Source organism: Mesoplodon bidens (assembly GCF_964165515.1).
Source record: "Mesoplodon bidens genome assembly, chromosome: 3".
Lineage (NCBI taxonomy): Eukaryota > Metazoa > Chordata > Mammalia > Artiodactyla > Ziphiidae > Mesoplodon > Mesoplodon bidens.
Genome location: NC_138178.1, coordinates 104,757,951 through 104,822,328, shown reverse-complemented (window position 1 = coordinate 104,822,328; position 64,378 = coordinate 104,757,951). Strand labels below are relative to the sequence as shown.

Here is a 64,378-nt window from a genome sequence, read left to right as displayed (position 1 = left end):
CGGATTCTTAACCGCTGCGCCGCCAGGGAAGCCCTCGGTCCCCAATCTTACTTTCCTCTCTCCCTCCTTCTACCACTTTTGCTCTTCTAGTCACTTGTTCCCATCACCTCTTACTCCCTCTTGATCCCCTCCCAGAAGCTTTCTTCTCCCTTTTAGTTCTCCATGGGCCTTTGCCCATCTCTTCCATGTGCCTATGTCCCTCTGTCTCCCTCAATCCAGATTCCTGGGGAGCCCCTGACTAGTTCTGCCCTCTCTCCCGGGTCTACACCTACAGCCTCCTTAGCTAAGTCTTCTTGCCTCCCTTCCTCTGTTTTGTCCTTCACAGAGTCCACCTGGTTTCAACTTTTTCATCCCCATTTCTCTGTCCCCAAATGTCCTTGAGCCAGTCAGTCTCAGCCTGCGTCCCCCTCCTGCCAGGAAAAGCCATGAACCACTTCCTGGGTCCTCACTGACCAATGTGCTTCTTTTCTGTGTCCTTGGTCCTTTCCCCTGGTCCAGCCCTCACCCCTCAGACTCCTTTCCCTGGTCAGTGGTGCCTGGTCTGATCCCCGAGCGGCTCAACTCGCCTGAGCTTGTTTAGTCTGACTCCTTCAGCCCATTAGCAGCTTAGCCCTCCCACCTCTCCCCTGAGCGCTCCAGTAAACAAGAGGATCAGCGCAGACCTGACAGCTGCTGGGGGGCAAGTGTCTGGCTAGACCAGACCAGGCCTGCAAAAGGGGCTGCAGTCAACACTTGCTATTCCTTCTTCACCAGGGAGATTCTGAGGTCTCTTTCCTGGGTATTTACCTTAGAACCACATTCTGTGTGCATGTGTTGGGCTCTGATCTCCATGGTCCCCATTCCCATTTTGTGGCCTTGTTCCTAGGCCTTGGGCTTTTCGATTCTTCTGCGTAAACAGCACTAGATTCAGGCAATCACACCGAGAAGCCTTTCCACTTGAGTGATGACAATGGTCTCTGCTCTATAAAATGGAGGCCAAGTGAGGGAAAAGAGATGTCCTCTGATGTTGGTCTTCTTATATGTGTGTAGAGAGCATGGTAGGAGAGACCAAACACACACGTACACACACACCAAAGGAATCTGAGTTGACTATAGGCACTCTGTAGATCAGGGGTTCTCAAACTTCAGTGTTTATCAAATTACCTGGAGAGCTTATTAAAACATAGATTTCTTTTGATCCCATCCCCAGAGTGTCTGATTCAGTAAGTTTGAGGTGAGGCTAGAGAATTGCATTTCTAGCAAGTTCTCAGGTGGTGCTGCTGGTCTGGGGACCCCGGGCTGAGAACCACTGTCTTAGATCATCTGAATCTACCAGCTCTTTACCTAACACCTAAGGTTGGGACCAGGTTAATTTTTATCATTGATCCTTGGGGCTGATGGACACCCAGGTCTCTCTCTGGGTTGGGAAAGAGGACCTGTTAACCCCAGGGGAGTGTTTGGATGTCCTTAGAAAGTAGGAAATAGCTTTTAACTCCTGGAGTTCTATTCTAGTACAGACCCTATTTAAACAGCTTCAGACAGGTTTAAACATCTCCTTGGCTAATTCCTAGTATCTCTGTTCCAACTTCTACTTGGGGATGATAGCTCTAAGAAGTGTTAGGGGATTAGGCTGAAAATGTAGGTCACCCCCCAGCCATCTGGGAACCAGGAGGAGTGAGAGAGGAAGAAAGAGGGACAGAGACACACACAAGGAAAAGGTGAGGGGAAGCAGAGGGCAAATGAGGACAGTTACAAAAGTGTCTCTGATGGATAGGTGGTGATTGGATTTCAGTGTCTCGAGGTGTCCTGGAAGGAAGGAAAAGTGTTCCTCATTCCCCCTTCTGCTCCTGAAGCCAAGCTGGCCTGCCTGTCCTGGGGCTGGGTCCGCAGGAATTAGAGAGGCTGAGACTAGGATGGGCACGTCCTGGAGGGTTGTTTATCTTTCTGATGCCATAACTGTGAGGGGCATGAGGCCAGATAAGGTGGGAGTGAGGCAGGGAACAGAAAGGCGAGCGGTCCTGAAAACAGGAAACAGACCCAACAGGCCAGGTGAGAGTGGGCTTAGGAGAACTTATACTCCCCTAAAACAGCCCCAGAGGATGCTGCGGAGCCTTGGAGGGTAAAGGTACTGGAAGCTTGTCTGGCCCTCTTTTCCAGTCCCGGGCTTTCAGTCACCAAGGGCTGAGGGTTGTGTCCTCATGAGGGTGCCGGCGGGGGCCAATGTGGCCCTCTGTACTGGGGACCTGAGAACGGTGAGTCAGACCATCAGTGAGGCGCTTTGTTGGGGAAGATGCCCCCTTCCCTTCCTTGAGAACAGGCAGACTTGTCCTCTCCTCTCATTTCCTGCAAGCCCTCAGGCCAATGAGATATGCAAATGATCCCCTTACCTCATTGGTTGGAGGCCTGAGAACCATGGATGACCTCAGAGAGCTGGCCCTTTAAGAGTACCCAGTGGGCTCTGTGCCCACAGCCCCTTGTTCTGAGCACAGAGGCACCAGGCCCTGCTCAATGGGGCCTCCAGTCTCTGGGGAAGTTGGGCCTGCCCGGCTTTGACACTGACCAGTCATCTCTGCCATCCCTAAAGTGAGTATGTCTGAGGCCTACTTGGGTGCCAGGCCTCTCACCTAGAGCCCCCTCCTCTGACACCTGCTGTCTGCTTTCTGTTGTTTGTTTTCAGGACTCTGCACACTTCTGTCCCCTGCCCTACTGCCACCCTGACTGGCTTTATGTCCCTCACTGCTATCTCGTCAGAAAGATAAACAACCCTCCTCACTTAGCTTTTCATCCAATTCTTTCTGGACTCCTCTCCCTGTGTCTCACCTTCTCCCCCCTGCCAAAGATCAATTCCTTCAACTTGTGTTTTTCTTCCCATCCCCTCTGCCTTCTCAAGGGTGAGGGGCTCAGTAGATGGGGCAACACCTGGGACAGGAAGAGAGAGAGGACCTGTCCTTTCTGCCGCCTCTCTGGGCAGAGCCTGGGGGCCTGAGATGTGGTTGGAAAGTGGGTTACCTAGGTTTGGACATTGAGATGGAGCCAAACTCTAAGCCCTGGGGATGAGCACTCTCTGCCTTGTCCCTCCTGGGGCTGTTGGAACTGGGAGTTGGGCTCAAGCTTGGGACTTCCAGGCTGGGAAGGCTCTCCGAGGTCACCTAGCCAGAGGTGACTCAGGTGGGCACATGCTCCGTGGTTGATAACAGGGAGGAGGGTTCCTGGGTGACATAAGTTTGGGACACTGTGTTGAAGTTGAACAGATGGTTTACCGAAGGACTTCTCAGATTACTATGCTGCGGTGCTCTGTGAACCTGCAAGAGGCTCACAGGGATGGGAGGCAGCATTTCTCAGAATGATCTGCGCACAGACCCCTTCTTAGATATTTCTCAGACTTCATGTTTCACAGAACACTCCCTGAGAAATGTTAAAGTCTAACTACCTTCCTTGAACAGAAGGGGAAACGAGGGTCAGAAGGGGAAGGTGACCTGCTCAAGTTCATATAACATCGCAGGTCCTGGATAGAAGGAGGAAAACCAGTCTCGGTTGGTTTCTCTTGGAGATTAGCCTTGGGGAAAGATGGTCACCACTCTGTCCTGATCTTTCTAGAACTGATTCTGGGGCCTTTCTTTTTTTCCTTGAAAAGTCTCTTGCTTCTAGAAAAGGGATTCATCGATTAATCCATAGAATGAATGTGCATTGAGGGTCTACTATGTGCAAGGCTTTGGCCTGGGTGTTCTGAGAGAGAGAGAGATTACAGCATGTTATCCATCTATTTTAAAATCCACAGCATGTGTGCCTTTCCATTGCCCTAAAATATACACATACTCTGTCACAGTTAATTAAGCAACATTTTTTAATTGCTTGGAAATGAAATGATGCCTCTTGAGATGACAAAGATGCTCAGCATGTCCCAGAACTAGAGTTGGGAGTGCTGCCACAGTCTTTTGTTTTTCATAGATCCCAGAGGCACCAGTGGGCCAGAGGCTCTGCTATCCTCTTCTTCACTCAGGCTTTAAGCTGCTTGCCCCCTGGTCAGGAGCCCCTGCCACCTAAGAAGTTGTCCCTCAGCCCGGAGGTGACTGTGCAGGGAACAGGCTGCGCCATCACCCCAGCTTTCCAGAACTCTGTCCCCAGGGCACTTGGGCTTTGGGGGAAGTGGATTTTGGTCAAGAAGGCTGGCAGGCAGCCTCCAGGTGCTCCAAACCTGTCCTCTTTTTTGCAGGTGCACCCCTCCTAATCCAGCCCCAGAATGGCACTGCCTCCCAGTCCCCTGGCCATGGAATATGTCAATGACTTTGACTTGATGAAGTTTGAGGTAAAGCGGGAACCCTTGGAGGGGCGATCTGGTCCCCCGACAGCCTCACTGGGCTCCACACCCTACAGCTCAGTGCCTCCATCACCCACCTTCAGTGAGCCGGGCACGGTGGGGGCCACCGAGGGCACCCGGCCAGGCCTGGAGGAGCTGTACTGGCTGGCCACCCTGCAACAGCAGTTGGGGGCTGGGGAGGTGCTGGGTCTGAGTCCTGAGGAGGCCGCGGAGCTGCTGCAGGGTCAGGGCCCAGTCCCTGTTGAAGGGCCCCACACCTACTACCCAGGGAGCCCAGAGGAGACCGGAACCCAGCATGCCCAGGTGAGTGATCAGCGAGCTGGTCCGAGGGAGGGCAGGGTGAGGGAGGAGGCCAGCCCAGAGAGGAAGGAGAGTCCCCGGAGAGGGTTACTGATTGGGAAAGGGGTAGAGGACAGGAGAAGGGAAGAAGGACTTTTAAAAGATATCAGATAGAGAAAACTGTTTTCTGGCCCTTCTTTTTTCCTTTTTTCCAAATAGAGAGAAATGAGTAGGCTGAATCAGGAGGAAGAGGGAGAAGACAAGGTTAGAAGAGGATTGACCAAAAGGAGAGAGCTGAGAATTAAAGGGCGTCAGGAATGGTTGATTAAGGGAGGTATATAGATACTCAGTCTGGGGAACCACGGAAAGGGTTGTGCGTGGAATGGAGCAGAGACTGTGGGAACCGGAGTGAAGTTGGCCTTTTCAAGACTTCGTGCTGCCCCAGCCCCCAGCCTTCTCAGGAAGGATTGGGACTCATCCTATTAATTATAGACACAGACAGGGGTGTTGAGGGCATTAAGAAGTAATCCAAATCCTTGGAGGGTCACAGGGTTGCAGCCTTCAGGACAGGGGAGCGAGGTGTTCTGGAGGGGAAGGGTCTGTCTGGCCCGAGCCCACGGGACACACGTGGGCCAGGAGCCGTATGCTCATGACCCCTCTAGGTCAATGTGGGGTTCAGGGGCGCGACTGGCTCGCCCGACGGTGGTTGGGACACGCGGGGACCACCCAAAGGCGTCGGGGACCCGTGGCGGGGGTGCGGGGCAGGGGAGGGCGTGTTGGGACCTGGAAGGGGATCTAGACTGCAGGACAGATTCAGGGGAAGGCGCACATTCAGGTAAAGGTGGGAGCCGGGGGCGGAGCATTCCCGAGGGCGGGGCCGTGTGGGCGGGGCCACCCGAGCTTGGAGCAGGGCGGGAGCCGGCTCTGACTCGGGCCCTGCCCGTTCCCTCTGCAGCTGGCCGAGCGGTTTTCGGACGCGGCGCTGGTGTCGATGTCTGTGCGGGAGCTAAACCGGCAGCTGCGGGGCTGCGGGCGCGACGAGGCGCTGCGGCTGAAGCAGAGGCGCCGCACGCTGAAGAACCGCGGGTATGCGCAGGCCTGTCGCTCCAAGCGGCTACAACAGCGGCGCGGGCTGGAGGCCGAGCGCGCCCGCCTGGCCGCCCAGCTGGACGCGCTGCGGGCCGAGGTGGCCCGCCTGGCCAGGGAGCGCGACCTCTACAAGGCTCGCTGTGACCGGCTGGCCCCGAGTGGCCCAGGGCCGGAGGCCACGCCCACTTCTTCCTCTGAGCCACTGGCCCCGGAGTGGTGGAGTCGGTGGGCGGGTGGCGCGCACCACCCGGGAGGCGGCTGTACCATTCACTAGATGGTTACTGAGCGCCTTCTGGCGCCAGACACTCCTTTGGATGACCACACAAATATCCCCAAACTTCCTGGACCCTCAAGGCATGCTCCGACGTTAGATGCCGGTCATTTTCTGGAAGAGAGGTCCCCTTCCCTCACGCAGGACGTGCACAGAAACCCTTCACCTTCTGCTCCACTCTACATGACCAGGTCACTGAAGTCTGCAGGAGTCAGTGCCAGGCACTTGGGGAGAGCGGGGCGCAAGGAGGTGTGGATGATGCACAGTGAATGGGAGGTGAGGGAATGGTGCAGCTCCCGGCTCAGATTAGATTTTAATTCAAGGTTTTCAACCTGTAGTGCACTAAGGTGGTAATTAGCAATGAGGCTATGTTTTCACTCCAAGGCTTGTAACCTCCCCATTTTAGGACTACTGCATTTTCAAGATTTCAATTCCCAATATCAAGACCGACCAGGAACTCTACTCAAGAGGCTTTCTTGAAGAAAGCCCGTGGCCTGCAGGGCCCAGAGCAGCAAAGGCCTGAGGAGCTCTGGGGGTGGTTGGTGTGGGCTGGGAGAGAACCCTGGGCAGGAGTCTGAAGCCAGGGGTGCTAGTCTCAGCTCTGCCACAGGATACCTCACAGTCACCTTGAGCAAATCACTTGCTCCCTGGGTTTCGATTACCTCATCTAATCCTCATTTGAATTGGATGACTTCTGACACCTTTCCAGTTCTGGCCTCTCCGTAGTGTGGGAGCCCCAGTGGTCTCCCCAAGAAGCCCCGAATTCAGCCTCACCAAAGGGACTTTCTGTCCTGCTCCAGCTTCCTGACTGCAGCATAGGCCGCACTGGTCCTCTGTTGCTCCCTCCATGCTGCCTTGGCCTCCAGACCTGCATAGGTTGCCCCTGCTCCCTCCTGTCTCTCTGAGGGCTGAGGTGAGACTTTCCCCAGCCTGACAAGAAGCTGAGAGAATGCAGCTTTTGTGAATTAAACTTGAAGTCTAGGCACAACTGTATGCAATTGGCTAGATGTTCTTGCAATTTAAGAAGTGTTTATTCTATATCCTTGCTCCAGGCCTCTCTCTCTCTGTGTGTGTGTGTGTGTGTGTGTGTGTGTGTGTGTGTGTGTGTGTGTGTATGACAGAGAGAAAGAGAGAGGGAGAGGGAAAGCGAGAAGGAGAGGCTGGATAGCCCCCACCTGGGCGGAGTGGAGCATCTCAGTTCTGAAGCCCCAATGAAAATGGGGGAAGGGGTGGGGATTGGGCCAGATGGAGGCCCACCTCCACTGCATAGAAGCCCAGGAACAGTAGTGACCCAGCCAGGCCTGCCTGTGGCTATCCTGGCGGCTCACAGTTGCCATGGTAACCCAGCCCTCTAGTTCAGCAGCCTACAGAGAGAGTGGGTGGGGGCTCTGGGCTGGGAGCAGTTACCTGGGAGCAGCCTCTGTTGTAGGTCCTCTAAGGGAAATAATAAATGGGGAGAAGGAGTTGGGTGTGGGGGAAGAGCCTCCCATATGTCTCTCTTCCTTTCTGCCCCCTCTACCCACCCCCTCCCCAGCTGTCTCTTCCCATCCCCGTTCTTGTTCCCTCCTCCCCCTCCTCTAGCCGAGCTCGTCCCTCCTCCACTCAGGAGCCTGCCATGGGAGTCCTCTCCTCTATCTCCACCAGGATTTCTTTCTCTTCCCTTCTCCCTTTCCCACTGCTGGCTACTGGCCACCCTCTTTGGTTCTGGCTCCTCTCTCTGAGTGGCTCACGGCACCTTTAGCCTCTCCTCCTCCACCCCCTTCCACGTGCATTGTTGAAGGGAGAGGCTGGGGCAGGGAAGGTCCTTCTAGGAGCCCAGCTCTTCTTCCCTCACTCTGGATATCCCTCAGATCCTCACCTGCTCTCTACAGCTGTGATCCAGACCCACTACTGCTCTTGCCTGCCTTCCTTAACTGGCTGAGGCTCTGCACGGCACACATATGGGCAGAGACACCCATCCACACGCACCTACACCCGTACACACAACAGGGCTATGTTTACACACACTTGGGTCACAAGCTGAGGGTCACATGGATTCACCTCAAACAGAAGTTGCACACTCATGATTAAATGTGGGCCCTTTAGTCAGATGGGCCTGGACTCAAGTTCCAGGCTTACCAGTTCTTCTTTGACCATGGGTGAGCTTCAGTCAAGCTTCATTTGCTTTGTCAGGAAAATGGGGAAAACAATGGTAACTACCTAGTGAGAGTGAATGCATTTAAAACACACTAAGTACAAAGCTTCACACATGCTAAATGGCAATGTTTGCTATTGCTGTCAATGTTATTAAGAGTACACAGGGGGCTTCCCTGGTGGCGCAGTGGTTGAGAGTCCGCCTGCTGATGCAGGGGACACGGGTTCGTGCCCTGGTCCGGGAAGATCCCACATGCCGTGGAGCGGCTGGGTCTGTGAGCCATGGCCGCTGAGCCTGCGCGTCCGGAGACTGTGCTCCGCAACGGGAGAGGCCACAACAATGAGAAGCCAGCGTACCGCAAAAAAAAAAAAATAGTACACAGGGAGTTCCCTGGCGGTCCAGTGATTAGGACTCAGAGCTTTCACTGCGGGGGCCCGGGTTCAATCCCTGGTCAGGGAACTAAGATCCCACAAGCCGCAAGGTGTGGCCAAAAAAAAAAACAACAACAACAAAGTACACAGCTGGACTTCTGAACCACTAAAGGCCACACTCTGGAGAGTCAGGGATATGCAGAGCATGAACACACACACACACACACACATATGTACACACACACATTCACACACCAGGAAAACAAGGCTGCAAAGACCTTAGATACCCCCTCTGTATTCATAATTCACTAGCAGACCTGCTGCCCTCCTTCAGTCCTGCACCCCATCCCTCCCGCCACTTCTCAGGCTGCCTCACAGCTGTGTGAGGGCTGGAGTTCAGCCCCTGGGAGGCTCAGCTGGGCTTCTCTGAAGACAGCTTAAGAGGGCATCAACTTGCCCCCTTGACAGCCCCTTATTACCCCTCTATCTCTGGTAATTAACCCTCAGGGGGCCTGGGCCCCCCTGGGGTTGGGAGGTGATGGTAGGGACTCCTCAGATCTCACTGGCACATAGTTGGGGTGAAACTGCAGAGCCACCAGGCTGTCTGGGGAGCTCTGGCTCAGAATTCAAAAGGTGCTGGTCCTCATTTCTTAATGGTGTGTGTGGGGTGCTATGGACTGCGCAACAGGCATCTGAGGCATGATGGGTAGAGGCTGAGGTGCTAGGAGTGGTTCCTTTTATTAATGGCCAGAAAGTCAGGATCACTGAAGAAAGTCACTGAGGGTCCACAAGGCTGAGGGGTATGGGGCCTGGAGAGATGGCGCAGGGCTCACCACTCACTTCCAGCACCCAGGGGACACGGCTGGTCCAAGAGGGAGAGGCACTGGTCACTTGAGTCACAAGGGTCAGGACAGGCACCTGGGGGAGAATGAGATAGTCATAAGCACCCTCGTCTACACCACACCCAGCCGGGATGGACTCCACCAAGATCCACCCCCCTAGTGTCCCAGGACTCACTGAGAGACTGAGGGAGTGTCGGTCCGGTTGTCGGCTGTCACAGGCTAGGGCTGGGCGTCGTGGCTGGCGTGCAGGACCTGGGAGGCCCGGGGCTGATGCCCTGGCTGGCATAGTACTCCACCACCTGCCGGGGCACCTCGGCCAGGACGCACTTAGCTAGCGCAGAGGGTGCGGCCTGGGATGGGGACGGGGGTGTGGTTAGGGGCGGGAGAGTGGGGGAAGGAGGGGCCCAGGTAAGAGGCGGGGCTTCGGGTGGCCAGCTGAGCTCCATCGTCCTTCGCAGGACATCAATCAAGTGAGAGAGACGGGTCAGATTTGGGTGGCAGGAGGAGCTGAGGAGTCCTTCAGCTGGGAGGGGCCTCCGGGCACTCACGTCCTTGAAGTCCCGGAAGGGCACGAACTGGACGATGTCGCGAGCCGCGGGCACCCCTCGGGGGCAGCGCAAGGGACCGTCATCGCCGTCCAGCAGCCGCATGTCGGAGAAATCGGCGTTGCCCACGCCCACGATGATGATGGACATGGGCAGGCGGGAGGCGCGCACGATGGCGGCGCGAGTCTCGGCCATGTCGCTCACCACCCCGTCCGTGAGCACCAGCAGCACCGAGTACTTCTGAGGGCAGGCAGAGGGGGAGGAAGGGTCAGCTCTGCGGCCGTGGCACCGGCCCCAAGCCCGGGCCCGGGCCCGGGCCCTGGCCTCACCCGAGGACACCAGGTTGCCCGCTTCGGCTGGGGCTCCTCACCGTGGCCTGGCCAGTACTCTGCTCCCGCTGGGCTGGCGCCGCCACGCGGTTGATGATGGGGGCCACGTTGGTGGGGCCATAGAGCTGGATCTGGGGCAGGCAACGGCGATAGGAGGTGATGACCCCCGAGATCTCTGTGGGCAAAGAGGTGAGGAGGGCAGAGATTAGCGGGAGCCCTTCCTGAACCCCCTTAAAGCAAGGAGGTGCTTCTCTGTCTGAGGACTGCCCTGCCACCAAGTTCTTCACTAAGCAGGAGAGTTGGATGGTCCAGGTGCTGGCAGAGTTGGGTGGGCAGATACTGGGCCAGGGGCTGGAAGTCTTAGCAAATGAAGGCAGGTGTTGGATGGGTGAAGGGGCAGGGAGCAGGGCCCAGGGGAATGGAGTCTGTGCTCCTACATGAGGTGTACAGGAGTAGGCAGCAAGCTGCATGCAGGGAGGCGGGGCTGGTGGGAATCTCCTCTCTTACCTTCACATTCAGGATTTTCCGGGTCAAAGTTGATAGCAAAGTCATGGGACACCTGTGAGGGTAGGGTGAGGCCAGCCAGGGGATGTTTTTCCTTCTTGTCTGACCCTCCCAACATCTGCTCCCTTCCCCTCGCACCCAGCCTACCTCAAAGTTGGGGGGGATTCGAGCCCCAAAGCCAAACGCTGGGAACCGTTTGTCACTGGGGAGAAGAAAAGTCTGTGGGGGCCCATTGGGCAAGGCGTCCCTGCCTGTCCAACACCCCGACCTCCTGCTACCTGTCGTAGTCCTGGCAGATGCCTCCCACTGCACGCAGGGCCTGCAGGTAGTGGTTGGGCTGGCGGGTGCTCAGGCAGTGCAGTGACTGGCTGCTCCTTGGGTCCCCGTTGGAGGCGGTGAAGTCAATGGCCACCTGGTGGAGACGCGGAAAGTGTTATGGTGCATCTGTGAGCACCAACAGAGAGGCTGGGCCACAGCTAGGGCCTGTAGGGAGGCCTAAGGTGAATCTAAACAAGCCCACAGGTAGTCTCATCATAGAGTCGGGTGAGGGGAACAAGCTGACCACACTAAGGCTCATGAGAGGTCCAAGTAGGGGCAGTGAGGATTCTGGGCTCTTTCTCTTCACTATGGGCCTAGCCCCTCCCCCTTGGCCACGTCCCTGTCCCCTGGGCCTTTACCGTGAAGTTGATCTGGCAGCCGCCCATGATGTAATCCAGGAAGGTGTGCACCTTCTCCACCTAGTGGGAAGAGGGGAGTAAGGTGGAGGGATGGTCCCTTGAGGATGAAGCTGGGTGGGGCTTCTGCAGGAGAAAGGGAGGGGCCAGAGTTTTTGAGGTTGAAGTTGGTGGTGCATAGGGCAAGGGTTCTAAGCTCCCAGGAGCAGAGAAATGATCTTTGAAATGAGGGCAGGGTTGAATCTGAGGTTGCCTCGGGGGTCGGGGTGGGGCAGGGCTTGAGGCGGGCACTGGAATTTACCGTGCACTGGGCCAGCACTACGGTCCCTGAGCTCTTGTAATTCTTCTTCTTGTCCCGGTACTTGGGGTTGATACAGTCCCACTGCATCTAGACCCCACATACCCCACAAGCCCAGGGTCACATCACGTGACCCTTCCTCCCCCTTCCAGGAGAGCCTCCCAGATTGAGACCGCCATGGCTCAGTCCTCAGGCTGAGCCCAGGGCTTTCCACCCTCTCCACCTCCTATCATGTGTGGGGGGGCTCTTCAGCATCACCCTCAGGATTCTCCCAGGGATCTTGGTGGGGTTCTGGCTGAGGGTCTTTGTGGCACCTCCTGCCCAGGGTTTGCTGTTCCTTCCTGCATCTCCTGGAAGGTGCTGGTGAACTCGCCGATGAAGTCATGCTTCCCGCTGGAGTCATAGTCATACACCAGGAACTGAGAAGGCAAGGGGGGTGGGGCGGTCAGGGTCAGGGAGACTTTGCAGAGGTTCCTGGGGGCAGGAGGAGGGACTCAGGGCGGTAGGGGTCCAACAGTCACTAGGCCCAAACAGATGTCCTCAACCTGCCAGAGAAGCCACTTGCTGGATTTCATCCTTTGGCTCAGTCCGGCAGGGACTTTGGCCTCTGCTAGAAGGCACACACAGAGGAACATTGAGCTGTGACTGGTTCTTTACCCGCAGTGGGAAGGGGTATCAACGTGGGGGAGAGGGAGGGGCTTGCCACACTCGGGGGTGGGGGTGGGGGAATGATCTCTGGCAGAGGCCGGAAGCTCCAACAAGCCACCCTTGTTTGCGGGGGCCTCACCTTGAGAGGCCGGTGGACATCGCAGCTGCACAGCGAGTGCAGGGACAGACGGAACGGCTCCCAGCTGGGGTTCAGATTGTTCTTCACCACCTTGAAGAGGCACAGAGAGCTGGTCACCCCCGATCTAGTTTCCCCTGCTCTGCCCTTCCTCTCTCCTTCCCCCCAGCCCCAGGCACCAACCTCTGTCCTCCAGACCAGCTGGTCGCTCTGGTCCCCATTGGTCTTATAGATCTCCATGAATGGGTCAGACTTGCTGAACAGATCCTGGGGACACGGGGGAAAGCGTCCATGAGCCTGGTGAGGTCTGAGGGGGAGGCGGCTAACACCAAGAAGGGAGCAGAGCTGGACCTGGGGTTTGTCCTGAGGAGGGGGCTGGGCTCCCTAACACTAGAGAGGCGGACCTGCACTCTGGGTTTCCAACCTTGTTGTCCAGCTTGTGGGCCCTGAAGGTGAGCTGCACATAATCATTGGTGCCAGATACCTCTTCGGCCACGATCTGCAAGGAGGACACAAATGACAGGATTCCCCCAACCCACTCCCACAAGGCCCTTTCCCTTAGGTGGGAGCTAGCCCTGGGCATGATGTCACCATGGATGTCCATGCAGGGGCATTGAATGCCCCGCCCGAGGGTGAGTACAGGTGACTTTGCCTACCGTGATGGTGGACTTGCCCGCGTTCTTCCCATTCTTCAGTAGCAGCGGCTTAGTGACCTTGGTCTGTGACACAACCTGGGGATGGAGGGGGAGGGGGACCCAGCTGTGACGCCCCCACCTGCTTTGGCCAGGGTACAAGGGACAGGGTAATAAGTGCCCTTTGAGCTCTCACAGGGGCTGCACTTGGGCTAGGATTGGACTTAATTTCCGCGGCAACCTTAACGGGTAGGCACTGTGACCCGCATTATTTAGATGAGGAAACTAAGACTCAGAGAGGTTAAATATCTAGCCCAAGGATGCACAGCTGGTGAATGGTGGAGACGGGGTCCAAGCCCCGACTGAACTAGCTCCAGAGCTTATCCTCTGTCTTCTTTTGGCTTCCAGAGGCAGAGCGATGGGGGTGGGGGTGGGGTGGGAATGCAGACCTGGCCCAAGGTGCACTCGGTAGAGCCGAGGAAGGTGTCATTGCGGGGGCTGGTGGCTCCGTCCTCCGCGTCAAACACGTGGAACTGCAGGGGCTGCTTCTCCTCAAAGAAGTACTCGAGGGCCAGCACCCGGGAGAAGACAGGGCTGGAGCAGGAGCGCAGCACCTCTGTGCGCTCCACCTGCGGCAGAGGGGAGCGTGTCCTTTGGGAACCCGGGCTGCTTTATCTTGCCCTGGACCACCCCGGTCTTGCCTGCCTTCCTCAGGCTTCCGCACCCCAGCGACTAGCTCTTCTCTCCCTGGGCTGAACCCCAAGCTCAGGGTGCTGCCAGCCCCCAGGATCATCAGCCCGCTGGGGCTCTCATATTTGGGAGCGGTGCCACTGACTTCGGGGGCGATCTCGGCACCCAGCGGGACTCTGTGGGCTTTGGAATCTGTAAAATGGTCTGTGTGTGTAATGATGGCACCCCCATCCGCAGGGTTACCCACACAGCCTGGAAGAGGCCCCTGGGAGTCCTGACAGTCCCCCACGAGGCTTTCACTGCCCCCACCAGCCTCCTCCCTCTCAGTCCCGGAGGTGAATGAAGGAGATCCCAGCCGCTCTCACCTCCACCCACTGCTCATCGGAGTGGAGCTTGAGCAGCACGCAGGGGTGGGGCTTGGTGAGCGTGTCTCGGTCTAGGAGGCCGTGGCAGGACACCCGCAGCTCCACTCTCGAGGCCCCCAGCGTCATGGCTGGGGGCTCAGGCACCCATGCCATCTCCGGGTTGGACATGTCACTGTGGGGACAGAGCAGATGGCCTGGACGCTGGAAGGGGAACCCCTGCCAGGGGAGGGGTCTGCCTCTGGGAGCCACGGCCCCACCCCCTTGCCCTTCTCCCTGAGGCCCTGGCATCTCATGGACCTGCTTCCCAGTGACCTCGCTCAGCTTCCCCTGAGCACTGAGCTGGCGAGGGTGGAGGACCCGAGCCCCCCACTCCTGCACAGTCCAGTGCTCCTGTCACCCCTGCTGGCCTCATATGCGTGGATGGGGCTGGAGAGGGCTAGAGGGCTGGGGGGGGTTCCTGGCAGCCTTGCTCCTGGGCCATCAATTGATCTACACTTTCTGCTACCTCAGCACCTTCTGCTATTTCCTGACTGATGTCTGAGTCAGCGCTGCACTCAGTCTCGGCTCAAAGGAGCTGAACTGGGGCAAGGGGTCCCTGCCAGTCTGAAGAGGATGGTCAGGAATGGAAGCTGCAGTGGGCAGGAGGAGGCAGATTGGAAGGTACCCTCCGGGGCTGTCCCCATCCACCTCCCCCGACTCACCTTCTGGTTGGCTGACGGAAAGGGAGGGATGGTGGGCTTGCAGAGTGAGAAGCAGAGCCCAGTCCCTGCTGAAATCTCCTCCAGGTTCCTGGCAGTGGCTCCCACTATGACAATGCTGGCTTTCCTCCCCACCTCCCCTGTTCTCACACTTCTTGGCAGCACTGGCACTGTCTCTTAGCGACAGGATTTTGGGGGAGCCTCGGCCCCCTCCATGCTGCCCGTGGGATGCACGCACGCCACCCTCCCCCAGCAGAGGCACCAAGCTTTGGGCAGCAGCAGGCAGGGGTCCGCTGGCTTGAGTTCATGGCGGGGCCATCCATCTATCTTTGTCTGTCCACATCTCAGGGTGAGGCTGTCTGATCCCATGTCGTGCTTCCCCAGCGAGTGTCTGTTGGTGTGTCTGAATGCCCCCATCCCGTGTCTGTCCCCTAGTCGGGTGTCTGTCTTCAGGAGGGTGTGACAGTTCCCGTACCTCCCTCAGAACTGGGACCCTTCCCTGGCTGGGTACTCCCTCCCCACAGCGTGTGCCTTTCTGGATACGTGAGGGAGGGTCTGAATTGAAGGGGTCCTCTGCATTCCAGCCACAAGTCTCCCAGCTCTCACAGGTCCCCTGAGTTGGGCAGGGGCATGTGATGGTGAGGGTATCGGGTAGGACTAGAGACCTCTCTGGAGGCTGGGGGCGATGTTGTTATGGAGACTGGGCCAGGCTGGACCGGGCTGGGGCTGGGCTAGGGAGGAAGGGTGGGCTCACCTGGGCTCTAGTCGGGGGATCCTCTCTCCAGCTCTCTGGCCCTGGCCCTGACTCCTTTGGTGTTCCAGCCGCTGGCGCAGGCTCCGGCTCCGGCTCTGCAGCTATTTATGGGGCCTGGATGGGGAGGGGTTGGGGGGGGGCCGCAGCACCAGCTCCCCCCCCCGCACAGACCGGTTGGGAGGGAGAAGAGGGGAGGGGCAGGGCCACTGCCTAGGAGGAGCCACAGAGCCGGAGGAGGAGGGCGGGCTGGGGGTGGCTCAGACGCAGGACCCCTGCAGACAGTGACACACATCCTCCCCTTCATGCCACACCCACACCCCGCATCACAGAGATGCACACGTTGCAGTGGTGCGTGCACGCACACACATTCATGCCGGGAAATGATGGAGACATATGCACACACAACTCACAGGCTCACACGTATCTTGACACAAACAGGTGCCAGCACATAAACTCACCGTGACACCATGACAGTTACAGCCCTACGGATACACATAGGGAAACACACCCAATCTCACAACACTGTCTGTATCACATTTGTTAAGGACATTCACAGTCACATATAAAAGAACACTGGGCTATACTTGTCACACACAACATACTCTCATTCACGCCAACCAACCCGAATACGACAGAATGGAGATCTTCACGTGCTTCTTAAAAACCATCGTGTACCATGCTAAGGCTCATAGCTTTGAGAATTCAAAGTTCCCTAGCCACCTTTTAACAGGGAGACGAGGAAATGGACACAATTGCTTAAGGGCACACAGTGTCACATCCTGGTCGCGAAGCCCCCTGAAGATAGGGGGAGATGTGCTGGACTGATTCCTGAGGCATCTTCCTGGTACCCACAACTCCCCCCCTCCACCCCGAGATTCAACTCATATGGCCACATCCTTGTGGGACGGGCCGTGCCACACACAGATCTCGAGGAAACAAGACAATCATTCTCTAGTGAGGCCAGGGGAAGTGAGCAATTGCCCGGGAAGCTGCACGCCACGCGTGAAGACATTTGGGTACATGGTGATCTGGGATGAGTATGACAGAGGGGTCACCAAGACGTCTTCACCCTCCATCCCCAAAACTGCTTGTGTATTAAGATAGCAGCCATTTATTGAGCATCTCCTGGGTGCCAGGCACTGTGCCAGAGGTTGGGGCTACACAGGTTATTAAGACCCAGCTCCTGCCCCTGGGGGAGGTGCGTGTATATGGAACAAAAATCACACAGAGATGATCAGCCAATGCACAAATGCAATGAGGTATGACAGGTGCAAAGTATGGACCTATTCAGGATGCAGTGGGCCACAAAGAGGGAGGGCTCAATTTGGATGAGTCAGGGGAAGGCATCAGGAAGGGCTTCACGGAGGAAGAGGCTATTGAGCCCAGTCTTTTTTTTTAATATAAATTTATTCATTTATTTATTTTTGGCTGCGTTGGGTCTTCATTGCACCATGTGGGCTTTCTCTAGTTGTGGTGAGCGGGGGCTACTCTTCGTTGCGGTGCGCGGGCTTCTCATTGCGGTGGCTTCTCTTGCGGTGGAGCACGGGCTCGGGCTTCAGTAGTTGTGGCGCATGAGCTTAGTTGCTCCGCGGCATGTGGGATCTTCTCCGACCAGGGCTCGAACCCGTGTCCCCTGCATTGTCAGGCGGATTCTTAACCACTGTGCCGCCAGGGAAGTCCTTGAGCCCAGTCTTGAATGCCAAGCTGGTATTTGTTAGTACACTGATGAGAAATGATTAATTTTAATTATTGATCTTCTCCTGCCCTAGGCACTTCCGCTCACCTGCAGGCCACTCTACTGTTGAGATTTCTGACTACTGATGGTGTCCCCAGGATGACACAACACCATTTAATTCCACCATTAGTGAGCCTGCCTGTGCGTAAACACACACACACACACACACACACAGCACACTGCTCCCCAGTCTCTTCCTGGGACACTGGGATCTCCCCAATCCCACTGCACCTCCCCAAAGCCCCTGGTGTTTGTTCCCCCCCTTCTCCAGCCAGTTCAGCCAAGACCCTGCCCATAACAGCCACCCTGCTTGGTGACTTCTGAGTCCCCTCCCATCCAGCAGCTCTCCAGTCTTTCCTACCTCTCCCCTTAGAGCTCTAGCCCCATCTCTGGGGGGATGTTCCCCACTTTTCCCCACTGTGGGGCTTGAGGGAAGGGGAGCAGCTGGTGGGGAAAACAGCAGAGACTAGGGCAGGCGGTGGTTTTGGTTTTTTTATTCTATACAAGTGGAGAGAGAGCCCCTGGGGACAGAGGGACAGATCTGCCCTCCCAGGTGAGGAGACACCCCCCACCCCCCAGGTCTGCAGAGCAAGCAGAGCCTCTCTCTCCAGGCTGCTCCCTCCCTTCCTGTCCCCCACATCCTGTCCCCCAGGCCTCATCCTGCTGTACTGCGTCTGTGGGACAGGGGCTTGCAGAAGGGCCTGGAGGTGCGGGGATGGGTGGGGGTCTGAGTCCTTGTGAGGCACATGTTGAGAGGAAGGCTGGGGGGGTGTTGCAGCGGCTGTCACCCTGTTCCTGGCTCGCTGGCTCCTGCTGGGGGAAATCCAGGGAGTCCTGTTTCCCAGGCAGGGAGAGCCAGCCACGCCGTGTGGGTGGCCTCGTCACATGGATGGGTGGGAAGGGGGACCACCCTCTAGCCCACCCCTCTGGCACCTGTGGGGTCAGGGGGCTGTCTTCTATCAGGCTCCAGCTTGTCACAGGACTGTGCCCGCCGTGTCCTCTTGGGCTTCAGGGGGGCAGTCCGGCGGCCCGGATCTGGGGGCCCTGAAATGACAGTCAAGGCAGGCCTGGCCCATGAGTGGGGCTCACAGCCTGGGCACTCATCCAGGCTATGACCTCTGGCTGTCTGTCACTCATCCTGTGCCCAGGAAGGGACCCAATGTGGGCAGCAAGGCCCCAGAGGTGTCCCACACCCCCTTTAGCCAGGTGGCAGACCTTGGACCTCAGGCTCCTCTTGGTCCTGCTGGGAGCCCAGCCTCAGTCGGGGTTTGTTCATTCCTGGGGCCGCACCCTCAGTCTCAGCCTCCTCCCTGCCCCCTGGCTCCTGGGGGAGCCGGCGGCCCCTGTGCACAGCCACCGGCTTGGGGGGCCGCAGAGCTAAAGGAGGGTCCTGCAGCCGGCACAGAAGGAAGATGCTCAGTCAGTTAGTTTGTCTTTCTGCCTCCTCAAAGTGCCCTCCCCGCCGCCTTGCTGGCTCTCACCTTGGCGTTCCTGGCAGGAACCGTCCTCTCTGGGAATAGGGCCCCCTCCTTCTCCTCCTCCCCATCTTGGGATGCTGGGCTGGGGCTCTGGCAGCTGTGGTTGGGGGCGCTCTCCTCAGCTGGGGGATGGGAAGAGAGAAGAAACTGCAGGAAAAGACGTTCTTGCCCAGCCCTCCCTGTCCTTTGTTCCTGTGAAGCCCTGGAGGCCAGGACCTTCCCCGCCAAGCCCACTTGCTCCCATGTCTCTGCCTCAGATGTCCCCTTCTGCTCTCACGGTCCCCAGGATCCTCCTGAGCCTGTCACCTCTGCAGGGGGCTCTGGCTGACCCTCTTGAAGAGCAGGGACAGAGCCAGGGCCCGCGGCCTGCCGGGTCCACAGGCATGGCTGCCCAGCCAGGGCTGCAGTGCCCCGGCGCCCTGCCAAGGCTGCAACCTGGCACTCCTAGAACTCTCTGCCAGTCTGATTTAGATGGTGAGTCTGGAGGAGAGGTGCCTGGCATCCTCACCATTCCCCCTACCCTGCCTCTGTGGCTTTAGGCACCCTGGACCCAAGGACGTGCCACGTGTTTGGGGTTGTCTGTGTGTGTATCTGTGAGGTGCGGGTGAGGAAGCCCAGGAGGGTGCCGGCGGTTAGGGCGTGTGCAGGGAGCACCCGACAATCACCGTCTCCTAAATGAAGGATGGAGCCCCTCTTCCGGTGTCTTAACTAGTCTGTGTGTGGGATGGGATCATCAGCGAAGATGACCCCGGCGCTGGGTCGGCCTTGGAAGGCGGAGCAGGAGCACAGGCACTGCCAAGCCTCAGGCCAGCCTGGCTCTGCACCGCGCCCTTATGCCCTAGCCCTGGGGTGGGAGTGGAGGAGGGAAGGGAGTGTCTCTCTCCAGGGAGATTTGTCCCTGTCACTGTTGTTGGAGGGTCACATTCCAGACCTGGGGGAACTGAGGCTGATGCCGAGCTGACCGGCTTTCCTTTAGCTGCTCCCTAAATGAAAGGTGCTCTGAACCCAGCAGAAGGGAGGTGTCATACTATGATTCCCCCGCCCTTTACTCTGGAAGGTGAGCAACCTGTCAACACTGTGGGTGGTGACTGAGCCAGCACTTAACACCCAGGGTGTCTGACCTCCGAGGCAGGGGGCTCTTGCCCCTGCTGTGGAGTACCTTTCTGCATGAGCAGAGGATGGCCTGGTGAACTGTTTTTGGGGGAGACTGGAGTGTTGGAGGTGGGCCTGGTATGGCTGGTACTGCCCACCCTTTCCCCAGCTGGGGTGCAGAAGAGAGTCCTTCCTTACAGAGGGTGCCATTCTGCTGATGGCCCCCGCTCTAGAGAATTCCCTGAACCACCCACAAAGTGTTGTTCCTTGTAGGCTAAGCCTGGCAAAGCCACTTCTGTTCCGTGGGACCTTTCTTTGGATTGGGTTGTTTGTTTCTTTTGGATGTAGTTTTGTAGCTATCCTAAAGCATTTGCACAGTGTTGACATTCTACTGCCCCCCCTTAGTTAGCTTCTGTCTCTTTGGACACAACCCGGGCCTTCAGAGCTGCTGCCAGAGAAGAGGCTTTCCATACCTATATGCCACGTGGCCTCTGCTCGGCGCATGGCACTGAAGCTCGGCTTGGTGCTTTGGGGTGGTGGCGGGGGCTTCCAGGCTCCAGGCCCTGGAGTGGAGGGAGGGGATGGGAAAGGGAAGAGGGGAAAAGGCATGTTAGCAGGGGCCCTGAGAGACGGGGCAAAGGAAGGACGTGAGGGCGATCATTCTCACCTGCATCGTCCGAGGAACGCCATTTCTGCCAAGGCTGGACGTTGCCCTCCAGGTCTGGGCCTGGGCCCTGAAAGGACAGTTGAGTCAGGTCATTAAAAAAGTCCCTTCTGGGGGGGGACTGCAGTTAGCAAGGGGCTTCTGCTCTAGCATCTCATTAGTCCCTACACATTCGGACTGTTTTCCCCAAAGAGTGGCACTCATACCACCCCTAGGGGCATAAGAAATGGTTTACACGAATGAACATATGGTTATTTTAATATGTGTTTATTTTATGTGTAGTAGAAAAAACATGATTAGTACAACAATCCTGTGATTCTAAAGATGATAATGCTTAGGTAGGTCCACACTGCGTTTAAAAAGGTGAGTTGAGGGATTTCCTGCTGGCTCAGTGGTTAAGAATCCCCCTGCCAATGCAGGGGACACAGGTTTGAGCCCTGGTCCGGGAAGATCCCACATGCCGCGGAGCAACTAAACCCGTGCGCCGCAACTACTGAGCCTGCGCTCTAGAGCCCACAAGACACAACTACTGAAGCCCATGCACCTAGAGCCCGTGCTCCGCAAAAAGAGAAGCCACCGCAATGAGAAGCCCGCACAGCGCAACGAAGAGTAGCCCCCGCTTGCCGCAGCTAGAGAAAGCCTGCGCGCAGCAACGAAGACCCAACGCAGCTATAAATAAATAAACAAACAAACAAATAAATAAATAAATAAATTTATTTTTAAAAAAAGGTGAGTTGACTTAAATAAAAATATTATGTAAATAATGCTGTGGGGGCTTCCCTGGTGGCGCAGTGGTTGAGAGTCCGCCTGCCGATGCAGGGGACATGGGTTCGTGCCCCAGTCCGGGAGGATGCCACATGCCGCGGAGCGGCTGGGCCCGTGAGCCATGGCCGCTGAGCCTGCGCGTCCGGAGCCTGTGCTCCGCAACGGGAGAGGCCACAACAGTGAGAGGCCCGCGTATCGCAAAAAAATAATAATAATAATAATGCCGTGATATGTGGAGAAGGTGAAAAGCAGTCATAAAAGTGGTAATCAAGTCACCAAAATTTGGGAAACAGCTCTAGAGGTAAGTATTTTTAGGGCCACACACTTTATGAGGAAGCAGAGGCTCCAGAGTGACCTGTCCAGGGTTGCACAGCAAGTGTAGGGGCAGAACTGCAGCTGACACCTTCCACTCCAGAGCATCGCTCTCTCCACTGACCTGCCAACTGCAGGGCTGTGGGGAGGGGAGGGTGGTATGCAGGGACCCATGGACCCTCAGTTCGCCTCCCCAGGTTCCGCTCACCTCTCGTTTCCCATCGAAGCTCCAACCCTTGGCTCTTCCCAACCCAGGAAGGGCGACACTGTGGACCCTTGGCTGCTGTGCTGTCCCAGGGGCCTGGTCCCCCTCCCCAGGCTCTGCCCCGTCGGTGCCCTGGAACAAGGTTTCGGGTTTAGAATCAGTTCCCGATGGAGAAGGGGCTCCACAGGCAGCAAGGGAGCAGGGGAGGGCCCCAACCCCTCAGAGCCCCCTGCCTGGGGAAGCCCTATCCAGACCCTCTGAAGAGTCCTTCCACTGCCCTTATTTGCATGGTGGACTCCCAGCATGCGCTGCGTCACCAGGCTTAACCCAAGAAGCCCAGGAGCGAGGAACTGGAATGACCAAGTTCCCGAGTCCTAACAGTCTCCCGTTAATTGCCTAGGGTGGGGTGCGTGGATGGCCTACGTGTGGGGCAGCAAACCAGGACTCAGCACCCCTGCCTCACTTACCATCTTCCCGCGGAAGGAAGGCCCCCGGCCCCCGCCAAATGCAGGGAGGAGCCTGCTCTCCTCTTCTGGGCTCCAGCAGGGGGAGGAATTATTGCCGAGGCTGGGGGGATCTGGGCTAGGGGGGCTCTCCTGAGTCGGGGGTGGGGGCGGGGGCGGAGGGAGGAGGAGCCCGATGGTGGGGGACCCTGGACCCCTGTCCCCCTTGAAGCTCCGGGGCCGGCGAAAGTGAAACAAGCCTCGGCGCCTCTTCTTCTGGAGTGGAGGGAGTGGCGGCTCCAAGAGGCCTGGCCGCAGGGTCCTCAGAGTCCGGGGGTAGCTGGGTAGGGTTGGGGTGAGTTAGTGACAAAGTCGTGGGGAGATACCTAGGTCAGATGCCGAGGTCGTTCAGGGCCCAGGGTGGTGTTGGTGTTAGGCCAGTCCTGGCTCTCCGGAACCTCCAGCTGTCCTGTCTCTCCGGAACCTCCAGCTGTCCTGTCTCATCTAGTCTTTCCTGCCGTTCCATAACCCTTTCCACCTATTCTCAGGGGATGGTGTCCTCACCTTCCCTGTCACAACCCTCCAGCAGCCTCTTCCCTCCCAGGCACCCCTCCCCCCATCTCCTCTCAGCCTCTCCAAGTGACCCAGTTCCTTCTGGAGAGATGCCGGGGAGTCTGTGCACGACAGTGACAGAACACACCCTCCAGGCCTGGTTCCACTAACTGTCACCCCATTCCAGGGCCTGCTATCCCCCCAACCCCAATCCCGCTGTGGTGGTTCACTCTGGCCCCATTCTTTTCTGCTGTTATGAGGGGATTCAGAGAACATGGGAACTAAGGGCTCGGTGTGGAGGAAAGAGAATGTGGGGGAAATCTCCCAGAGAGACTGGCTTTGGGGCACTGCCATTGGAGAGGCCTCTCTGGGAGATGGGTGGACACAGGAGCCCTCCAGGGCCTTGCAGCCTGCTGAAATTGGGGGTGTGCCTGGGCACCACACCTGGAGCTTTCATCCATAACCCTTCGGCTGAAGAAGTCCTCCAGCCCCTCATCCAGGCGGGTGGCCGTCCCGTTCTCCTGACGGGTCCCAGGTACTGGCGCCTGCTGGGAGGAAAGTCCTGTAGGATATACCATCTGGGTGAGGAAGCCCTCCTCCCATCCACTCAAGGCCTTCCCCTTTGGACTTGGACTTGCCTCTTTTTGGCCCCACGGAAACTTAGACTTCAGGACACCTGGGCATTTCTTAAACTTGGTGGCTCTTGACTCTCTCTCTCACCAAAATGAGAACTGCCACTGTCTAGCAGACAGAGATTTCCTATCTGTGACAAGGTCTAGCTCCATCCAATCCGGATAACTCCTCTTCTGTTCCATGGCCTGCCTGGGCCCCTGCCCGATCTCCCAAGGCTAGTACCTCTGGCATTGGTGTCCTAGAGCTAGAATCTCTGGCTCTGGCACTGCTAAGTGAAGTTGGCCCCCTTGTGAGGCTTTAGGGACTCACGCTGGGCCGACCAGGTCCCGGAGGGGTGGTCCTGGGGGGTCGGGGCCTCCCTTGTGTTTGATGCCTTAGTTTGTAGCCGTGAGTGGGCAGCTCAGATAGACCTTCCCAGGAGCCACTAGCTGTGGGCTGGCTGCTCCCGAGTCCTGAGAACCAGCCAGGGGGGATCCCCAGGCTCCCCAGCTGGCTTTCCACGTCCTGAGGGCTCCCACCTGTGGGGAGAGCAGCGTTTAGAGGGACTAGCAAGAAGGACAGGGAGAAAGCAGGCTGGAGAGGCGGAGATAAAAAGCAAGGGAATCAGGGCCATCAGCGCGGAGGCTGGAAGACTCACTAATGAAGGCAGACACCGGCCGGATCTTGCGGCAGCGTTTCTGCTTTTTGATGGCCATGGTGTCCTGCAGAGATGGAGGCATACGGTGGGGCCAGGTGGCAAACCCCAGGAGCCTCGCCTGGAGCCTCCCATTCCTCATAAAGCCTTCTCTTTAGAGTCCATCCCGCTTCCCTGTCCTTAGGCGGCTGAGGCAATGGGACAAGGGAAGAGGCTGGGCGGGATCGGGGTGAGGGGATGAGACCCAGCGAGGGGCAGAGAGTGGAGTCCAGGGAAGTAGAAGGGGACAGCGTTTTGCAGGGTCAGGGGCAGGACCAAAGTTAAGGAGGGGAGTGGGGGTGCTCACGATGTTGGTCCCAAGTTCATCATCTGTGGTCTCGTCACGGTCATGGTTCCGGCCTCGGCCCCGGGAGGACGGATCCTGTCCTTGGCACGGCCCCCCTGGCGGATCTGACAGTGTCTTTAGCTGGGCCAGGTGTCGGGCCTATAGGGAAGGACAGGTGTGAACAGGATCCCAAGGAAGCCGCCCACCGCCCAGGACCTTGACGGGGAGGGCTGGTGGGGGGAGATGTGGGTGATGTGGGGTGGAGGACATGTCTGGGCCTGGCTGAGGCTCAGAAGTCTTACCAGGCTCTTGTGGGAGTGGTACAGCTCCTGCAGGATCTCGTCTACTATGGAGTTGGTCAAGTAGGTGACGACTGAGAGCTTCACTTCACTGTGGGCACGGGGGGGTGGCTCAGCTCCTCCCTGTCTGCCCCTGAGCCTCTGCCCCAGCCTTCCCCAGACGCCCGAGGGAGCTGGCCAGCCGCCCTGGCTGCCCACGGAGAACACAGCTGCACGAGGCACCTGGGATCCACCACCCCGCTCCACCCACAGCCCTTCCAGCCTAGGGGTGTGGGGAGGGGGAGGGTGGACGAAGACGAACTGACGGGGAGGGGCAGAGGGGCTCTGGGTCCGGCCCCTGGAGCTCCAGTGGAACAGAGCGAGGTAAACTGAGGGGTTGCGTGAATTCTGCCCGTCTCTGCTGTAAGAGCAGGAACCAGCACTTCTTGAGCCTGGCCATTTCACGGGTTTGTGTAATAATTTTCCTTCATTTTAGTGAGAGGTGGCACCCAGACTGGAATGAGAGAGAGCTCTAGGGGCCATGAAAACTTGGGGGGATAGGCAGCACAGTCCATGCACCCCTATTCTTTGTCCACACCTCCGAGGAGGCTGTGCTCTGTTTTTAGAGGTCAGTTCCTGGGGGTATGTGCGCGGCTGTGTGTACGTGTACATGTGTGTGCACTGTCCGGACTCCTAAACCCCAGCTCAGCATTTAGACTGCTAGGGCAAAGACGAGTCAGACCCCAAATAGCAAGGTTGCAGTTGTAAAGATTCATCCCTTGTAATGTAGATTGTGTCATTCATTATTCATTGCTGATGGCTGGGCCCCCCCCCCCCACCAAGTCCCTAAGTGCTCCAGGCCAAGTCCAGCCTCCCCTCCAGCCCCACCCCCGCCTCTCACTCCAGCTTGTTCTGAATGTCCTGCCCCGCCTGCTCCAGCAGCGCCCCTCGGATGAAGTTCCGGGGCACAGTGACGCGCTCAGCCACATTGCTCAGCATCTTGTTGTGCCCTTCAGCCACCCGCATGGCCACGGGGCATAACTCTTGCGTTAGGCTGACCATGGACTCCAGGATCACCTAGTACGTGGGGAAAGGAGGCCAGAGGCCCAAGGAGGGCAGGGTCAGGGCTGGCACCACAGTGGAAGAGACTCCAGCCTGTCTATTCCAGCCCCCCGTGGGGAGACTGAGGGGCCAGCCAAGGTCACAGGGCTGGTTAGCAGCAGAGCCTTGGACACTTGGGCTTCCCCACATCCTGGTCAGTGTCCTTTTCATCCTACCACATGGACACATGGACAGGGGAGGGTCAGTCCAAGGATCAGAGTCCAGAGGGAGAGCTCAGAGCTCAGGGGCTAAGGTTGAAACAAGCAGCAAATATCCGAGGCCGGTTCTCTAGCAATGCCTTGGCACAGTGGGAGTGTAGGTGGTCTCAGCTCTGCAACTCCTTCTTGCCCACGGTAATCTTCCCGTGCTGGCCTCGGCCCTTGGCTTAGGGCCTTGGTCAGCACCGGGCTCCCTCCCCAGGACTTGCCTGCAGCTCCTTGTCCACAGCCTTGGACACCTCACTGGCTACTGACTCCAGCCTCTGCCTCACGGGACCGTCGTTGGCCAGCATGTGGCCCAGCTCATAGAGGCTGGGAAACAGCTGGGGAAGAAAGGGGCTCTGATCAGAAGGTCAGAATCTGGCCTCGTTGGGTCCTTGGCCTAGGAGGCCATGAAAACTTGGGGGGATAGGCAGTGCCGTCCATGGGCACTCCTGGACCTGGACACTCCTGGGCTGGCACGCTGGCCTTCTTGGGCTCTCTAGACTGTCAGGGGAGGGTGGGGCTGCGGAGGGCTCACCGCCCGGGAGTTCTTGGCATCCTTGATGAGGTCCCGAGCATAGAGCAGCTCATCCTGCACGGGCTCCAGGGGGCACAGCCTCAGCGCCCGAACCTCCTCTTGCACCCGTCCGCACAGCCGCTGCAGCATCTGCAGCACAGGTGGCAGGGGTGTTAGGGGGGACTCCCGCATCTTCACCTTCCCAGGTGGGCCCCCAGGCGCCCCATTTCTGGGCCCCCTTGGGCAGTGCTACTGGTGCTGGCACTGACAGGGGTAAGGGTGATGTCTCCCGATGGCCTGTTTCCTCTTCTTCTTGGGATGCCCTCTTGAACACTCAGTGGAGCTCCCATGGTCCTGGGACCCCTTGTCTGGGACCCCCGCTGTTTGCCCACGTGTTCTCTCATGTTTGGGGCCCACATTCTGCACGTCCTGTCTTTTTGCTCTCCCACATGCTCAATCCACTTATGGGCACCACACGATGCCTCTCTCATGACCCCTCCCGCCCCGACCTGGGCTGAATCACATCAGCCCTGTGCCCTGCGTGCCCCACGTGTGCCCCCTGTGTCTCGGAGGGAAATGTTTACTTGCTCGGCGCTGCTGGTCACCAGGCCCTGCTGCAGCCTGAAAGCCTGTTCCTGCGGGCACGTCTGAGAATGGTTGTTCCTCACCAAGTACCACTGGATCTGGAGATGATGATGGGTGGGTGGGGTGAGGGCCAGGGGATGTGGGCTGGCCCCTGCCCCTCGGGTTCCACCCTGCTCAGGCCGCCACCTTCTGCCAGACGTCCTCGGTACGCTCCGGGGCGCTGCGGTAGGCTTGGGAGATGTCGCTCACGGGGAAGGACATGAAGCGCAGCGTATGGTTGCTGTGGGACAGAGTGGCTCAGCTAGGTGGGATAGAGCCTCCTGCTCCCCAGACCCCACCTCTTGCTGACCATTTCCCTCTTCTGTGGTCCTTCCTAACGTTTCTATGCAAGTAGGTCAGGTGGACTGGGGTGGGGCTGGTGTAGTTCAGGCCTGGTCCAGGTACAGGGAAGCTGGGGGCTAGGATCAGGGCACTGCTCTGGTCTACTCACCTCTCCAGGGCCCTTGCAATGTCCAGAAAGCCTAGGGCAGATGTATTGTTCCGATCCCATAGGATAGTTCTGGGGAAAGGGTGAGCATCAGCATATTACCCCTCCCTCGGGGTCTCTCTTAGGGGCAGGGGACACATCCCCCTTGGGAGCCTTCCCTCCTTTCCTGGGTAATGAGGCTGACTCAGAGATGGTCCTGGGACTAAAGGTCTCCTGGAAGCTGGGGTACAGAGCAGCGAGGCAGCAAGGAGGGCATGTATGTGCGTGGGGGAGGGCTGGGGCTCCAGGTGAGAGGGTCCAGGTGTGGGCCCCACCTGAGGGAGGAGTTTATCTGCAGGGCCTTAGAGAGCATCTTGGCCCCGATGTCCTCCATGCCATTGCCGCTCAGATCCACCTTCGCCAGGCAGGTGTTGCTGCCCAGGGCATTGATGAGGATGCTGGTGCGAAGCTTCAGCCGGGAGTCTGCTACTGACAGTGACTGCAAGGACTGTGTGGGCAAGTGGGGGGTTTGGCCCAGTCCCTGCAGCCCCTGTCACTGCAGGTCCCCTCCCAGGCCCAGGCACTCACACAGTCCTCTTCCTGGATTAGCTGCACCAGCTTGTGGAGGATCTCCTCCAGGGTCCTGTGGGGAGTCGGGGCTCAGAGTAGGAGGGGAGGGGGCTGGGGTCATGTTAGTGGAGCAGCAGAGAGGCGGTCAAGGGTAACACAGTGAGCCACAAGGATAGGCGGATGATGGAGTGAGGGTCTGTGGGTACAGGGAGGGGCCTCACTTGGCCTTGACGTTGAAGTTCTTGCCCAGGAACAGGTGCTTGAGGGACTTGTTCTTGCCAAGTGCGGGCACCAGTGTCAGGAGGTCCGAGTCGAACCCTGGCCAGTAGATGGGAGAGGCCTGGCCTTGAGGCCCGAAGCTCACTGGAGTCTCCTTAGGGCTTCTCTCTCGTGCTCTAGGCCCCTGTCCCCACCTGGCCCCCAGGAAGGGAAGTGCCCCCACTCACCATTGTCTGACAGATCCAGGCTGCCCACACAGGTGACAGCCCACAGCTGCTCCTGCAAAGCCTGGGCTCCAGCTGAGCGGAGCTGCAGGGACAGGGTGTGGGTGGAAGACAGGGCACCTTTAATGCTTAGAGATAAGAGGAGTCATGCCAGGATTCAAGATCATACCAGGTCTTCTCAGGTGTGAAATCTGGAGGCCCCTTCTCTACACCAGATCCTTCCCTAGGGCTCTCTCCCCTCCCTTCAGCCAGAAAAATCTCCAGGCCGCTGCTCTGGAGACAGCTTGCTCCTGCCATCTGGTGGGAAAGCCTGGTATCTCCCACCCCAAAGCGGTCAGCGAGGAGATCCTGGAGACTGAAAATGACCTCTAGAAAGAGGGCCGCAGACCACAGATGGAGAGGGGAAAGTGGGGGTGAGGTCAGGGCGGGGTGTTGCTGAGGGGTAGCGCGGAGGCAGGATGGAGCCAGAGCTTGACTTAGGGAAATGAAGGGTGGGGTGATGGGTGGGGGACTGAGGGCTCACCTCACAGCTGCTGAGGTCCAGGTGCAGATCGCTGAGGTGACTGTTGAGGGAGAGGCCCTGGAGCAGCGCCCTGTGGGAGGAAGGTCAGCAGGCCCGCCTTTACCCCTCACCCCCTTCTCCCAGGGTTCCCCCTCGGACACCCCCCAACCCTGCACCCACCCGACCTGAGGGCCTCCAGGGGCAGCCTCGTGGCCGACAGGTTGATGTGGCTCAGAGTGTAGGTGCTGCTGAAGAACTGCTTGAAGGCAGGCGGGGCCTCCCGGCCCTTCCTGCGGAGATGCCTGGGGTCAGCAAGGGAGGGGGTGCCCACGACTTGCCCTGCCCCTCCCTGCACCCGTGCTCCCACCTGTGGGAGCAGCTGTTGCGCGCCAGGTTGAGGTAGGTGAGGTGGGAGCAGCAGCCGTGGAGCAGGGCGCCCAGAAGCTGTGGGGTGGAGACAGGGTGCGTCTCACGGGGCTGGGAGGGCTGCCGGGAGGGGCGACGAGGACTCCCTCCTCCCCCCAACCAAGGTCCTGGCGCTTCGCCCTCTGCGGTCAATCTGTGCGAGCCCCGCTGTGCCTGCCCACTTAGCCTCTTCAAGCCTCAGTTTCCCCTCTGTAGAAAGTGGGTCTACTCCCACCTGCCTGGCCCCCAGGGTGTGAGAGGCTCATAGGCAGTGGATGTGTAAAGCCAGGGTGCCCACAGGCTCGTAAGGTGCCTGGTTCAAGTTAGGGAAGGAGTCCTTTCCTCCGGTGGACTCAGCGCTGCGCTGGGGCTCACGGCTGAGCGGCTGAGGAATGGATCCGGGCTGGCTTTTTTTTTTTTTTTTTTTTTTTGGCGGTACGCGGGCCTCTCACTGTCGTGGCCTTTCCCGTTGTGGAGCACAGGCTCCGGACGCGCAGGCTCAGCGGCCATGGCTCATGGGCCCAGCCGCTCCGCGGCATGTGGGATCTTCCCGGACCGGGGCACGAACCCGTGTCCCCTGCATCGGCAGGCAGACTCTCAACCACTGCGCCACCAGGGAAGCCCCGGGCTGGCTTTTAGGCACAGCCAGCACAGCCTTGGCGGCACACGGATAAAGTGCTGCACAGGTGTGAGCTTTGGCGTTGATTTGTAATTCAGCTGAACCTGAAGCCATGCTGCCAGCTCTGCCCACCTCTGTACTCAAGGAGGGGGTGACCCACCCCAGCCTCCCCAGATCACCACAGGCTGGCTCCCCCGTCACCAACCCCTCACCAAGTCGATGGCGCAGTCAGTCCCCGCCAGGTCCAGGTGCACCAGGGCATTGGGCTGGGCCAGGAAACTGTAGAGGGCCTGGGAAGGAAGGACAGAGGGGTTGCAGGTGAAGGGGTGACAGAACCCCTCCCCTCCCCAGGGCTAAAGGGCAGAGACCCCAGGCCCTGAAGCCCGAGTGGGCCTCTGCAGGGGCTTGAGGCTATATTCGTGGACTCACGTTGGCCTCATCTGTGGCGAGCAGCCCAGGGTTCTTGCTCAGGTCCAGGTATTGAAGGGAGCTGGCAAAGGCCGGATTGGCCCCGAAGGTCTGGCCCAGTGCCTGGAGCCCTGAGCACAGCGGGCACTGGGCTGGGTTGGCCACCCCCCAGAACTCTTCCCCTTGCATACAACTCTTCCCCACTCTCCAAATGTGGCTCCTTTCCCTTCTTTGATCCCTGGGATGCTGTGTGAGTGTATGGGTACACCTCTGGGACTCGACACCCAGGCAGTGCTGGGGGAGGGTCAGAGTCAGAGGTCAGGGGTCCCGGGGCAAGTACCTCGAGGGGAAATGGCAGTCTTGGCCAGGCACAGTTTGGTGAGGCCAGTGGGGAGGCAGAGGAGCTGCTGGCTCAGGCTGAGGAACCCTGGGGAGTAGAGAGAGAAGGGGGCCACTGAGAGACGGGCAGTGGGGGCAGGTGGTGCAGAGTCAGACTGGGCGCTTGAGTGGGGTATGGGCCTGGGGTCAAGGATGGCATATTGGGGCAGGGGCTGGCATCAGGTCGGAGAGCCCCTGTTCAGACCGGGCTGGGCTCTGGGCTGGGACAGGGGTCTGCGTTGTGATGGGGGGTAGGATTCAGGGCTGGGGCTCACCCTTGTCCTCGATGGGGTTGTGGGACAGAGTGAGGGCATGCAGCGCACAGCTCCCGTTCTCCCCAAATACCCCGGCCAGCTTCTGGACAAAGTCCCTTCAGGGAAGGGGAGGAAGGATGTGTTTGTCCCAGGCCCTGGGCTTCCCCTCCTCCTCCACCTGCCTGCCTGGCTGGGGCTGCAATGGTTGGAGGCCCCCGCAGGTGGGAAGCAGCTCGGGGCCTGCCAGGGAGCTTGCCGTCACTCCAGAATACCTGGGAAGTTGTGCTGAGACAAAGCCCAGCTTAGGGTCCTCGAGACTGGAGCAGCGCACTCTGCTCGGTGGCTGACGGCAGGAGGGGACGGGGCACGGAGGTACGGGGGAAGGCTGTGGAGCTGGGGGCCAGGAGGCTTAGGCATGGCTTGCTCTGTGCCCTCTTTGGGCCTCTTCTGTACGGTGAGGAGCTGGATGAGATGGTTCAGAGGCCCATATCATGCTCTGAGGTTCTGGGGCCCTAAGACTACATCAAGGGGGTACCACTGCCCAAGGAGGAGGCTGGCCTCACGTCTTAAGCCCGGCGTTGTCCAGCACCAGCTCTTCGAGGCTCCCCGACTTGCTCAGGGTGTGTAGCACCTGTTCTAGCACTTCAGAGCCCTGAGGACAGAGGGGGTCATGTGACCAGGAGCCAGAGAGGGCAGTACTCTCCCCTCCCCACTGCCCCTCCTAGACCCTACCAGCCGCAGGTCCTTGCAGTAGAGTTTGGTGAACCATTGGTTGTAGGCCAGGGCTGCCACCATTAGGGCCAAGTCTCTGTGGGGAGATCGAGGGCGGCAGGAAGGTGGTGAGCAGGTGGCTAGGGCCGGGAGGAAGAGACTAGGGCTGGGGTGGTTGGGCTGGGGAAAGCCTAGATGGGTGGAATGCAGGGCGGGTGGGGGCTGGGAGACAGAGCCGGGGCTGTGGGTGGGACCAGAAGGGAGAGCCTAGAAGGGCCAGGGCTGGGCTGGGGCTGGAATGGGGGCTTGAGTCTCTACCCCATCTGCTTACCGGCTCTCCAAGTGGCTGAAATCCAAAAGATTGAACTCCCGGTTATCCTCGGCATGATAGATGGTGTCCACATCCTTGGAGAGGTGGAACTGGCTCACACCTGCTTCCCTCCTCCTCCTCCTCTGCCCCCTCCCTCTGGGTCCCACCTGCCCGCCTGCCGGTCCGGGCCCAACGCACCCATTGCACCTCCTCACGGCAGTGCAGCCCATTGTAGTCGCACAGGGCGGCGTAGGTCTCGGAGAAGCCACCTGTGGGGCAGGAGATGGGCTGGCTCCTTGAGCGGTAAGGGGGTGGGGAACAGGCTTGGAGTTCAAGGAAAGGTCAAGGTCACTTTATACACCAGTGTCCTGGGTTCATGAACCTCTGAGGTCTGGGAGCCGTGGAGTCTCAGGGCAGGCAAAGGCCCGTACACAGAGGACTCTGAGCAAGGGGCAGGGTGGTGTAGGCCCCACTTTCCTCAAGTCTGCCCCTGCTCACCGCAGACGCTGTGAGCGGTGGACGTGGAAGTCTCAGAGTTAGGGGACGTGTCTCGGGGCCCTTCTGGGGTATCTGCATTTCCACGCCGGATTAGACTCCTGGAAAACGAACAAATCCATCCCAAGATGGGTGGAAAGAGGCTCTCAATTCTCACCCTGTTATAGCTTCCGGATCCCCAGGAAAAGCAGGAATAGGGACACAAGAGCTCTTCGCCTTGATGTCTCGGGGGCCCAGGGGAAGGAGGGAGGGAGGAAGGAGGTCTCCTTGTCTGACCCCTGAGAGACTCCTCCTTTGCCACTCACCCAGGGCCAGGGCAGACCTTGGAGAGGGCAGAGCTCACATGTCGTGTCACCTGGTCCACGCTCTCAGCCGATGGCAGCCGCATGCTCACCATGCCACGCTCTGTCTCCACTAGGATCTGGGGGAGAGGGAGCAGCAGGGCCTCAGATGCGGGCTTCCTCCTCCCGCTGGCCCAGGAGTGGGGCCCGAGCCCTGGCGCTCACCTGGTTCTGACTGAGCGTGTTGAAGGCACGGATCTCCAGGACATTGAAGGAGCTCTCCACCTGGGGGGAGGGGACACGGGGATGCCCAGCTCATGGTCAGGGCCTGGCTGCCGGGCTCAGAGGGGAGCACTCCAGGTGCTCTCCGGCTCATCGGCCTAACTCACCTTGGCTGGGACTTTAAGGGGGAAAAGGTGGAGGCGCCAGGAGGTCAGGGCCTTCAGAGAAGGGAAAAGAACATCAGCAGCAAATGGCAGCTTCCTGGGCCCTAGTCACCCTGCCCTCTGTTAGCCCCCTCAGCCTGTGTGCACCCCCTGCCAGCTGACCCTCTGCTCTGGAAGTCCCCCCTCTCTCACATGCCTCACCCTAGGCTCCTAGACATCCACCCAGTCCAGCCTCCCCCTGCCCCCAGGCTATGTCTTCTCAGCTCTCCCCCCCACTGTCTCCCCTGTCCCCCCAGGCTCCTTGCCCTCACCAGCCCAGGTGCTCTTGATCCCCCCTCCCCTCCCCCAGCCCAGTGTCCTCACCAGCACTCGGTCCTCGAACTTCTTGGGCTTCGTCTCCAGCTTGACACGATGTTGTTGGAGCACAGCCGCTTGGCTCAGGCACCTCCGGATGCTGTCTGCAGGTGGGTGGTGGGCTGCTCAGAGCTCCCCTGACCCTGGCCGCCCCCGCAAACCCGAGGCTCTCCAGGGGCAGGGGCAGAGGAGAGGAGAGAGAATCAGAGAGAGACCGAGAAGGACAGGGACCGAGACCTTTCCTTCTTGGGTGACTTTTCTCTTTCTATTAGAAAGGCAGTGGGGTGTGGAGAAAACTCTGGCTCCTGACGTTCCTGAGTCGGGGGACAGTAGCTGAGTGACACCGTGGGAGAGTGTGAAGGATTTTTCCAACCCGTGCACTCCAGCAGCTGTCAACACATACAGAGTGAGTCAGTGTGTAGGGGTGTGGAGGGTATCCCTTCGGCTGCATTCTAGGTGGTCTGGGTGTGAGTGTCTACCTTTTACTACGCATGTAAAGAAGATGCCAGGGAGCCCGTGTGTGGCATTGGTGGGGATGGGTAAGTGTGAATGAGTATGCTGTGTCTGCAGTTGTGAAAGGGGCACAGAGCCAGCCAGCTCTGGTGTGGGTGGGAGCTGTGGGGTAGGAAGGAGTTAGTGTTTAAATGAGTTCCATACCCATCTGCTGGCAGAATCATCCAGATATCCCAGTGTGTGTGCGTGCGTGCGTGTGCGCTTTCTGTAAAGATGTGTGTACACACATCTCATGATTGTGCTTGTGTGCCTGTGGGGCTGTGGGAAATCGCCACGGTGCAGCATGCCTCTGAGTATCCTTGAGCGTCCCGGTCTCTGCGTGGGCTAGCCTGTGCTCCCGCCTCTGGGGGTCAGGGTTGGCAGTGCTGGGGGGTCGGGCCTTGGTTTGGTCTGAGTCTGAGAACCAGGCAAACAGGAGAGGCCGTGAGGTGTGGGTGTGGGGTAGAGAGAAGGGGGTTAGGCTGGGCTGTGGGCTGTGGTAGATAAGCTTCAGTAGACCCCGCTCCTGGTTTTAGCTCCAGTCCAGGCCCTTTTCCCTGACTCCCTTCTTTGCCCCACTGGCCGGGGCGCTAGGGGGGCTCTCAAGCCAGTTCCGGGGCCGGGCCCAGAGGAGGGAGGGTGTTGAGGCCAGAGGAGGTCAGGACCTGGGGCAGCTCCCATCACCCGGCACGGCTGGCCGGGCCCCGCCCGGCGGGGAAACGGGGATTCTCCGGAGGGGACACTGGATGCTTCGCCGAGGGGTGGGCCAGAATCGCTGAGAGTCAGCCCCAGGGAGCGTGAAGGGACTGCACCTGTCACTGAAGATCAGGACGGGCGGCTCTGGGACACGTAGGTCCTGACGGGGGTGAGGCGAGGGGGGCAGCAGAGGATGCTCTGGGACAGCGATGCCCCGAGCTGGGATGCAGGGGCAGGGAGCTGCCTTGGAACCGGATGCATGAGGGGCGGGAGGCAGCGGGGTGTACCGCGGGGAGGAACGCACTGGGTCTGGGAGGCTCCCGGACGGGGCGTCCCGGAGACCACCGCAGCCTCGTACCTTGCAGCTCGCGGGTGAGCTCCGCGCTGGACTTGGCCATGGCGGCCGTTGCTGCCGCTGTTGCTGCAGAGGAGCCGCCGTCGCCACCGCCGGGGAGACGCGGCACATGCTAGACCCGGCTCCGGCAGGGCCCCGGCGCTGAGCGCTGCAGCAGCCGCTGAGCCCGCTCCTGTGAGGGGCGGCTGCGCGAGCGCTACTCCCCCCCGCTTCGGAGCGCCGGGTCTCCCACCCCGCCCGGGGAGGTGCCGGACTGAGCATGCGCGCCGCGCCTCCGAGCCGCGTGAGACCCTGAGAGCGCTCGCGCCCACCCCTCCCGCCGGCTCTAGCGTGCTACGCCCTGTGCGTGTCGCCTGCAGCCCGGGCCATCTCCCGGAAGGGGGGCAGCGTCCCCACTTTCCGTGTCACCCACTCCTCGGGCACCGTGAGCAGAACCCACTTCTTTTGTTCGTAGGCCTGGGTACCCCTCGCCGGGTCATCCTTGCAAGGCTCCTCCCTTTTCACTGCTTGCTCGGGACCCGTCCAGCGCGTCCTCGCTGACCCTCGAAGGAAGGAACTCTAGGCCGAGGGCGATGCCGGCAGAGGACATGGTTGAATGTGGCGGACGTCGTCCTTCGTTTTCCTTTTGCCCAGCCTCGGGGATCCCTGCGGTGTTCTTGGCACCATCCCCGCGGGTGTGAGGCCAAGAGCAGCACCTGGGAATTCCCGTGCCACCTCCTCCCAGCTGGCAGCTCTGCAACACCTCCACACCCAGCATTACGCTCAGGTCCTGGAGACAGGGAGGAGGGTTAGGAGGATCCAGACTTAGTATCTGGGGGGATCTTAGGGGAATCCAGTCCGCTCAGATTTATGCTCTCTGCTCGGCTACCACACCTATGCACCCTACACTGAAAAAAGGACACATTGATTCAAAGCATCATGATCATCTGTATTTTATTTGGACCTCATTTGCGAGTTGTTAATTTCCAACCCTGTTCCTTCCACTCCAGGTTCCTTCTCTCCCATCTCCCTCAAATTCCCCTGATGCCCAGAAAAAAAAATATTGGTCTTTGCCGCGGTAGACTAAGCCCTCTCAGCAGGCCTGCCCTGTGCTCTCAAGGGAAGTCTTTATCCAAGGCCACAGCAACAGTGAGAATCCTCATAAGACCACACCTTGACCCCAGAGAATGCTGGAGCTTTTCACAAGGCAGAATTAATATGGGGGGGGGTGGTTAGGGTGTAAGGTGAGCAGTACGCTAGGCAGAGGTGGGAAAGGCCAATAGATGGATGCTGGAAGAGGACCCAGGAGATGGAGCCCAATCTCTGCGCTGGTGGATGTTCTCCAGGTCCTCAGAGGCGGGATGGCATCCCTCCAGCCACCACCACTGTCTCCCCAGTGATATAGCTGGCGTCTTCAGAGCAAAGGAAAGATACGATGCCTGCACAGTCCTCTGGCTTGCCTATCCTGGGGAGGAGGGGAAAAAAGGAAGGGAGTAAAAATCAACCAGGGAATGAAATTTGCTTAATCAAGAAGTATCAGGTGATTTTTCAGGACCAGTGTACTGCCCATAAAATAGGGTTACCATGAATATAAGCTGTTATAGTTCAGTATAAGCATTAATACTGTACTCTGCAAAAACCACTGCACATTATATTCATATAATATAGAGATACTTTGTTTTTTAGAGAACTCAGGACACCAAAATCCAAAGTTATATAGATAACCTGGTGAGCAGCTATTTCATTCTTCAAAGAATTTGTTTCACATGTGTGCATACTATTCAAATATCAGGGAGTCTGTGAGAGAGTAAATGATTTGCCTAAAATGATGCCATTTGTACAGCTTCAATTCACAGACACCTTTTTTCAGGAATCTATTTTTGTCCCTTAAAGTCATTTTGTGAGACTGTGCTAATTCTCAGTGTTTGTATCAGTGATTGCATAGTTAGGAAACACTTTAACCTAACTGCCATAGAATGCTCTAGAGGTGGGTAGAGTGGGTACCTCAAACCTAGAAGGCCTGGATTAGTGGTTCTCCATTCCAGCTGCACACTGTAGTCGTCCGAGAGGCTTAACTATCCCCACCCCCACCCCCGCCAAAGATGCCTAGGTTCTACCTTGGACCAATTAAAAAAGAATCTCTGGGAGAGGGGTCTGAGCATCTGTGGTTTCACAAGCACCCCAGCTAATGTGCATCCAAGACTGAGAAGCATGGGGCCAGATCATTCACTGTGGCTCAAGGGTGACAATACCCTGACTTATTAATGAGTTGTGAACTAGGCCAGTAGCTCATGCCTGACATCAGAATGGCTTTGGGAGCACTTGAGGGTGTCTCCCTCCTCAAGTAGGCATTGCTGGTATGTGTCCTTGAGGAGACAAGGTGGAGGAGCTAAAGACAAGAGAGTTCCCAGAAGCCAGAAGCTGGGGAGAGGCAGGGAACTTAGAGGAAAGAGAGCCAGATGAAGGTACCTGAACAGTTCGGCCAACCCTTTGGGGAAGAGGCTAGTTTTCTTAGGCAAGGGGAGTTGTGGGACTTGGTAAAGCTCTTCATTCCTTTTATTTGGATTGTAGGATCATTAACCTGAGCTTTGGACACATGACTCTTTTTATTCAAGGGGAACTAACAAAAGCATGTTTTGGTTTTGGTTTTGGTCCCTCATCCTTAGGGATGCCCAGAGGTGGAGGCAAACACCCAGGTGGAGAGAGGGGTCAGGGCCTCCCCCAGGGCTCTGCTCTGCTAAACCTGGATGCCTCTGTGTTTCGTTTTTGCAGTGGAAGCAGACTCCTTGCACACGCCACTGTAGTGATGCTGTGTTCAAGAACTTGTGAAATCTGTGTGTTTGAAGCAGAGGAGAGCATGCCTGTGTTGTCTTCAGGACCGAGAGTCGGCGAGCCGTGGGCTGTGGGGGACCATCTTTATCCCTCCTCGCCCTCCCCTGTGACAGCCTTACCTTTTTTTTTTTTTAATTAATTAATTTATTTATTTTTGGCTGTGTTGGGTCTTCGTTGCTGTGCACGGGCAGCGAGCGGGGGCTACTCTTCGTTGCAGTGCGCAGGCTTCTCATTGCAGTGGCTTCTCTTGCTGTGGAGCACAGGCTCTAGGCGCGTGGGCTTCAGTAGTTGTGGCATGCAGGCTCAGTAGTTGTGGCTTGCGGGCTCTAGAGTGCAGGCTCAGTAGTCGTGGCGCACTGGCTTCGTTGCTCCGCAGCATGTGGGATCTTCCTGGACCAGGGCTCGAACCCGAGACCCCTGCATTGGCAGGCGGATTCTCAACCACTGTGCCACCAGGGAAGCCCCCAGCCTTACCTTTTGATCTGCATGGTTTCTTTTAGGCTCTCCAGTCTTTCCTGGTCATCCCACAACTGCAGGAAAAAGGGAAATCTCTTCCTGTGAGGGACAGCGAGGGGAGAAACTGCCTGCCCTCACATCAGTTGAAAGGGCGATGGAGAGGCACCCCCTTCACTTCCTAGTCCTTCCCAGCTCCCAGTCTCTACCCACTTCCCTCTTCTGCTCCATTCTCTTCAAGTTCTAGTGAGGCATTTTCCTAGGTCGCCCCAGGTCTCACCTACTTAAGGAGATAATGAAATGGCCTGAGTGATATCTGAATTCCTCAGTCTCACTGTGCACCTCAGGATAGGATCATGTGGGGGTCTGGTCTGGACACATGGCTGGTATGGAGCGGGGATATGGAAAAGTGCAGAGATGGGGTGTAGAAGTGGTTGGGAGCTCAGGACCCAGGAGCTGGGCTTTTCTACCTGAGAAGATGCCTTTTAGGGTCCCACTGGGATGCAGGAATCCCCTTCCTCACCATACGACTGAAGCTAGTCTTGATGAGTCCAGGTGCCAGGCAGTTCACCCTAATGTTCTGTTGGGCCAGCTCTAAGGCCAGGTTCTTGGTGAGGCCCAGCAAGGCTGTTTTACCAACATTGTAAGGACCCAGGCCCTGGGGAAAGGAGAGAATGGGTTAGTCTCTTCAATTCCAGTTCATTCTTGGTCCTTAATATAAGATATAAAGGGTTATAAACAGATAATAGGGTATCTCTTGTAATGGAGGGTCCCAGTTAGAAAACTGTCTTGTGGTTAAACATCCCCTAGGTTAGCGTTTGTGGAGGCAAAGCCTCTATTTTGTTGGAAGGTACTTGGTGATGTGATTCCAAAAGGGGACACAAACTTCTTAGGGTGACTGGAAGGGTAGAAGGTACAGGATGGAGGAAGGGATAAAAGTAGCAGAAAAGGAGGTTCTTACAGGAAATGGTCTGTAGGCTCCTACGGAGGCCACGATCACCACTGAGCCGCCTCTGGAAAAAGAACAGAATGACCCTCTTCTCATGGACACCCTCCCCCCAGTCTGCATGGGGCCCATCGAACGCAGGCTCCCTCTTGCTCTCTGTACCCTCGTTTCTCCATCTCTGGCACCACTGCCTTTGTCATCAGGGCTGTGGCCTTCACATTAATGTCCAGAATCTGCAATAGAGAGAAGAGGGGGAACAGCATGAGGGAAGAGGGCTGCAGAAGGCAGGGCAATGGGGAGTTAGAGTGCGGTTCCCAGGATCTGTCTGTTAGGGCTGGCAGAGATCCTAGGGATGATTTACTTGGCCTTACAAGTGAAGAAACCGAGGCCCAGGGAGAGGTGGCTTTCCCCGGTTTATTCAGTTAGAGAATAACACATTAGGTTTGGGTGAGAAAGAATGGAGCCTGGTTCAGCTTGTTTCCTAAGTATGATTTGACCCAGAATGGGCCTGAACTCTCAGGGCTGCCTTGGACTTGAGCTGGATTTTCTGTGTGTCTTCCAACTAGGGAGAGCCTGGAATTGGATGGCTTCCTGGACCTGCCCCAGAGTGCGCCGTGTTTCTCAGGGGAAATGTGGCCTGACCTCAGGCACTTGGGGTTGTTCCAGCACTTTTCTGGCTTCTGAGCTTAGGGAGTGAGATGCTCTTGGCCCTCCAGGATGGATTGTCTGGCTGGACATGTATTGGCAAGTGGGATCATGAGGAGGCACTTCTGGGGGAGCTGGAACATAGTCTTCAATCAAAACCCCACATCTGTAATTTAAAACAAATGCATGACCCTTGTTTACATTGTTCCAGGCACTGCTGGGATAGTCCCCTCCCATACCCCCCATGCAACTTCTTATTTAGAAAATTTTCACTCTTACAGAAAAGTTGAAATAGAAGGACAATGAAGATCCAGATATTCTTTACCTACATTCACCAACTGTTCACATTTTGTACCATTTGCCCTATCTATGTACCTATGCAGTTTTTTCCTTACCCTTGGAAGGTAAGTTGCAGACATTCTAATGCTCTAGCCCTAAAGACTTTAGCATTATTTCCAAAGACTAAGGATGTTCTTCCACACCACCATCCATTATCACACCCTAGAAATTTAACATTGATAATCATGATTTTACCTAATATACTGTCTATAATAAAACTTCCCCAATTGTCCCCCAAATGTCCTTATTTTTTTTAAAGTCCAGGGTTCAATCAAGGATCAACCATTGCATTTAGATTTGATATACTGTGATATTTAAAAAAAAGCCAACTAAACCGGTTTGCAGGGCAGAAATAGAGCACAGATGTAGAGAACAAACGTATGGACATCAAGGGGGGAAAGTGGCGGGGGGGTGGCGGTGGGGGGGTGATGAATTGGGAGATTGGGATTGACATGTATACACTGATGTGTATAAAATGAATGACTAATAAGAACCTGCTGTATAAAAAAAAATAAAATTCAAAAATTGAAAAAAAAGCCAACTTAAAAGAAAAATTACTTGTTTTATAACTGATTTTCATGTGGTCTCTGTTCAGACCGCGCATGAAAGATGTTTCTCTACTTTGAAGAATATCAATCAGGAACTGATTCACTGAAGAGCATTTTGGCACTTTGGTCTCTATGTCTGTGAAACACTGATAAACTAGAATATTCTAGTATCCTTAAACTTCAGTGTTGAGAAATTATGGATGACGTCAGGGTAAAAAGCAAAACCATGGGAGATCATGAAAAATTTACCATTTTCAAATCAGGTGGGAATATTAACCTCAGTAAAGAAAGACAAATATTTTAATTAAGGCTTTACAATTAAATAATGTAGGTGTGTGAAATATATTATAAATATAATGTAATTGTACACATTCACATGAAAACTAATATTCTCGTTCTTGAATTTAGACATCTGGATCTCAGATGTTCTAGACATTGGAGTTAAAAAGGAAAAGGCGCAGGTCTTTTTAAAAGGCTGTATGTTATAAAGCGGCAACTTAGTTAATTTCACCAGAATTGATATTTCACTTAACTAGCAGCTATTAAAGTTTTCCAACTAATGAAAAATCATTCTTTTTTGGCAGCTGAAAAGGGGAGGGGTGGCGTGTAAGTCTGAGCGTACTAGTTATTGGCATATTAGCTGCCCTGTCTGCTGGAAATAAACCAGGAAGAAGAGCCTGGATAAGCCCATGGGGTCTGGGGTGGGGTAGATGGGGGAGGGAGGCAGAAGACGGTTAGCAAGGAGCAAATGAAGACGAAACTGGGAAGAAGCAGACATGAAAGAGAAGGGCAGGGACAGAGGAAGCCCCCCACCCCACCATTCGCCCTTTACCAGGTGCACTGCAGGCGTGCGGCAAATTGCAAGGATTCCTCACATTTACACTGCACTCGACAAATACATTCTAAAAGCAGACTGCGTGTGTGTCTTCTGAAGCCCACCCCCTGCTGCTCTCATCCCCTCTCACCTTGTCCCATACCTCCTCGGTGACATCCATTAAGTTTCCAAAGAAAGGCATGACGGCAGCATTGGAGACCAGGATGTCCACGCCCCCGTGAAGGTTCACAGCCTAGAGAGGAGTAAGGTCTGAGTTAGGGCTGCAGGACAGTAAGAGAAGTGCATTTATCAGTGTCGATAAAGAATTCCTTCTTAGGAACAGTTGTCAAAATGACCTCTTTTCCTTAAAACATTTTCTCTCCAAAACACCCCAAGCTCTGCTGCTAAAACATTTAAGGTCGTCTCATTTCTTTGGCAGTCTTTTCTTCTTGCCCCCACTTCTGAGGCTGTCACTGACCCTTTTCTCTTTAGACTTTCCCTTTGGGAGCTCCTTTATTCTCATGGCCTCAGCTCTCACCTCAAAGTCCATTTCTAGACCCTTCCTCTTTTTTCCCAGCCCCATTTCTCCCAGTGCTTACTGTCCAGTTCTCCTTGAATGAGTTACCATTATCTCAAACTCAGCCTGTCCACACGTACCTGAACGGAGAAACAAGTTTAAATAGACCTATAGGGACTTCCCTGGTGGCGCAGTAGTTAAGAATCTGCCTGCCAATGCAGGGAACATGGGTTTGAGCCCTGGTCTGGGAGGATCCCACATGCCGCGGAGCAACTAAGCCCGTGCACCACAACTACTGAGCCTGCACTCTAGAGTCCACGAGCCACAACTACTGAGCCCGTGTGCCACAACTACTGAAGCCCACGTGCCTAGAGCCCGTGCTCTGCAACAGGAGAAGCCACCGCAATGAGAAGCCCATGCACCACAACGAAGAGTAGCCCCCGCTCGCCGCAACTAGAGAAAGCCCGTGCAGTCACGAAGAACGAACGCAGCCAAAAAAAAAAAAAAAAGCAATTACACCTATAGAAAGTTGCCACTCGGGCCTTTGAGATCACCTCGCCCAGTGTCCTCATGGTGAAGGTGATGAAACTGAGGTCCAGGGAAGTTAATTCCTCAAGGTCATATAGCTCAGTAATGACATATCAGGGCCAGCAAAGAAGAGGAGGCCTGCTCATCGGTCTCTGGGAAGGGTGAAGTGATTTGCTCAGGGCACAAGGCTAGTTAGTGGTGGCAGAACTTACACTCTAACCCAGAGCTAATTCATAAGAGTCCTTCAAAAGTGAGTCGGGGTCACTATGAAACTGGCTACCCAGGAGAGCCATGATGGAGAGGATGCCGGCCTGGGCTTAAAGCAGTTCCACACTCGGTTATGATGCCATTTCTCCCTTCCCCCCACCCCCTGCTTTTATTTTTTTGGCCTGGAGGCATGGAAGATTTAAGGCAGAAACTGAGATTTAAACTGGGAAAACTAAGAGAGGCAACATCTCACCTCCTTAATAAATTGTAAGTAGGTGGTGAAGGCACGTGCTGGAGTAACGAGTAGCCAAACAGAATCTGCCAACATTATGCCATGCTGCAACCAGACTTCGCATTGGCTCAGAATTGGTAATTTTGATGCCTTGGGCAAGCGGCACTAAATGGGCCCTCAACCAACTTTGTGCTTCCGGATTTGGCACACAGAGGTGTGTTGTTAACAATCTGCTAGCTCCTGTTTTAACTAATTATTCTTGCTAACCAGTTGCTAAGCTCAGTTGCTTCCACACTGCTGAGGGGATGCCTGGGCTGTCAACATGTAAATTTAACAAATTTTAAAATCACATAATCTTTGCAAACCTGTATCAATAGTCTCTCGCACTCTCTAAATTTTGATGTCCCGGCACAAAGTCCCAGTCACCTGCCTTGGCTCTGTGTAAGTTTCATGATGAGGAAAACATGGTATGCGTTAAGAAAGTGATGTGTGCTGGGCCGTGTGCGGGTGTGTTTGGGGGTGGGGAGATAGTGGATTGCAGCAGAACCGCCTGGAGCGCTTTTCCACTTCTGCTGTGTATCCTGTCCCCTTCTTTTTCTAGGCCTATCAGCATAGAGATGAGGGAAGGCTGGCTTTTGCCTCAACAGACAGAGAACCCTGGAAAATTAATGGCAAAGCTACTATGACCACCCAGGTGTCTTCTAAGGCTTGCTCTAAATTGTGTGATTGCTACTCTGTGTTCTGACAGGTCTATTTCTTATTTTTTTAATAAATTTATTTATTTATTTATTTTTGGCTTTCTGGCGTCTTCCTTGTGGTGCACGGGCGTCTCATTGTGGTGGCTTCTCTTGTTGCGGAGCACAGGCGTCTCATTGTGGTGGCTTCTCTTGTTGCGGAGCACAGCCTCTGGGCGTGCGGGCTCAGTAATTGTGGCACGCGGGCTGTAGAGCGCAGGCTCAGTGGTTGTGGAGCACCGGCTTAGTTGCTCGCGGCATGTGGGATCTTCCCGGACCAGGGCTTGAACCTGTGTCCCCTGCACTGGCAGGTGAATTCCCAACCACTGTTCCACCAGAGAAGCCCAGTTCTATTTTTTTTTTAAAAAGTAGAATCAAGTGGAAAAGCAGCTAATCTGGTTTCGGCTCACGACACCTTTGAGAAGCTTTGAGGTGCAGATTAGGAGGCCACTGGGGAGTAACCATCCTCAGGGCAGCAGCTTCCCTCATCACAGGTAGTGGCTGGCAATAGGCAGGATGCATCTCAAACTGCTAACAAGTATCCTATCATTCTCCACTTGACATTGGCCATTCAAACTACTTGAGAGTCAATTTTGATTCATCCCTCCTATTTCCCATTTCTTGACACCGGCCAGGAAAAAAAAAATCTTGGTTGGTTCCCACTAAATGTCTCTTGGGCGCATCTGTTCTGGTCCTACTGCCACTGCTCTTACCTAAGTGACAGCATGAGCTTCCTCCCTGATGTCCTTGGCTCAGAGTCTTCTTTTCTCCAGTATATCCTTCCTCCCAGTGCCAGATTATTGTCTTTTAATAACCATTTTCACCTTGCTGAAAACCTCACATGGCTTCTTATTTCCTCCAAGAATGTCTAAACTCCTTTGGGAGGCCACGGAGGCCCCTGTCCCCCATCCTTCCCACCCGGCCCATTTCCTACCAGCCCTCTCAAGCCTGTGCTCTCTCTCTGCTGTGGGTTCACAATGCTCCCCTCTCCCCTTCCGTCCCTCCTTGGCTGTCTGCTCATTTTGCAGGGTCACCTGGAATCCTGGCCCTATGCCATCTGCCCAGCCCTACGCACTCTTCAAGGTCTAGTTCAAACCCCGCTTCTGGGCCAGAGCTGCAGGACGGGTAAAGTGGACCTGGTGAGGGTCCAGAGGTCATTTTCCTAGCAGGATTTTGACAGTAAGTGGCCACATGCATTTCGTACAGCTAGTCACTAGTTGGCCCAGGATCCCAGGTGGCTCCCGCACCCTCAGGATCAAGGTCTCAATCTCAGGCTCTGTCCAGCTGCCTATGCCAGGCAGGGTCGCTTTCTTGGACCCCCATTTGGTTCTCTCCAGTGCACATCTGAGCATTTGCCAAATGACTCCTGACAAATGGAATAACCTTATGCTGTCTACTATACCACCACCTACCATCATTTCATGTCCTCCTTGTCTAAGATTACCCAAATTATTTCACCATCTTTCATCCTGTTAGCACAATATCCTTTGCTTTCCATTCTTGGGCAGATTCTCCCTTTTACTCCAAGAAGTAAAGGGTGTGCCCTGAGCTTAGGGAAGAGCAGCCTCCTTTGCAGAATGTTCATATTTTCTTGTGCAGCTGGAAGACTGGTGACAAGCACCAACTCTGACACTGGCCTAGACACTGTCTTTGAGGCTAAAGTCCAAGTGGTCACCTAAGGCCTGACCTGATGGGGAAATGCCTGGTAGTCTGTAGGTAGCTTGGCAATTCTGGGTTGGCTCACAGCTCTTCTCTTACTAACTGTGGGACCTTGTGATGTTGATCCAGCTTTCTGAACCAGTCTTTAAACAGGGAGACTAATCCTGGCCTTGCTTGGGTTGTTGTTTGGAGAGAACCTGTAAAAGGCTCAAAACAAAGTGCATGGCACACAGTAGGTGGTCGAAACCTGATGGGCTGCCTCCTGTAGGTTCCCAGAGACTCGACTTTATAAGCTGAAAAACAGGGATTGATTGTTTATTAGCTCAGAGTGGGAATACCTATTTCGCAATTGTATTTACCCTTTTTATCTGCCCAATTAGATTGGAAAGCCAGGACCAGCTGTTTTTTTTGGGGTGGTGCCCCAAGGCACAATGCAGGGTTGAAACAGTAGAGTCGTTTTTTGATTCTCTGACTGAGATGGGATGATTCTCGGAGGCAGAACAGAAAGGCACACAATAAAAATGTGCTGGTGGACTGGAGTGCGTATGCAGATCGCACTGTTGTGTTTTAGTTAACAGCGCTGGCTTGGATTACACCCGTGTTGTCCAGGAAAGCCAGCTCAGGCTGGCTCCCTTCTGCTACCTCCTGGCTCTGCGCCCATATCCTTGCTGCTCACCGTGGCTACCAGCCGCTCTCGGTCTTCGCCCTTCCCCACGTGGCACACGGTGCCCGTCACACTCAGCCCCTCCCCGTGCAGCGTTGCCACTGCCCGATCCACATTCTGCTGCTTCCGGCTGCTGACCACCACGTGGGCCCCATCCTGGGCCAGACGCCGGGCGATGGCGAAACCGATCCTGTGGGCAGAGAGAGATAAGGACTTTTAAGTTGGTACAGGAAAAGAGGGTGAGAGCGTGGGCTCCTGAATCAGATTGCCTGGGCTTTGAATTCCAGCTTTCTCTCTGTAGGACCCCCATGTGTTAGATAGGGTTAAGGACACAGCCATTACCATACAGATGGACATGCTTAGCATATTTTTGGCACTGGTTTACTTATTTTTCTTATGGTTTTGGCCTTCAGTCTAGGTTCCCAGGAAGTGATATCACCTTCCACAGGTGCCACCATGGGTCACAGTCCCCATACCCTGTAGGGACTGAGGAGAGAGAGATGAGCTAGGCGTATAACAAGCAGCAGTTATTTCCATGATTGGAGGGTCTCACTCAGAAAAGCCTCCACCCTCAAATATCTTCCTTACTAGTCTACATCATCTCAATATTCTATCTTTAGTTACGTTTGGGGGTACACGTGAAACTGGGGGTCTCCGGTTACAAACGTAAATTTTTTACATACTCCCCTGGGAGAAAGGGTTACACATTTTGCACTTAGCCATTAGCATTTCCCATTCACTTGTATTTTAGATTTGTGAAGAGCTGGCATCTAGCAGGGTTCTGTGGGAGTGAGAAACAGGGTAGACAACAGTGGTTGGTGAGACACGGGCTGGGCAAGAGAGGCCAAAATGTACTGAACTAAACAGGAATGTGGACACATGGCTTTTGTGTCCCCTCTAGGTAAGGGGCGCAGTTCTATGAGACTAGTGGGGTGCCAAAAGGGGTGTCTGGAACATTTCCACCGTCGGTGCAGGCAGTGGATAGGACTTTTGGAATCAGGACTGTCTTGGATTTCTGGTGTCTGGTCTTCCCAGACACTAGGTGGGGCCAGTTGACCCGGGCAGCCCAGAACCCTGGGAGATGGGATTGATTGGGGCGGGCAGCACCCAGGTGGCACAGCCGAGCCAGAGGCAGCAGTGACAAAAGGGCTGGCAATTGCAAGGTTGGGGGAGGAGGCGATTCCGAGGGGACTGCAGGCCAACCACGTAGTTCCTTTCTTCCCCGGCCGACTCTGGCCACACGTGAGGCCTGAAGATGGGGCACGGGAGGCCAAGGACAAGGGGTTAGTACATGTTTACAGACAGCGGGGGCCTCCGAGACTCGGGCTCGGGCACTCACCCGTCAGTGGAGGCCGTTACTAGGGCCACCTTATTCTCAAGCGGGTTCCGGCGCGCCACCGCGGAGCTGGCCATCCGCACCGACTTCCACGTCCGCGCACAGGGACCCAACAGTAGCCCTGACTTCTGCATGGAGGCGGCCGGTTCAGGGTTCTGCGCCGCCTAGGGGAGGTGACAGGGGGGCGGGGCTGGGGGCGGGGCGAGGGGCGGGTCGAGCCCGCTCGGAAGCCAGATCCCCTACCCGCTCCCAGCTCCCTGCCAGTCCTAGAGCGGGACAGCTCGTCCTGCTTCGCGCGGGCCCTTGGCGCAGGGAGCCGGCTGTGGCCGCGGCGCCCCTCAGTCCCCTGCTCGCCCCGGCCGGCCGGTGTGGGACGGTTCCGTCGGTTCCGGTTCCCTGTAGGGCTGCTCCCGCCTCCGGGAGTCCGTAGACTTCCCTGTCCTCCGTCCCCTCCTTCCACATCTGCTTGCCCACGTCTTTTCTTGGGGGAGAGGGGACTTTGAGTTGGTTGCTTTTCCTTCCCAGAACCTCAAGATGGACTTTGTTTTCCAAGAAAGTCTGGGTCCACATTTGTGACAGCCTACAGGAGGGCAAATATTTTGAGATTGCCCATGGGGGTGAGGCCCATAGCCCCCATGGAGCCCACCACGTGAGGGTCTCAGGTGAGCCTGCAGGAGCCTGGGAGAGACACGAAGTGGGGAGCAGCTGGGTAGGCCTGCCCTGCCCTTCACTCTGGCTCAAGTTCTCCTCCATCCGCACAGGCCTGGAGGGCAGATTCTGATCACCAGTGGTAACCAGTGTGCAGAATTAAAGATCCTGACAGGACAGGATCTCTTAGACACTCCACTGCAAGAGGACTTCTCCATTTTCAGGCCTAAGTGGTAGCAAGGAGGCTAGACAGTCCCCAAACAAGTGGTGGAAAATCGGAGAACTCAGGAGCACTCGAGTTTTCCATAATCACTATGTCCCCAGGTCTTAGCCTCCATCCTAGTTCAATAAATATTTGTTGAATGTAAAAGCACGTTATAAACTGTAAACTACTAAACACATAAGCAATTATTGCCACCATAAAGTAATTATTATGGCCGCCACAGGCCAGGCTCTTCATTTGTAAACGGAGGGTGCTGGAGTAGATAATGGATAAGGTCCTCTCCAGCTATAAATTCTGTGTCCGAGACTTCAGCCTCCGCTTCTGCCAAGTGGGCTGAAATGATCTCCCTCCCGGGTTTCTGGGAGAATTAATAAATCTGTATGGCTTATGATACACTGTAGAAAGGCCCCGACAGACCCAGTGTCAGCATCTGAATTGGTTTAACCCAGTGGCCTCCAAACGCCAGCCTGAGAAGTTGTGCAGATCCATGGCAAAGTTTTCACTAGTTCAAGGCAAAAAGAGAAAAAGACAATATAGTGTTTCATAAATCTAAGCTTATTTAACTTAACAGGTAGTCCTTTATTTTGGGATATGCTTTTGCTCCTTTTTTTTTTTTTTTGGTGTTAGTCTTTTTGTTAAGAGAAGATGATGAAAGCAGATGGGTAGGTTGAGAAAAGTGTTGTTAGTTGGTGAAATCACCAGTCTGGCAACCCGATGTCAGTCCCTACGGTTAGAGGAGAGAGAATCCTGGTTTGTGAAATTCAGTTCTGAGGATCGCTGCTTAATAAAATTCATACTTGCTAAAGATTCGTTTAGTATACGTGTAGGTCAACTGAGCAGCCAAAAAGGATTTGCATTCAAAAGGGGGTGCATGAGTAGCGAATGATATAACAAGCATGCACTGGATCTACAGTTTATTCCTCAAACTAGATGTTACAGCTGTGGTACTCAGCTCCTCCTGATGAGATAAGAGAGCTTGAGTATAATTGTCCCCATGTCTGGGGAAAACTGACTCTCTGACTGGTGCCCCTCAGTCTGAACCTCATGAATTATTGACAACAGAGGCTGGATAGCATGACGCTCCTCTTCCTGACCTGCTCGGAGCTAATGCACAGTGGGAACCCTTCCCAGTGCTCTGCACCTGCCTGCGGGGCTGGGGAAGGGGATGCAGGAGGCCTGGAGCAGAGCCTCTCAGGGCTTTAGTTCAAAGGGACAGGCCTGCAGGGTGTATCTGATCTCTCTTCACCTCCTGTCCAGAGGTGGGCAGCCAGATCCAGGGCTTGAGGTTGGCAGTGGGAGGCTGAGGGAGACCACACCCCAAAGAGCAAGGGGTTTGGGGAAAAGAGAATTCTGGCCGGTGAGCTCGTGAACATCACACGGCCCCTCCCTGTCTGGGCGGGGTTGATATTTGGCCTCCAGCACCATTTCTTTTGGGAGAACACAGGGGACATTAGGGAGGGGATCTGTGAACAGAAAAGGGTAGAGGGAAGGCAAGAAGAGTGGGAGTCTCCAGCTCTGACGACCCATCAAGCTGGTTTGTTGGAGATGAGGGTAGGAAATCTTTGGGGGAAATACGTATGTGTGTAGGAGTCTCTTTGAAATGGGGATTTTAATAGGTAATGGGATTGTTCTTGTATGGAGGTGGTACCATCTGCAGATCTTGAGGAAATGCCTCCATGATTGAGGACTACACTCCCATCTTCTTCAAGGGCTGTGTTGACTTAAAAAAAAATGCACACCGTGAGAGTTGTGAGTTAAGTTTTATTTGGGGCAAAATGAGGACTGTAGCCCAGGAGACAGCGTTTCAGATAGCTCTGAGAAACCGCTTCAAGGAGGCGAGTGGAGGAGCCAGGATATATAGGAGTCCTGCAACAAAGGGCAGGTAGTCGGGAATGTCAAAGGATTATTGTTAATTAAAGAAAACCAGATATCCCAAGTTAAGTAATTTAGCGCTTTTCTATGTATGGGAAAATGCAAGAGTCTGGGCTCACTGAAATCATTCCTTTGATATGCACCTCAGCTATCTGGGGCCGGTATCCTGTGTTTTCCTCAGGTCTCACCTGTAGGGAGTGGCTGCGGTCTGTTGGCTGCTAGATGGTATTCTTTTCAGCCCTGAGTTTCCTCAGGGCTCACCGGCTCATGTTGGAGGGCTACAATCGTTGATGACTGTGACATCCTTTGTTTACTGATATGGCTGGAAATATTCCATATATAAATATTCCATTCCATTTATCAGCTGACTGCAGTCTGGAAGGAAATTCACCTGGGTTGGAATTTAAGTCTTGCATCTTGCAATAGCCATTCCACATTGGTCATTGACTCATGCAATATTGACACAAGTCAGGCTTGGGTGGTGTAGGAGGGCTGTGTGATAACAACGACTTTTATTGAATACTTACTAAGTGCTGACAACTGTTGGGTGATTTTTATAAATTTTATTGAATGTGTCTAATCCAGTGAGGTAGGCAGTTTTATTTCTATATATGAAATCAAAGTGAGTTATGACAGCTTGACCTGCTGTCAATGTTGAATAGCTACTTTTTTTTTTTACATCTTTATTGGAGTATGATTGCTTTACAATGGTGTGTTAGTTTCTGCTTTATAACAAAGTGAATCAGTTATACATATACATATGTTCCCATATCTCTTCCCTCTTGCGTCTCCCTCCCTCCCACCCTCCCTGAATAGCTACTTTTAATTTTTCTGACGTTGTTAGAGAATGACAGTTTTCTTGGAACTTAACTTTCTCTTAATTGGAATTTTACTTTCTGCATCAATTCATTTTTGTTTTAATCATTATTTTTTAAATTACAAAAATAACACATGTTCACAATTTTTAAAAGAGACACAAGGTTATAGAGTGAAAAGTAAAAAAGTAACTCTTCCCTATGCTTCCTTTACCTGCTCCCCATATAGCTCTTGGTCTTGTGCATCATCCTTCCAGAAGTTTCCTATGCATTTACATGCATATTTTCCCTTTAAAATGTTTCCCATGAATGGAATGACAGTATACATAATGTCCTTCAAATTGCTTGTTTCTTTTCTTTCTTCCTTTTCCTCACTTCTCTCTTTCATTTCTTAAAATACATTCTTGGAGATTGTTCTGAGTGGTACACAATAGATCACCTTTAGTCTCTCTCTCCCTTTTAAAAATAGCTGTACAGTATTCCATTGTGTGGATATTCCATAATTTATTTAGCCAGTCTCCCACCGAAGAACATTTAAGTAGCTTCCAGTGTTTTGCCATTTCAAACAACGCTACAATGAACAACCTTGGATGTATATATATTTTGTATTTGGTGCAAATACATTTGTATCCTGGATCAAATGTTTTCAATTGATGGCTGTGGTCAAATGAACTTAAAAGAGATTTAACTGGTTCTGATGGAACTGTTTTTTCTGAACTGAATTTAGGGACTTCCCTGGTGGTCCAGTGGTTAAGACACTGAACTCCCAATGCAGAGGGCCTGTGTTCAATCCCTGGTTGGGGAACTAAGATCCCACATACCACAACTAAGCCCGCACACTCTAGAGCCCCTGTGCCACAACTAGAGAAGCCCGTGTGCCGCAACGAAGACCCAGCGCAGTCAAAATAATAAATAATAAATAAATAAATAAAATAAACTGAATTTACCTGCTGCCCTACCCTCTTCTACACTGTATGTATTGATAGAATGGTTTAAACTGTGGGTGATGGTGTAAGCTCGGAGTGATAAGAGGTAGCGTGCCTTGGCCTCAGTGGCTGGGAACCCATGGGGATCGGTGGGTACTCCTGACCTGCAGCTTGCAGACCTGAGGCGCACTTAGTTTCGCTCATGTTTGTCATTGACAAGGCCAGCCCAGCATTGCCAGATCTTAGGAATTTTATTTAGTTATTTATTTTGTTTGTTTGTTTGTTTATTTTGGCCATGCTGTGCAGCATGCAGGATCTTAGTTCCCCCAGCCAGGGATCAAACTGGTGCCCCCTGCACTGGGCTCTTGGAGTCTTAACCATTGGACTGCCAGGGAAGTCCCGATCTTAGGAATTTTAAACAGAAGGTAGAAATCTGGGTTTTAATATGAAATATTTAATTTTTAAATGTTGGCAAGAAATTTACTAAAACAAACAAACAACAAAACTAAACAAAAACAGTGAATGTATCTGTAGGTGCCAGAGACTGACACAGTCTTTGCCTATTTACAGGTAATGGATTATTAATTTTGTGAGTATTGCTCTATCTAGAACCTCATAACTCTATTGTATAGCTTATTCAATTTCTAGTTTTTCAGAAGTTTTCCCCAATTGCCCTGTATTTAGGCAGTAGTTTATGAACACTGTTCAGAAATCATCCACCCAGTGTTTGTACAGGTTCTTTTCAGGAACTCTGTACAGAAGCAGGCAGAAGTTCTTACAAGACAGGCATTGGCTTCTCTTTTCCCTCACGCCCAGGATTGCTTCCTTCTGTTGTATTTGGGAAGGGGTGGTAGTGGTGGTGGAGTTTTCCCCTTTTCCTCCCTCAGAGACAAGCCCTGTGGCAGATGTGGAGATGCAGATAACAGCTCAGATCCTCCTTCTAGAAAGGACTCACTCTGGCTGCTGGGAGTCTGATTAGCTGTCAGCTGCCAGCTGGCAGTTAACTCCTTCCAAGGGTGGTCCCAGCCAGTGACTGAGCAGGATGGTGGTACAAGAACCTCACCACTTCTGCCTAACATGGGGTTCCTCTAAGGGGCCATCTTTGCTTTGGAGCTTCCTTTTGGGCTGGCGTTGGTCAGATCTGCGTCTCAGGGTCTCACAGATCCTCCTTCTCAATCCTGCTTCCTCCCTTTTCCTTTCACAGATGTTACTCCTGAAACCATGCACCTCAGATTGGGACTTGAACCCATGCAGCAGGGACTTGAACCCGGCCCAAACCCACAGTCTTCCAACTGACATCACACACCTGGTTTCAAGACTTAATGAAGCTCAGGTTCTTGATGTCTCATCACAGAAAGAATTCAGTGAGAGACAGTGATAGATAAGAAGTGGATTTATTTAGAGAGAAACACACTCCACAGACACAGTGTGGGCCATCTCAGAAGGCAAGAAAGGCACCAGGGTATGGGGTTGTCAGTTTTTATAGGGGTGGGTAATTTCATAGGCTAATGAGTGGGAGGAGTATTCCAGCTATTTCGGGAAGGGGTGGGGATTTCCAGGAATTGGGCCACCACCCACTTTTTGATCCTTATGGTCGGTCTGGAACTGTCATGGCACCTGTGGGTGTGTCATTTAGCTTGCTGATGTGTTACAGTGACCGTATACTGAGGCTCAAGGTCTAGTGGAAATTGATTTGTCTGCCATCTTGGGCCCACTTGGTTCTAATCAGGTTATGTCATGCCCTTGGGCTATGTCATTCTTTCAAAGGTTGTGTCCTGTCCCCTTTCCCTCTTGTTTCACTCCGACTAAACCCTTTGGTCTCCTAGTTCCATCTGAAACCGATAGGTGCCGTGCTGGGGGGCCTCCAAGGAGCTCCAGTCCTTTATGTCTCAACGCAGAAAGAAGCCAGAGGGAAAGTGATTTATTAGAATAGACTCTTGTGAGGCTTACAAGTGGGTGGGCAAGAGGAGCTGCCTGAGAACTTAGTGGGCTACAGTTTTATAATCAAAGGAAAAGTGGGGAGGGGGAAAAGACCACCTTCTTCCTCATTCTTAAGTAGACGTCATGCTTCCATCATCAGCTCCTCCTCCAGGTTGGGCAGGGGAGTTTTCTTGTCCCTACATGGTCAAGCCAGGACTATCATGGCACTATGAAAAAATTATTTTAGGTCTCAGTACAATGAGAGCCTTTCACTTTGAAATGTCACCTTTCCATAAATTATTGCTTTTTTTTTTTTTTTTTTTTTTTTTTTGCGGTACGCAGGCCTCTCACTGTTGCGGCCTCTCCCGTTGCGGAGCACAGGCTCTGGATGCGCAGGATCAGTGGCCATGGCTCACGGGCCCAGCCGCTCCACGGCATGTGGGATCTTCCCGGACCAGGGCACGAACCCGTGTCCGCTGCATCGGCAGGCGGACTCTCAACCACTGCGCCACCAGTGAAGCCCAATTACTGCTTTTTATGTGTACAGAGAGCATGTCTTAAGGGTCATTAACTTACTGAGCTCACTGGGCAGGATGTGGGTCTCATGCCACCATTGTTTTATTGCTTTGGGGCATGTCTTGTGCTTCTGTTGCATGGTTTTGTTGTTAAGCAAGACTGTTTGGCTTTGCGCTTAAGCAAATCTGCTTTCTTGAGTAATCATTAATTTACAGGGGTGTCCCATACTTTTTTCTGCTTACAATCCCCTAGTGAGATTAACTATTTAATCACCTACTTTGTCCCTTTACTCTGTCCCTATCACAACCAGGCATCTGCTTTGCTGGGAACTCATAGTTTCTTTCCTTCAGAATCTTTCCAGTGCAAAACCCCACTCTCAACATACAGGGGATGTTCTCCTAGAGGATTTGTCCCTTCCCCCCCAAAATCAGAGCATCAGGCCACTCTGAAGCAAGAATCCTCTGTAACTGCAGTTCCTGCCAGTTTAAATTTTTCTGTGGGGGCTTGAGTAGAAAATTGCAGGGTGGGCTTTGGCCGTGTCGGGCCAGCACAATAGTGCAAGCCCAGTCCCGGAACTCCACATGTTTTCCTTGAGATCTCTCCACTGGTATGAGATGAAGAAATGTTCCCTGCCCGCCCCCTGCCCCCCACCCCCGAAGTATTTCATTTTCCTGTAAATTTCTGGATCAACTGAATACACACACACACACACACACACACACACACACATACCCCTTCCAAGAACCATCAACAATTCCTAGGGACAAGGCAGTCTAAATCCACAAAAGAAAGTGAACCATTTCCCTAGAGGTGCCAGCCTGCCCTCTCTGGAGATAACATTTGCCATTATTATGCAAAGCAGTTTCACTTACCCTGTCCTGCTTTTAGAGCAGCATAAGAGGCCTGTGGTATGAAATGAATAAGGCCTATCACAAACCTTGCTGGAAGGACAGAGCAATCTGCTTCTGAGGGCTCTCTCTTTGTTGGGCCAGATCAAATTCTTGAGCAGCATGCATTCTTTTTAATCTCTGCAAAGGAAGTAGGGGCACTTTAAGAATTTCTTAACCTTCTGTCTCAAGCAAACCCTTAGAAGTGAAGGGGGTGGGTGGGTTTGTCCTAGTTACATATGCTTTTCTCACTCATTTTGAATTTAATGACAAAGGGACTGTTCTTATTGTAAAAAAAACCAAGGAATCACACAATACACACTTTCTGCACCTTTTTTTTTTAACTTTTTATTTTGAAGTAATTATAGTCTCACAGTAATTATAAACTCAAAAGTAATACATAGAGTCCCTATGTACCCTTCCCCCAACTTCCCCCATGGTGACATCTTACAGTGGGAACATATGTAGTACAATGTCAAGACCAGGACACTGGCATTGGTGCAATGCTGTTAACTAGACTATAGACCTTATTTGGTGTCCATCATTTTTTATGGGCACTCATTTGTGTGTGTCAGTGCATGAACGTTCCCTAGCTTGTTGGCATGTGTTGGAGATCTTTTTTTTTTAATTTTTATTATTATTATTTTTAATTTAATTTTTAGTTTTTGGCTGTGTTGGGTCTTCATTGCTGCGCGCGGGCTTTCTCTAGTTGTGGCAAGCGGGGGCTAATCCTAGTTGCGGTGCACGGGCTTCTCCTTGTTGTGGAGCATGGGCTCTAGGCATGTGGGCTTTAGTAGTTGTGGCATGTGGGCTCAGTAGTTGTGGCTCGCAGGCTCTGTAGTTGTGGTGCACGGGCTTAGTTGCTCTGTGGCATGTGGGCTCCTCCAGGACCAGGGATCGAAGCCATGTCCCCTGTATTGGCAGGGAATTCTTAACCACTGCACCACCAGGGAAGTCCCTGTGTTGGAGATCTTTGATCAGCAGTCCATACTTCATCATTATTCCTTCTTTCATTATCTGAAGAGACAATCATTTATCAGTTACCCATTGAAGCCCACTTCAGTTGTTTATGCCTCTTCTCTGTCGACTTAAGAAATATTGCACAATGTGAGAGTTGCGAGTTGAGTTTTATTGGGGGCAAAATGAGGACTGGGAGACAGTCCTCAGATAGCTCTGAGAAACTGCTCCAAGGAGGTAGGGGGGAAAGTCAGTATATATGTGATTGTGGTGAAGGGGGAAAACATGCAATCAAGCACATTTTTTTTTTTTTTTTTTTTTTTTTTTTTTGCGGTACACGGGCTTCTCACTGTTGTGGCCTCTCCCATTGCGGAACACAGGCTCCGGACGCACAGGCTCAGAGGCCATGGCTCACGGGCCCAGCTGCTCTGCGGCATGTGGGATCTTCCCGGACCGGGGCACGAACCTGTGTCCCCTGCATCGGCAGGTGGGCTCTCAACCACTGCGCCACCAGGGAAGCCCCAAGCACATATTTTTTGTAGAAGTTTTCTGCTAGTCACATGAAGGTTACTGCTAGTCATGAGGAGCAGACGTCACCATGAAGGATTTTAGTGTTTTTCTAGGTATGAGGAGATACAAGAATTGGGCTCATAAAATCAGCTCCTGAAAATATCTAACTATCTGAAGACCTGTTCTGCCAGTTTTTCCCAGAGCACAGAGGGCCTCATCTCTGCTCTCCACCTTCCACACTTTTCAGGGGGTGTTGAAAGTTAGCAGCTGCAGCAGCGCATGATTAATCCCTGTAGAGGTAGATGGCGAGTGCCCATGGTGAGTGGCAACTCTAGTTGACATCGCCAATAAATATGATGTTGCAATAGCATCTTTGTTCACTTAGGTAGGAGAACTTGTCTGTAAGGACCCAAATAAATAGTTGAAGCAATAGGGCAGAGGGTATGTGCCTTTGACATTTTGAGAGAAATTGCCAATTGCCCTCCAGACACGCTGTGCCCTATTCCAGTCTCAGACACCCATCCTGAGAAGGCAATTCTGTGTGATGATATCCATTTCATCACACCCTCATAGCATTCAGTTTCACCAAACATTTTAACTTTTGCCAATCTGGGTGAAAAAACTATTTTTGATTTATATTTCTTTATTAAGATTATTTTTTCATATGTTTACAGGTATTTGTATTTCTTGTTTCATAAACTACTTGTTCATGTCCTTTGTCCACTTTTATTGTTTTCTTATTTATTCTTATAAACACTTCCTGAAAGGAAATTAACCATGTGACTGTCACGTATGGCAAATATTTTTCCCAGTTTGACTTTGGAGTCTATGTCTTTAATGTCATGTAGATGTTTTAAATCTTTATGGAATCAAACTTATTTATCTTTTCTCTTATGGCTTCTGAGTTTTATGTCATGCTTAGAAAGGCCTTTTTTACTCCAAAAATATAAAAAATTCACTCATGTTTTCCTATAGTTATTCAATGTGGGTTTTGTGTGTGTGTGTGTGTGTGTGTGTGAGAGTGTGTGTCTGTTAAAATCTTTGGGCCATCTGATATTTGCTCTTGTATGGGAAGTGAGGTAGAGATCCAGGTTAATTTTTTTTCCTAAAGGGTTAATCAGTTATCTCAGTACTGTTTGCGTTATCCCTTTATGCCTTGATTATTTTTATTATTCCCATATGTATTTGAGCCTATTTCTGGATTCTATTTCATTCCATTGATTTGTCTATTTGTTCCTATGTCAGGATTTTAATGGATACTGCAAAGAGGTAAAAGGAAAGTGGAATAGAGGTAAAAGTTTTATAGAATAATTTCAAATAGAATAGCATGTCAATTCAGAGGATTGAGGAGGGAGAGAGTGTTTTTAGTTGGGGTGGTCTGGAAAAGCTTCATGAAAGAGGGACATCTAAGACAAAGCTTGGACAATGAGCGACATTAGTCAAAGGGAATAAATAGCTAAGGCATGGAGTCAGGAGGTGGTGAATATTTGTGCAGATGCCCGTTGTATCTCTGCAAAGGAGCCCATACTCCAACACTTGTGTTTTTATGCATGCATGTCTTGAATACGTCAAGAACATACAGACATTTTTGTATTACTTTTTCCAGGTATTTTGAAGATATATTTTTTAATCATAGTAGCTACAAGTGGAGCACCTACTGTTTGCTAGGGATATCTATATCGATTCTGATTTTCACCACAATGAACAAAGTTGATAGTTATTCCCATTTTAGGAATGAGGACAAACCTCCAACAGGTTAAATAACAGCTCATAAGTGGCTGCACTGATATTCAAATCCATGGCCAACAAGTTAAAGAACAAAACAAAGCAAAACCAGAATAGAAAACATCTCAGATTATCACTCATGTTTAGGGTGTTTGGAGCAGGTGCTGTCCCTTCTGCGACCATGTCACCTGGGATTCCTTTAACCTTTTCTTTGTTTAAATATTTATTTATTTTCTTTATTTTTTTGGCTGTGTCAGGTCAACTGCAACTAAGGTTGCAGCACACGGGATCTTCATGGAGGCATGTGGGATCTTTTGTTGCTGCGTGTGGTCTCTTCATTGCAGCACTCGGGCTTCTCTCTAGTTGTGGTGTGCGGGCTCCAGGGCACGTGGGCTCTATAGTTTGTGGCACGCGGGCTCTCTTGTTGAGGCACGAGAGCTCAGTAGTTGTGGCGCGGGCTTAGTTGTCCCGTGGCATGTGGGATCTTAGATCCCTGAACAGGAATCGAACCCCCATCCCCTGCATTGGAAGGCAGATTCTTTACTACTGGACCACCAGGGAAGTCCCCCTTTACCTTTCTTAAGAAAAAATTTTTTTAGAGTTTGGTCTAGGAGAGAAACTTTTTTTGTCTTGCCAGGGAATTCCTGGAAAGAATTATTTAAAAAAAAAAAATTTTATCGAAGTATAGTTGGCTTACAATGTCGTGTTAGTTTCAGTCTCTTTATCCTCTTTGTGCGCATCAGCTGAATTCCAGTGTGCGTGGCCCTTGGCCATTGACTGTTGGAGACGGGGATGTACACACTCCAGCTCTATTGCCCTCTCATTGGGATGATTTTGACTGAAAGTCATTGTGACCCACAGTGCCCCCCAAGCCCTCTGTGGGAATGAGTCAGAATTATCCTCCGTGTGACTTGGCTTGATATAGCACCCTTACTCGGCCCCTTCCTGGTCCAACTTCCTCATTCCTCTCTTTCCACTGGAAATATTTCCTAATAAATTACTTTCACATGCATCTTCCTCTAAGGCAGTATTGTTTCAAGAATCTCTTGTTTCAGTTATGTGGAGGGGTGTGTGTGTGTGTGTGTGTGTCTGTCTCTCTGTGTGTCTGTGTATTGAGTTGCCATAAAACGTGCATTTCTTACTATGAAGCTAAAAAGTTTGAAAGCCACTGCCCTTTACCACATTAAACTGTCTTTCTATTTGTGTATGGTTCGTAGAGATGGAAAGTCTCCTGGGCGCCCCAGGATCAGAACTACAGATCAGATTCTAGGTCTTATTGCCTGTTTGAGCACAGCGACTGAAAATATACTGGATAAAAAATATCTTAGTCACGTGTCTAGAGAATGCCATCAACTTTCACACAACTGGCTAAGCTGTTCTTTGAACTTCTTTGGGCAGTCAAGCCTGCCAATTAGCTTTCAAAGTCCAGATTTCCCTTTGCTAAGGTTGATAAATGTGGTATAAAGGTCATGATGGTTGATTATTAATTTTTTGTAGACTAGCAGAAGCAGGAAGACCAAGTTTGTCTTGTAGCAGAGCCAGATGGTGTGCCTGACCACGTGGCAGGGTTGCCATCCCAGAACTCTGGCTCTAGGCTTGGCTTAGATGGAGAGAGTGGGGTGTTCAGAATTGCTCTGCATTTACCCCCAAAGACAGTGCAGTTAAAAAGGAAAGAGAGGGCTTCCCTGGTGGCGCAGTGGTTGAGAGTCTGCCCGCCGATGCAGGGGACACGGGTTCGTGCCCCGGTCCGGGAAGATCCCACATGCCGTGGAGCGGCTAGACCCGTGAGCCATGGCTGCTGAGCCTGTGCGTCCGGAGCCTGTGCTCCCCAACGGGAGAGGCCACAACAGTGAGAGGCCTGCGTACCGCAAAAAAAAAAAAAAAAAAAAGGAAAGAGAGCACAACACACACTCACTAACAACCAATGAGACCTAGCTGAGAGGTCAGGCAAGTCTCTGTCGGTCAGATCTGCAGGAATCCTGGGGCAGGCCTGGCTGCAGGAATCCACTGGAGGCCATGAGTGGAAGGCAGAGAGCACCAATACCCAAAGTACGGTGGCAATGAGTTCTGGAAGGAAGTGCAGGGGAGAGGGCAAGACGCCCATCTTCCCAGGAAAACGTTTTAAGCCCTGCCATCATCGTGTCAGCTGAAGATCCTTATTTGTCAGTACATATGATGTAAGATTGGTTGCATATTTAGAAAGCAACAAAAATATGTTGAAAACCCAATGGCATGATTAAGGAAAAAGGAGGTGACCTCAGCTTATCAAGTTTAGGATGAAGACTGCTGTGAGTTAAGGATTCATAGGGTCTCTAGTGTTGTCCCAGTGAAGAGCCGTGCTTTCTGGTCATTGTGACATTCTGGTTACCCCGAAGGTTTGCTTCAGTGTGGGGAGTGGTTGCTCGTCAGCACGGTCAAGGTCTGGTCGGAGGACCCTCGGATCTCTCCTGATTCCACACTCACTCCGCTGCCTTCTGATTATTATTCCAAGTAGGAGGTACGGATCATGGACAACTTTTTCTTATCACTGCAAGGGCTTGTTCCCTACCCAGACTGAGTCCATTGGCTTTTGAGACTAAATCAATTTCATGTGTGTTTGGGGTATGAGAGTCAGTACCACATCCCCCCGAGGTGTTGACTCTCCAAGTTCCTGGCTGACCAGTCTGGGAGCCACGTGGGGCTCAGGACCCTGTGGGACTTAGCCTAAAGTGGGCAGTCAGATCTCACAGGCTCCAAGACCATGGAGGAGTGCCAGCTCCTGCCTCATTCTGAGGCTGAGCTGAGACCCGGGGGTTAGGCAGTACATGCTGATTCCTGACTGGAAGTAGCAAACCTGGACTGTTGGTGAGACTCTGAAGTCCAGCACGAAAGGGGTGTTCACATGGGGGTGGGTGAGAGAGACCTTTGACTCTTGGTAGCAGAGCAGGAGTGGAAGGAAGATGGGGTGGGGTGAGGGTCAGTTTTGTCCTCAGTTTCTGTCTGGTCTGCCGTTCCTAGAAAGTTAGGTGAGAAAGAAGTCTTCGGGCTCTGTCTCCAGGGGAAACTCTGCTCAATTTCAGTGGTGATGAACTTCTCCCTTATTCAGGCTTCTCTGTCAGATGTCCAGGGTCAGGTGGGTGGCTCCTATGAGGCCCAGTACGGGGTGATGTGGGGAGATCCTTGTCTCGTAGCACACAAGTAGTCAATGTTTCATTTATTTATTTAGGGCTGTGCTGGGTTTTCGTTGCTATGCGTGGGCTTTCTCTGGTTGCAGCGAGCGGGCGCTACTCTTCATTGTGGTGCGCGGGCTTCTCATTGCAGTGGCTCCTCTTGTTGCCGAGCATGGGCTCTAGGTGCACAGGCTTCAGTAGTTGCAGCACACGGGCTCAGTAGTTGCGGCATGCGATCTCTAGAGCACAGGCTCAGTAGTTGTGGCTCGCGGGCTCTAGAGTGCAGGCTCAGTAGTTTTGGCACATTGGATTGGTTGCTCCGTGGAATGTGGGATCTTCCCGGACCAGGGCTCGAACCCATGTCCCCTGCGTTGGCAGGCGGATTCTTAACCACTGCGCCACCAGGGAAGTCCCGTATTCAATGTTTTAAATCTTATCATATTCATCCAGTACTTTCAAATAAACCTTACACTGTAATTGTTGCAAGGATACACCATTTTTTTCCCCACCAAAGCAGATTCTAATTAATCAACAGTATGCTGATGAAGCATCTGTAGGAGAAGCACTGCGCTGAACACTGTAGTAGATTAAAGATTTACAGCATAAACTTAGTCCTTGCGCTCAAGGAATTTACAATCTAGCTGCAGAGATCGGACATGTCAATGAAACACCTAGAAAACAACAGTTTAAAAAAGTACTCAGCTAAGTGTTATTTGCATCTCCTTTCCACCTTTTCCACTGCATCTGCCCTATGGGGAGGCTCTCCCTTGCCCCAGGTGGTGGAACCCTGGAGACAGTGGGCAGATAATAAGCATCTTCCCTCTGCACCCCACCCCCTCCTCATGCTGTGGGACTTAGTCCCCTATCTTCCCATTGAGCTTAGCACCCATGGCTGAGAGTAGGGTTTTGTGTGGAGATAATTCCAGAAAATGGACCCTGCAAAGGGGATCCTGCCCAGATGAAAATAGGTTTAATTCTTCGATCATCTTCTGTTAAAATTGGATGGGTTAGGTTAGTTGAATGGTCAGAGGGACAATAAAAGGCCATCAGGAGACCCAGGTGGGGACTTCTTGGGGACTCCTCTGGTTGTTTTGCCATATTCTCTCACTATGCTTTAATACCCATATTCTTAAAATTAACATCCCCCCTCCCCCACTTGTGCTAATGCTTGTGGGTGGAACCTTTTTTTTTTTTGGCCACACCCTGCGGCTTGTGGGATCTGAGTTCCCATCCAGGGATTCAACCCAGGGCCCCAGCAGTGAGAGTGCCGTGTCCTAACCACTGGGACGCCGGGGAATTCCCCTGGGTGGAATCATTCGTGTATGATCCATTGAATCAGACAGGTTCAGGAGAGTGACCAAAGCATTACTGGGACCAGCTTCCGCTGTTGGGCGAGGCTTTCTCAACAAGGGTTCCAGGAGAGAATGAAAGTTTATAGAATATTATGAGAGTGACTATTTTCTCAATTCCTCCAAGGACGGTACATAGCTGGTACCATTCCGGAAGCATAAGAAATACAAGTTAATTCATTACATATAATAGAAGCCTTAGGGTTTAGCTCTCTCATGGAACCCAGATTGAGAAGGGCTGCTCCAGGCCCACATGCCAGGGTCTCAAGCAACACCTGAGCTCCCTCCTTTTCTTGGCCTGCCTTGGTTGCCACAACTGACCCATAATGGCCTCTTGAGTCATGAGTTTTGATGGTGTAGACTAAGTATAATTGGAGTTCGAAGGAGAGACCAGAGACCTGTGGGTGGTAGTATGCTGAGTTACAACGTTCTTAGGTGTGCTAAGTTCCAGTATTGACCTACAGTAGGCAGTGAGCTGGGAGTGGGGAGCAGATCCTCAAACTTTGCTCTCTCCCTCCTTCCACACTGGGAGCTCCCGCAAGGCAGGGTGGCTCTGAACGGCTGTGCATTTGAGTCATGATTTTCCTCTATAGTATGGAATTGGAAAACCTCCATTTAAAAAACACACTTTAGGGCTTCCCTGGTGGTGCAGTTGTTGAGAGTCTGCCTTCCGATGCAGGGGACGCGGGTTCGTGCCCTGGTCCGGGAAGATCCCACATGCCGCGGAGCAGCTGGGCCCGTGAGCCATGGCCGCTGAGCCTGCGCATCCAGAGCCTGTGCTCCGCAACGGGAGAGGCCACAACAGTGAGAGGCCCGCGTACCGCAATAAATAAATAAATAAAAAATAATAAAAAACACACTTTAGATCTGGTAAACAGTGATTTAAGTGGCAAAAGTGAAGAGAGTATGCCTCTCCCATCTGACACATAAATCCAGAGCTTTTATGATTTGGCAAGAGGAGTCCAGGTGTTGAGTAAATCTGGAATTCTTCAGGATGGAGGGGTAGATGGAGAGGATGAAAGTGCCATGAGCTCACCAAGGCACGAGTAGAAACCTGTTGGGACAAGAGAGCACAGCTGGCTGGCCTGCCTGCTGGGGGCAGTGCTAGGGTGGGAGGAGGCCCGGGAAATACTGGAATGTTGGAGCTTAAATCTTTGGGAAGGCATTTTCTCTGAATCAGGCTTGGCCTGGACATTGCCTTACTCCTGTGCTTTGGAGGTTGCCAGGGGGACAATACATTCCCCCAAG

General features: G+C 53.7%; 4 protein-coding genes across 6 annotated transcripts; 1 reads left to right on the top strand and 3 right to left on the bottom strand.

Moving 5' to 3' along the window:
• Positions 1–4,213: 4,213 nt before the first annotated feature.
• NRL (neural retina leucine zipper) lies at positions 4,214–5,863 on the top strand (the record flags this gene model as incomplete). The annotated part of the gene is given in 3 exon segments (XM_081227873.1): positions 4,214–4,600; positions 5,532–5,832; positions 5,835–5,863. Coding segments are annotated over 3 exon segments (711 nt in total). The 5' UTR covers positions 4,214–4,219.
• Positions 5,864–9,317: 3,454 nt separating this feature from the next.
• CPNE6 (copine 6) lies at positions 9,318–14,272 on the bottom strand (the record flags this gene model as incomplete). Its single annotated transcript, XM_081229872.1, has 16 exons — positions 9,318–9,359; positions 9,459–9,633; positions 9,832–10,068; positions 10,199–10,332; positions 10,665–10,716; positions 10,809–10,863; positions 10,940–11,073; positions 11,339–11,398; positions 11,637–11,723; positions 11,948–12,052; positions 12,421–12,510; positions 12,601–12,684; positions 12,842–12,916; positions 13,074–13,148; positions 13,499–13,678; positions 14,105–14,272. The coding sequence occupies 15 exons, from the start codon at positions 14,270–14,272 to the stop codon at positions 9,496–9,498; spliced, it is 1,674 nt and encodes a 557-aa protein (XP_081085998.1). The 3' UTR covers positions 9,318–9,359; positions 9,459–9,495.
• Positions 14,273–17,936: 3,664 nt separating this feature from the next.
• CARMIL3 (capping protein regulator and myosin 1 linker 3) lies at positions 17,937–35,243 on the bottom strand (the record flags this gene model as incomplete). Its single annotated transcript, XM_081229181.1, has 40 exons — positions 17,937–18,101; positions 18,225–18,335; positions 18,507–18,681; positions 18,773–18,891; positions 20,335–20,424; positions 20,529–20,595; positions 21,811–21,939; positions 22,275–22,590; positions 23,247–23,347; positions 23,745–23,953; positions 24,073–24,136; positions 24,416–24,553; positions 24,697–24,784; positions 25,574–25,749; positions 26,201–26,314; positions 26,512–26,640; positions 27,075–27,173; positions 27,262–27,355; positions 27,566–27,634; positions 27,877–28,049; positions 28,130–28,184; positions 28,333–28,429; positions 28,558–28,639; positions 29,078–29,147; positions 29,242–29,346; positions 29,424–29,500; positions 30,293–30,370; positions 30,510–30,619; positions 30,829–30,915; positions 31,142–31,236; positions 31,684–31,772; positions 31,853–31,928; positions 32,163–32,236; positions 32,340–32,410; positions 32,640–32,737; positions 32,942–33,057; positions 33,143–33,202; positions 33,307–33,357; positions 33,667–33,761; positions 35,204–35,243. The coding sequence occupies 40 exons, from the start codon at positions 35,241–35,243 to the stop codon at positions 18,076–18,078; spliced, it is 4,113 nt and encodes a 1,370-aa protein (XP_081085307.1). The 3' UTR covers positions 17,937–18,075.
• An 873-nt stretch (positions 35,244–36,116) lies between these two features.
• Positions 36,117–47,958, bottom strand: LOC308613404 (dehydrogenase/reductase SDR family member 4). Of its 3 annotated transcripts, none has more exons than XM_081226881.1 (8): positions 47,637–47,958; positions 46,310–46,487; positions 41,920–42,009; positions 39,573–39,643; positions 39,426–39,477; positions 38,988–39,122; positions 38,486–38,541; positions 36,117–36,644 (listed from the first exon to the last, which is right to left on the bottom strand). In XM_081226881.1, exons 1-8 carry the CDS (start codon positions 47,765–47,767, stop codon positions 36,530–36,532), a joined length of 828 nt encoding a protein of 275 aa, XP_081083007.1. In that variant the 5' UTR covers positions 47,768–47,958; the 3' UTR covers positions 36,117–36,529. The 3 variants fall into 3 exon arrangements, with proteins under 3 accessions (XP_081083007.1, XP_081083006.1, XP_081083008.1); XM_081226880.1 differs by having other exon boundaries at positions 41,908–42,009; positions 47,637–47,954; XM_081226882.1 differs by lacking the exons at positions 41,920–42,009; positions 46,310–46,487; positions 47,637–47,958 and adding an exon at positions 40,053–40,307.
• Between the last annotated feature and the right edge of the window lie 16,420 nt (positions 47,959–64,378).

What these genes read in the sequence shown, in the direction of transcription:
- LOC308613404 (XM_081226880.1), bottom strand. Translation starts at nt 47,767, where the DNA reads ATGCAGAAGTCAGGGCTACTGTTGGGTCCCTGTGCGCGGACGTGGAAG. An exon ending in CCAGAGATGGAGAAACGAGG is followed by an intron (nt 39,478 to 39,572) that starts GTACAGAGAGCA and finishes TTCTTTTTCCAG; the next exon opens with AGGCGGCTCAGTGGTGATCG. An exon ending in GAAACCATGCAGATCAAAAG is followed by an intron (nt 36,645 to 38,485) that starts GTAAGGCTGGGG and finishes CCTCCTCCCCAG; the next exon opens with GATAGGCAAGCCAGAGGACT.